Raw genomic sequence first — 70,859 nt, 5'->3', positions numbered from 1 at the left:
TCTCTTAAGGACACACACTGTGTGCTCTAAGTGCTTATCTTCCAAGTCCTCCATCTACCCTTCTCTTCACAGACATTTTGCTGCCCCCCTGTGACACAGCTGCAGGCACGGTGGGGCAGACAGTACCGAAAGAACAGAATTTCCACTTCCCCACTCCAACAATGCTCAGGGTTTGCTCTACTACTTTCAGGGGATTTTTGGCACCTCTGTCTCCTGAGAACTGAAGGACATCTGCTACCAGTCAGCAGACACACACACACAGCCTGTGTCCCCGTTTGAACCTGTCCAATTTCTCACCCTCATCATTTAGTCTGTTTGTTCCTGCCACCTTCTCTGGAAGCCAAGGATGTGTGAGCTTTAAATTTCATGGCTTCCTGCAGTGGAAACCTCTTCAGGCAGCCCTGGTACATAAAGTGAGATTGGCATTTCCTTGGAGAACAGACCATTAAGTTACCCTAAATTCATCTCCCTGCGTGGAGCACAAAAAGGACTCCCAGACAGCCATAAGTGCTGGAAGAATGCTGCCATGCATCAGAAGTGGGATGAGGAGTTTCTGGACATAATGGGTAATTTCTGTGGCTGTCTAGGCAGCAGTGGTGAAAAGGGAAAAAGAAGCATGAAGATGCCAAGAGATTGGAGCTTACCAGAGCTGTCAGGGGTAACTCCACCTGGAAAAGAGAATGTCCTTGAAAAAGCTTTTCTTTACTTTATGGTCCCTTACACAGCCAGCCAGAGCCAGCTTGAATTACCTCTCCTACCAGGCTCATGAGACAGTGGGATCCAACCCAGCAAATACATAATCAAACACAGTACCCCCAACCTGTCTGTATCTACTCCCCTTTCTTGTGGCCTGGGACTGGATTTCTTAGTGCACATGTTGTATCAACCCTGAGTGTGTTTTGGAGGCATATCTTGACTTCTCAGATATGGCTGCTGTTGGCTTCTGAAATGAAGGTGCTGAGGGGTCTTGCAGCACTAGGGACAGACAGCTGAGGGCACCCATGGCAGAGAAGGAGGGAGGCAACCCCAAAACCTAGCCTTGACTGCAGAAATTCATCAGTGGATGAGTTTCTTTGAAAAGCAATTGATGGCAAAGCTGAGGTAGTGGTAGAGAGTAAAGCATGAAGGAAAGGATGCTTGGAGGACATGTTTTGACCTGGCTTCTGAATAGTTTTCTGGGAAACTGCAGATATTACATATCATAGGATCATAGCTGGGAGATGGCTGCAGGCTTAGCCAGGGGCTTCAGGTTTGAAGAAAAGACAAGCCCTTGTGGTCCTTTTGGGTGCTGAAGCATGATGTAAATGTACATTCATTTTATCTTACCATGTGGCAAAAATGGATTAAGGTCCAGAGGGATAAATCAATTCACCCCCAACAACACAGCCAGTAAGAAGATCAGTCAATATCCTTTCCCAACGACCTCACTACTAAAGCACCATGCCATTTGTGCACCATTCTCCTTAGGATTTTTCTGAGCAGCAGTAGAGTTCCCCAAGCACCTCGTGGTTGAAGATGTACCAGCTTTTGTGGACCTCCTACAACCCTTGACTGTGAACATAACTTTGTACCCTTCAGCTAAGTGTTCAGGACCCCTGCACTAGAGAATTATTTGTAAAGAGCATGTAACACTTAGCAGGTTGTCTTGGAGAGCTTGTTTAATCTTCACTGAAAGGTAAGCTCACAATGTCAGAGGCAAAGAAACAAAAAACAGTACTTTCTAATAAACAGGCTGTAACTCCACAGGACAACTGGGTCACATGAGCAATCTTCAGCACATTAACATGCCTGTAATACTTACCAGTAGCAGTTTCTGGTTCTTGCCCATTGACCATCCATGGAAACCAGTCTGCAAGAGGAGAAGAGAGGAGCGTGACAAAAGACAGATTTTTATAGTCTGCAGGCTTTGTGAAATTTTCATGTTTATCTATCCAGGAGACACCACTGTCCTCTGCTGAAGGGAGCAATGCTCTCTACTCAGCCTCCACTGCCAGCTGCATTTGCTGTTTAAAGGCTTGTGGATACAGCAGGTCCTGATCCTATCCCTGCTGCTTCCACCACGGGCAGTGGCTAGGCACAGGGACAAGTTAGTAAATACTTCTGGATCTGCTACCAGACCTTGCCCTTCTGAAACCTCTTTTGATGCATTTTGAAAAAAAAAGATCGATGTGGCCTCTCTGCTCTGGAGGCTGAGCAAAATCCCTATCTCTATTTTATAAAAGAGGAAACTGAGTCATGGAAATTATTCACTTAGGGGGCACGGATTGAGTCATTGGTACAGTAAAAAGCAGATTGCAGGTTTTGTAGCTCCTTAGCCAAATCATCCAGCCTGGGTATGGAGCACAGCATATAATCTTTTCCCTCTCAGCCTCTGGGTGAACTGGAGAAGAGGAATGATGAAGGCTTGGCTGTGCATGCTACATGGAAGGAACTGAAGCTGGGCTAGACTGTTTGTTTGTTTAAATATAAAGGATGACAGAGCAGCTTCCTTAGAGCAGCCAGGAATAGGAAAATATTTCCTGCTAGCCACAGATGAGGGAAACGTCTGCATAACTGGGGTGGGATGAAGGAAGGAGTTGGCAGGAAAAAGCCAGTGATCTGGGGCACTGCAGGAATGTGTGCATGACCAGCCCAAAAATCAGTACATCCCGCTACGTCCTGCAACCTCAGCCTGCAGCTTTCTGCTCTTGAGGGGAGCACTGTGTGGGTAAAACTATCAGGTCTTGAGTTTTTGTCATAGTTCTTCCACATTCCAAGGGCAGTTACTTGCAGGCCACAGAGGGTCTCTTGGGACCCCTACATAATCCTGCTCTACAGCATTACAGGAGTTGCTGGACACTGATATTCTGTTCCCCACCCAGCTGCCAGCTGTTGGTGATTAACCCAGGGAGGGCCAGACATGCATAATAACTTAAGTACACAATCTAATACAGCCCAAAACTTCCCCTGTTCTGGCTAATCTCTTAATTGTAACAAGTGGGGAAGAAAATGGTGTTGAGCACATTCTCCTTTGTTACTGATGCAAAAGGAAGGATGAAAATCCTGAAACCATTGCAGAAGCCAGCAGAGCTGGATTTGAAGAGATGTGTAGAAAAGACAGGGTGGCTCCTCCCCCTTTTCTAACTTTGAAAAGTCAGCTATTACGAATCTTGTTTTCCCCTAGGGGTTGAATAGAAAGCCAGTCCAATTCTAAAACAAAAGGACATAAGTGAAGTGAAAATTCTGCATACCAGACAAGGACACAAAAAGGTTGATTTTCTTATCCCACCTTCAATCACTTCAATTTATAATTACTACGGTACCAAATAAACAAGCCTTATAAACAACTGGACTTTCTTATCCAAGCTGCAGTAAATTCATCCTTGAGATCTAGAACTACAACCTTAACCCACCAAATCTGTAGCTTACCCAAAATCAAAAGAAACAATGAGAGACCAGCTGGTGATTCCTGTTATTTTCCAAGTTAAAACAAACGAACTCAAAAAGAAGTGCTAAAACAAAATACTCAAAAGTAAGAAATATTCCTTTCAGGCTTCCTTCATGTACAATAAAAACCACGGCCTTTTTTTTTCCTGTTTCAAATCATAGCCCACCTATAAGCTCATCTCTTGGATGCCTCATCTCCCTGCTTCACAGTCATAAACATGACATTCTTTACGGAGCACCTTTAAAGGAAAAAGTGCTATTTGGAGCAGAATCAGGTTTCAGCATGAGGGGAGGATCAAAGAGGGTATTAGAATAACCTAGTTTGAAAATGATACATACAGTCTTTCCTGGACAAAGCTTTGCCCATTCACTGAAATTAATCTTTCACTATCTGTCCTGAGTCTTCTGACTATAATGTCTGATGCTACCCTCTTGTTTTATTCCTTTTTGTTGTTGTTGTTGTTGTTGTGCTATTAAAAAAAAAAAAAACAAAAAAAAAACTGATCTGAATTTTTGCTAAAGTATCTCCAAGCAAACAAAGTAATGGAGACACAAAAGAGAATAACAACAACCACCACCACCAAAAGCAGAAAATGGTCTGAACTACAGAGGTGAGGCTTCTCAAAACAGCTGTAAAAATACTACAAAACCTCCCAGCAGTTGAGTGACTTGGAATGAGGTCAATCCAGCAGGAACTGCTAGTGACAGCAAACATGTCACAACTGTGACAGAACAAATTTTGCAGAGCACTAGGAAATGCCCTGCAGATCATGCATACACAGGTGGTAAAGCAGTAAGCACAAAGCACACCTAACTCTCTTTCTCAAATGTTTTGCTTACTATAACATACCTAGAGTAGAAGCTGTGGACCTTTGTCTCTTGTGACTCCCAGTACTTTCTGGAGAGTGTCACAGATGGGAAACTGTTTCCAGTTTCTAATTTTCTCCTTGCAATTTTACATCCATCTTGCCTTTCCTGTTCAGTCCTTCTCCCTTCTCCACCCCTCTATATATCTTTGCCTTTGTTCTTAGATCATTGAACATTATTCTGTGTAGGAAACTCCGTGGGGTCCAGATGGGGAAGAAATCCTTCCCCTGGGCATAAGGACTCACCAGCTGGGGACAAGAAGAGTGTTAAGACACAAAACAGTATACAGGTTCCAGAGGTCTTCATGCCTGTGGAGTGGAGGAGAGAACAGAGGAGAGCTAAGAGAGGAACCGGTATACACTTCCCTATGCCTCAGAAACTTTGCTGCTTGTACCCATTTTCTTCTCAAGACCATTTGGTCTTCCCAGCCTCCCTCCTGTCTCCCTCCTCATGTGGCCAGTATCCCAGTTATTTCTGAAACATTCTGGACTGAACTTATAACACCACCTGCTTTGCTCCTCTTTTCCACCTCCTTTCTCCAGTCCCCATCTCTTTTCACATTTGGATGGCTAAGCCCTGCTCCACACACACCCTCAGCATGCAACGGAAATTTCCCCCACGTTCTCTCCCTCCATTCTCTTCTGCTTTTCAGTTATTTCGAGGAGCACTGAAAGAAAAGACAGGGTCCCCATCACTTACTGCAGCCCTCAGCTTCCACTCCCTTCAGCAGCAGACGCTCTGTTTTTCCCCTTCGGCGCCCCCCCACTTTGGCTATTGGGTAAATCACATGCAGCCACACCCAGAACACGTTCTCCTTTTAGTTGTCTTCAAAATACAATTTCTGGGAAAAGAGAAAAAAAAGAAAAAACCCCAAGAAGCCAGCGAGATGGAGGGATATGGTATCATCATGCATGTGGAATGAGGGGGGGAGCGAGGAGCAGCAGCCCACACCCTCATTCCAGAGTTTATTGTCCTCCGAAGGGGCTCCTCCCATTCCCCCAGGATGGCCCAGCACCAGGGATGGATTCCTGGGTCTGCGTTGCACACTGGTGTCCCGTTTCGTCCTGCCCTTCTACGCAGCCTGGCTTCTCCTCAGGCCGCTACCCCTAGCCACGTTTCCCGTCTCAGCTGCCGCCAGTCCCCACCCCAGTGCTCCGGTCCCCTTCCCCGTGTCCCTGGCTGCCTGTGGCACAGGGACATGCGGAGCCTGCATCCCGTTCTCCGGCAGGACGCGCCCGGGTGCTGCCCGCGCCTCCCCGCGCCGCGGCACCGAGCGGGGCCGGTGCCGGTGGCGGGGCCGGGGCCGGGGCAGGCGGGCTCGGGCTGGCAGGGGGGCAGCGGCGGGCAGCGACAGCGGTGACATCACCCCGCTGCCTCGCTGGCGCTTCCCGGCGGGATGGAGGGACTGGGCTTCCCACGGGACCGGGCTCGGGGCGGGCAGGGAGCACAAGGAACGGGAGCAGGTATCGGCCACGGGGCCCGTCCTGCAGCGCCGCTGCCGTTCTGGCCTGAGAAAGGCAGGAAAAAAAAAAATTAGGAAAATGAGAGAGACACAAACGGAGAAAGAAGACGATGAATGAGACCTGACCTTCACTGCCGTCCTCCTGACTCCCCTGTGCCTCCAAGCATTGTGTGTTTTATGTGTGTTTTATGATGCAAGCCCCACAAATCCCACTGGAATAGCCAGTCTCCCCTAACTCTTCTTCCAACAGCCCCTGGATCTGACCTCCTTCTGTTTCTTCCACTGCCTTCTTTTCCCTTTACTGCTTCTGTAACAACTCTGCTGGGTTTGAGGAGGCACTGAGTGAGCTTCAAGGCACAATCTCAGTCCTGGAGCCAAGGAGAAGACCAGGAAACGCCCCCAATTCCCTACCTCATACAGCAATGAAAGACAGAAACCTTGTAAGGGAAAGCTGTGTCTCCTAAGGCTCATCCTGGTAGCTTGGTAACCCCCTTTTTTTCAACTAATTGCAAGCTGAAAATAAAATCCTACAATGCCTTATACACAGTTACTGAGGAAATGCTCTCTGTGTCCTCCTTGCCATGCCAGACCCATGTTGCCCACACCTGACATAACTGAAGCCACCACTTCTTACCTGAGAGTGGCTGAACACTGTTTTTGGCATTGCTTAAGAAGAAAGCAACTGTTCCTTCTTATTTGTGGCCCTCCCAAGACTCCTGGAGGATGCACGAGTGGTGGACCATACCAGAAGAGGTGCAGAGGGGCTGGGGAAAGCTAAGAATTTCCCTGCTCACCAGGGCAACCCTCTGAACCCAAACACCATTCCTCTCTTTCGTTGGAGCAAGACACCACCATTCCAACTTTCAGGGACCAGCTAAAACTGAGTTCATTGGAAATGCTCAAGAGGTCATTAAAGAAACAGAAGGATATGATGGAAGTTAGACCCACACACCAGTTTGAGGAATCCTCTCAGATCCTTGGCTTTTTCTGGAAGTCCACATAGCAGTATGTTTGGACAATTTTCCACACACCTTGGTTTGACTTTTGTTTTTCTCTGTGCCTCTGTGCTGTCATTTGAGCTGTTACTGCTTAAGAGGCTAACTAAAACATCCTGAAGGCCTGGTGAGTTTTCAACACATTTATTTGGGAATTTTCATTGATGCCAAATGTTTTCATCTACCAATGTGTTGATGTGCCACCATCTCCCACAGAGCACAGGATCCACGGCCAGTACTGGATCAGGTTTCTGCTGATTGCTTTTGAGCTTTAAATTTTTCTCTCAGACTGCAAGACATTCTCCCTCAGCTGCTTGGTGGGGGTAGATCCCTTGTGCTAGCAGAACCCCTCAATTTGGAGAGCTTGGTGCGGATGGGGGCGATCCTGCTGGTGATGGAATTGCTGGCTGGGAGCTGCTCAGTATTTTACAAACCAGACGAGCCGCAGAGAAATAGCTGGGAGTGTCCTGCTGCTCTTGCTCGCGGTGGACACCGGAGGGAGCCGCAGCACACCGGCAGGCGAACGCCCCTTTCTTCTCTTGCAGTCCAAGCCCATTCTCTAAGATGTGGCGCTGCATCTGCAGGCCTTCATCCAGTATGAAGCATCTCCTCTTAGCTCTCCTCTTTTTCAGCCTACTGGATTAGCAATTGTTCAACTTGGTTTTTTTGTGATAGAAAATAATCTTGATTTCCTCCCCTCCATTCCTTGACTCATGACATTGACAAAGATTGCTGGATGCCCTTCGTGGCTGGGAGGAACGAATACTTCGCATACTTCTGCATGTTCCTTTCTCATTAATGTTGCTGTTTTCTGCTTTGCATGCTGCTGTCCTCCATCACAGGGTATCTTGGGGGACATCTACAGCTGATGACTCAAGGTAAAGCACTCTTTCTTCTAAAAATTTAAAAGGTATCTGTGCCACAGTATGGTGGGAAGAACTGTTCAAAAAATAACTCTTTGCCACAGTAAATGGCGTGGGTGACTCATAGAGGAAACACTTCCACACATATATTCCCTCAAGTGCTGACCACAGTGCCTGTAGGTGTTTACCTAAGATCAGATGCAGCAGCAGTGATTCAGCAAAAACTTATCTTTCTTTCCAGTTGGTACTGATCCTATTATGTTTATCTGGGATGCTGTAGTAATGGTAGCATATTTTGGATAAGATACAAAACCAGCCTTCCTGGAAATTAAAATCTCCTGGTGCATTTCACCCTGTAGATGACTGCATCTGAACAGACAGTCTAAGTGATCCTGGGGCATGCTATTTGCAAAGGTCTTGGAGACTTTTACCTCTCCTCTTGGTTTCCCTGGCCTTCCCGTATCCTCATGGTAACAGGGCATTAAGTTACATCTGAGTGATAAGAAATTAATGAACTGCTGTGAGATCTGTGAATGCATCATGTCAATAATGCAGCTCTAGTAGTCATGTGAATTGGGGCTGAAAGGAATTTTCTTGGGACCCCACTGCTGATGGGCTCCTTTAAGACCTGGGGTCTGACAGCATCCTGCAGTTGTTCCACTGGTGTTGCTGAGGTCATCAGTGGGAAGGGACATGAGTTAAAGGCCAGATCCATCTATCCCCAATTTTGGGAGCTTCACATCTTCATCACATTGTAGAAGAGTGAATACTGACAAGTACAGGAGCCTAGACACACAATTTGTCTCTATTTTACTCATAGTCATGTTTTCTGTTGTCCCATCTAGGAAAATAAGGAATTCTTCACTCCTTTACTTCCAAATCAACAAGGAAGTGCTTAGAGGGCATGTAATCTTGCAGTCACAAAATACACTAAGGTAGTCCATGAAATTCTAATAAATACTGGCGCAGCTCCTCCAAATCCGTTCGGCATTGTGAAGAACTGAGCACAAGAAGAGGAAATCAGTGAGTTCTTTGCTCCTTGGTTGGTGATTTGGCCCTGTGCTTCAGGCTTCTCATGGCCAATGTGGTTATAGCAAGTTGTCAGGGCCTTCTTTCTTCACTGGTGGTGCTTTGGGGTTTCCTTCTCTGCTCTTTCTGTAGTTCTTACTATCACAAACATCCTTCCTTTCTGATCCTTTGTACTGTCTCAGGGTCGATTCTTCCTGGCTGTTTCACCTGTTCCTCCACCCTCTCCTTTCTCCAAGGAGCTGAGCTCAAATACGGCTCTTCTCCGGGAACTTTTTCCGAAACTGTTCTCTCAGGGGATGCATAACACTTTAAGCTTGACAAACATATAAATCCCTCCTGCAGGCTCAGTTATGTGTGTCCATACAGACTCTGGAGCACATAGAAACACCATATTTAATTCAGCTGGTGTGATTTTATACACAGACGAGTCTGCAGACACAAGTAGAACACCAGCAAGGACATGATGGATTCTCCCTTCCCTTCTCCCATCTCTTCTGGACATCACAAACCCTGGAGCAAAGCCAGCAGGATTAATCCTCCTATTGCAGCACAGCAATCATGCCCTGGAGCAGTAACCAGAGCTGGCTGAAGAAGTCATTGCTGGGAAGTAGAGTTGTGTCTTACACTGACACAGACAGGTTCACAGAGCTGCTCTGGCACAGATCAACTCACAGCTGAGCTTTCCAAACAATACAGTATCTGTCTTAAAGTCCAGCCTCTTGGACCATTTTATTGTCGTTTAGTAGTCCTGCATGGTGGAAGAGATTTTAGTGGTTTTGTCTACCCTAACAGTCCAAAGCCAGCAAAACTATATTAATTATATTTAAAAATAGCATAACCTCTAAGCTTTTAAACATCATTGGTGAAGGGGGCAAAGCTGTCAACTTTAAAAGCCATTTGCTTTAAATTCTGTAATGTTGATGAAAGATCTGTTGTCAAAGCCTTTTTTAAAATTGGCCACATCCAAAATATTCAAACTGAATATGTTGAAGTTCTCTGTGTCAGCATTGACAGCACTCACCCTGCTTCTGAAAGGATCTAAGAAAGAAGAACAAGTTGTACTGAGTAGAAGAAATGCAAATGATGTTATATGTTAGCAGACAGATTGATGAGGGTTTACATTGTGGGGAAATTAGGAAGTACCACTTTCAGGTTTGCATCCCTCCATTTCCTATACCTTCACAGGGGCTGTAAAGTCTGACTTAAATATTCATTTGTGTTCTATTCTACAGTTGACATTACAGGAATCTGAACAAAGATTTCGGGCATTACTGAAACCGCATTGATATAAATCACTGTGTTTCCTGTAGGTAATGCTGACTTCAACCAGGTCACCTGAATTTTCCTGTGACCTTCTCCAGGTGTAGTCACTATTCTATTCAATGGCAGACTGATGTCAAGGCAAGCAATGTTAATAAAAATCTGTCCTGATGTGAAATGTGTACATGTAAAAGGCCTGCACTGCTTTAGCTCACCTCAGCTTTAAAGAGATGAAAACAGCAACAAATATAGACCATTCTATGTATCAACATCAAGAGCACCTTCACAACATGCCTGTAAAAGGGCAACACTGGTAGCTGAAAAATCTTCTTTGGTACTATTCTAATAATTTCTTGCCTCTGTCCATCAATGCAGCTGCCCTGATACATATCTTCTTGTGAGAAAACCTTCAACTATTTACCCTTGAGTTTTCTTGCCATGTCTGCCATCTCAGGTTTCTCTCCAATTTCATTCTTGGGTTTTTTTTTTGCTATGTTTTCTTTCTCCTGCATCTAATCTTCCCCCACCTATTTCTGCATTTATTCCTCTGATTCTGTATATGCCTCCTTTCTTTTTCTTTCTTTCTTTCTTTCTTTCTTTCTTTCTTTCTTTCTTTCTTTCTTTCTTTCTTTCTTTCTTTCTTTCTTTCTTTCTTTCTTTCTTTCTTTCTTTCTTTCTTTCTTTCTTTCTTTCTTCTTTCTTTCTTTCTTTCTTTCTTTCTTTCTTTCTTTCTTTCTTTCTCTCTCTCTCTCTCTCTCTCTCTTCTCTCTTTCTCTCTTTCTCTCTTTCTCTCTTTCTCTCTTTCTCTCTTTCTCTCTTTCTCTCTTCTTTTTCCCTCCTCCCAAGTGTTGTCTCCCGGTTTTTCTATCTGAACAATCTTTTCTGGCTCTGGCATTCTCTCTGTCTCCTTGGTTTCCTTTCAGTCGCCCTCACTGGAATGTTGGCAGAAACATATTTTTCTTTGAAAACAAAGAGACTAAATAAGTAAAGGAATAAATAAAATAGCTGGAAGCAGATGGGAGGTCTCTATTCCAGGAGGGTCTGTATTCTGCGAGCTTTTCTCACTTCCTAGCAAAGGAGGAGATAGTTGCACTCCCTGCCCACCCACCCTTGCCTCACAGGGAGCCAGGCTTCCCCCTCCCCTGGTGTGAGGACCTTGCTGGGAGTGATGGATTGCACTGCAGCGAGGGCTGGGAAACACTGCAGGGAGAGGAGGGGGAGGGATGAGGAAGGAAGGGGAGAGGGAGGGAAGAAGGGAGGAGACTCGCTGCCAGCGTCAGGCTAGGAAGGATGTAACGGGGCTGATGAGGAGAGACGAAGGGGGGATTGGAAAACGAGGATGGGGAGGGCATGGCTGGGAGAGCGTGCGTTTCTGCAGGCAGCACGGCTCCGATGAGATGGGTGAACCCAGGAATGATGGAGGCACCAGGCAGTGGGGGCAAGGCTGGCACTGGGCAGCAGGGGAGACGGGCGGGGAAAATGGAAACGACATAGAGAAAGGGAGGAGGAGAGAAAGTCGGAGCTAGAGAAAATAAGGCTTTGGTTGTACAGCAACGACAAAAGGACACAACTCTGGCAATCTGGATTTTTTTGGAGCTGTAACAGAGGAGGCAGTGTTGATGTAGAAACACTCAAAAGGTCAAACAAAGCGTACTGCAAACTGTACTGAAATGGGCTTTCATTGCACTCCGAAGGGTGGTAACAGGATGACCTCTGGGCAGTAGCGAGGTACATCTGTGCTGCCGAAGCTACTGGTGATGGAGCTTGCAGCGTCTGGCTGCAGCGGCTTCATTGCCCTGTGGATTTTGGCAAGGGGGATGCGTCCTTTTGCCTGGGCACTGTGAGGAATGCAGATGACCTCCTCCCCACTGAACCAATTGCAAGTGCTGCTGAAACATGAGTTGTCATTGTTGCCTTTCACGCTTCTCTTCTCTCTCTCTTTTTTTTTTTTTTTAATATACATTTCTCCATCTGTTCCTCATTCATTGCCCAGATTTTTCCTCCATCTCTCCGTTCCCAGCACTACCTTCATCCCTCCCTTCCTCTCCCTCTCCCCTGCCCACTCGCAGGCGCAGCGCTGGGAGGGGAAGGGGCTCGGCGGGCGCCCGGCGGCGGGACCCGGGGGCGCGGGGCTGGCGAGGATGGGGAGCGGGGCGGGGAGCCATGCGAGCAGCCCGGAGAACGCTGTCCCGCCCTACAACTTCGCGGAGAGACCCTTCCCCCTCCCGCCATCCACTCATCCTCCTCTCGCCATCCACTCATCCCCCTCTGGCTACAGCTGGCTCTCCGCCCCCCATCGCAGTGCACCAGCTGCGGTTTCCAGCTACACTGACCTAGTTTTGGCCTCCCTGCGAGGCACCTCTGTGCCCCTCCTCCCTTAGCACCTGGCACAGGAGAAGGGAAGGGGAAGGGTCCCCTGGCACCGCAGGGAACCTCCTGAGCACTGCTCCCATCATGGCGCCGGACCCTGCGAGGGGAGACCAGAACTGGAGATGCAGACGCCCGCCCCCTAATCAGCTCCATCGGCTCAAGGCATGCGAGCGGAGCGGGGTGTGTAAGCACCCTTGCTAGCGGCGAGAGGGGGCATCAGTTAGGTGAAGAAAAATGAAGAAACTGCTCCCCACGAATGAGAATAGACAACCCCCAGATTGCCAGCTCTCGTCAGCTCCGGTGACAGAACTGCCGGACACAAGAGGAAAACACTAACACGGCTGGGGTAAACTCGAGGACATTTAACCTGCTGCCTGAAGCTCTTTAGCTGGGAGGGCAGATGTTTATCAGACTTAATGCAGCAAAGTGCCTGCGAGATATAGCCATCCTGTGGTTGCATCAGATCCTTCCCAACAGGCACTGAAATCCAAAGTCATCACTGCAACAGCATTCATCAAAAGACAATGGGGAAGGAGACAGAAAAGGGCAAAACAGGAGTCAAAAAGAGGTAAAGGAGCAGGAAACAAAGGCAGGCAGGCAGGAACTTTCTCAAGATGGTAAAGGAAAAATGCAGACTGGGAAAAACAGCTGGAGAAGGGGCCAGGCAGACGACAGGGACTGGAAGAGGAGAGATACAGACAAAATGTTTTCCTTTCAAATGAGTGTGTCCATCAAAAGCGCATTCACCCTTCTGTCCAGCTCCTCAGTACTGTTGTTTCTCTGCAGCAGAACTGCAAATCAGTTGGGAGAAATGCGCTCCTGTCTTGTAGAACTGGGAGCTGCTGGTTATATACCAGTCTTTGAAACTTACCAGCTGCTATTCATCCTTCCCTTTGTTTCTGTGTGCAACTATGCCCGCCTGGGCTTCTTTGTGTCTCTCAGTCCTCAAACTGTGCCCAGAATAAGGATAACAGGAGCCTCTGACCTTCTCCAAAGTTACCTATTCAATGAGATGCATGCACTCCTCTCTTATGTCCCCAAACGGTTGCTGTCTGTCAGAAAAGGTCTTTCAATGCCCCTGCAAGCCCTTTTCTTCTGTCAGGATTGTACCCTGAGCCTGAGACTCGTCTCAAATGCTGGGAAGAAGGGGATTCCCATTCCTTCTATTCCACCACATGCAAACACCACTGTTATTTTGTCCCAGTATTTACAGCAAAATAATTATTTCCCCCCGCAGTAGCCTGCTGGCTCCCTTCCTATGCCTGGCATAGGAAACGGGCAGTCGCGGCCTTCCCTTGCCAGTGCGTTCGGCACCGGTCGCCCCCCAGCCCACGACCGCTGTCCATCCTGGCAGAGGTTCAGAGGTCCCCGAACGGCGCTACCCGGGCAGCATCACCCGCGCTGCCCCGGCCCCTCTGCCCTCACGCCGCTCCCCCGTCCCGGGGCGCTCCGAGCCCGGCCCGCGCTGCCGCTGGCGGCGCGGCGGCGCTGGCAGCCAGCCCGGCGGCAGAGACCTCGCCGCCGCCGCCGGCCGCAGCCGGCTGCCACGGGCAGGGCTGGGCTCCTCGGCACCGCCGCCACCAGCGCCGTCACCGCTGCCCGCAGCGCCCCGCCCGCACACGGGCGAGGAGGATGCGGATGCGCGCTCGGGCGCGGGTGGGCAGCGGAGGCGAGCCTGGGGCTGGACCCTCCCGAGCCGGAGCCGCAGCCTCCCCACGCCGACCCCTCAGCTGCCGCTCGGTGTGTCCGTGCCGGCAGCAGCGGCGGGCAGTCCCCACCGGGCTGGTCCCCACCCGAAGGCAGGGACAGAGGAGCAGCTCGGCACTCGATGCCACGGGCAGCAGGGCATGGAGCTGTACGTGGGGAGCAGGGCCGCCTCTGGCGTGGGAAGCCCGTGTGTGTAGGGCAATGGACTGTGTTTATGCAGAGACACGGGTGGGTTCGGTTTGATGAACCACATGGAGTCAGGCACACGGGCAACAGACCCACCTGCAAGCTGGGGGGTCACATTCTGCAGGGCATGGTGTGGCACTGAGTCAGCAAAACCTGGAACTTTCTGCAGACACCCTTAGCTGGGAGTCCTTTGTGTTAGCAGTAGTTTCTCTATCTTAGAGTAGTTAATTCAGAACAGGAATTAGTGTAACAGCAGAACCAATGAGAAGCTGGGGTTGTATGAAATTAAAGACGGTTTTGCACCACTTGGCACAGTCCTTATTTTACATGGTATGAAATAAGAACGATACGGCCATTTTCCTGTTGAAACACAGGCCAGAAGTTGTTTCCCTTCACTGGACCATCTGTGTTCATATGTGAGCCCAAGCATTCATGTGTGAACACAGGCCTATACCTTGCCTTATAAATATTTTTTTTTTTTACTATTCAGTCATCCAAGCGGGAAGCAGAAACATTGCTACGAGATTCAGCTGACCAAATGAGTAGCTACTGAAGACACAGGGGAGCACACAGCACACGGGAAAATGAGTATAAATAATTAGCCTTAGCAACATTTGCAGGCTGGACTTTCCATCATTGTTGCATCACAAGGTCACACACTCAACCAGAGACAGTATATGAAACTTTACAATGTGAATAATGGGATAATATCCTGCAGGCTTTGGCTTCAGGACTAAACAGCTGGTTTGCAGTTGTAGTGAACTCAGTGACAAAAGATGTTTCATGGAATCAACCGTGAAATCAGATTTTGCATACATTAAGGCTTTGGACCAGTCCTTACATTATGCATTACAGAGTGCATGGGAAAAATCTCAAAAGAAAGGTGCCAGGATTTGTTAGTGTTCAGAGGCATCCATTCCTTGTTGATACTACAATTATAATTCTTCCCTAAAGGGTGAAGCTTGGAATTCTTTCTGGACCACTGACACTGGGGGCACTGTCCAATATCGTTCTTGCACAATAAAATAGTAAGAATTTTGTCCTGAGAATAGATTTATGGATAACAGGAGAGACCTTGCCTTCACTGGCAAAAAAAAAAAAAAAAAAAAGAAAAAAAAAAGAAAAAAAAAAGAAAAAAAAAGAAAAAAGAAAAAGGGAAAAAATTAAAAATAATGGAAAAAATAAAAAGGTCTTGCCTAATTCTTGGAAACTATAACATCTACATGTAACTCAGTTGCAGTGAGAATTCTTTATTAAAAAAAGAACTCAAAAGCTTCTGCAGCAGTAGGCACATCCTAGGTTGGCACATCCTAAGTAATAAATTGACCCTTTCTTCTGCTCTACCTCTCCAGAAAGGGCAAAAGACTCTCATGACTCATTCCAAACTCACTTAGTTTTCTAGATGATGGGAAATTGTTCTAGAGATATAGGGTATACAACCTATGACAAAGCTCTACTACTACAATTTCAGCAGTTCAACAAAACAGTAATAAAAAGGATACAGGGCTACATTTTTGCATGAGAGAGCTCTACGAAGGTAAGTGGTAGTTGGCAGAATAAATTGTTACTGATAATGGTAAGACCCAGCTGAAGTATCCCAAATGGTTTGAGATCAAATATCTTACTGTTACCATGACGAGTGTTTTTCCTGTACTTGTAGAATGACTTCCTCTCAGATGTCTTATAACCAAACATGCATTTGTATGGCCAAAAATCTACATTCCTGAATTCTCCAGATGAGCAATTCTCCTCTTTCCACAAACTGTTAACCATGTTTGAGCAGCAGAGGCACCTGCCTTACCACTTGGCTGCTTACTGAAATATAAAAGAAAAAAATTCTGCTATTACTGTGTCACAGTAGTTATATAAATCCTAATGCAGACATTTTTCTTTCCTCTTTGCTTTATGCTGTCTTAAAACCAGCATGCAATTCTTACTCTGAAATACGTGTGCATGCTGGCAATGTGCAGTTGTTGCACAATCTTCAGCAGAGCAGTGATACCACAGTAGCTCTTTGTTAGCAAATTCTCTGTGTAAACAAACCCCATGCACCTCACAGGCTGAAATTACAACTTTTGAAAGTGCGAACTTCATGCACATGGGAACTCTGTTCTAGAAGGCTTCAGAGTGTAGTAATTCTGTCAAAGAAAGTAGTATTTTGCTACTGTCAAAATAACAAAAATGCTGTCTAGCATTTTGGTGTTCTTTATCTATATCTATTATCTATTGCTAGTTTACCCTGCTGGTACTTGCCTACGATCGCCTCCTGCTCTCAACTTGTGCTTTCAAGTTGGCTTTGAAGTGGGTGATAGTATCTTTTTCCTTATACTGTTGTACAGAGCCAGAAGGAGGGGAGCCTGAATTTGGAAGTGGTCTCTGCCTTGCAGCCGCTAGAAGCCAGAAGTCTTGGCAAGCAACACAAGCAGACAGGAGAGCATTGGATGATGTCTGGGATTTTGGCCTCTGACATCATCTGTGAGGTAGCCTTGCCTCATACTCATTAAGCAAATAGTTTTCAGAAGAGCTGCCTGAATCACATGTGAGGTTTGGGGAGTAGGACCCAGATGTTTGTAGAACAAAATGAACAAACTGTCGTTCAGGTGAGAGAATTAAGATTGGTAGGACAGCACTGCCACATGCTGAAGAGGTAGAAGAAAGCAGGTTGAATGGGAACATTCGTGGTAGGATGGGTGTTTGGGAATGACCAGTGGCTGTATCCCATATTTGCAAAGCTGGGAGTGCAACACAGGTTATTGAGGAACACACATGTTGTTCCCCTGGTGTGCAGTGTGGGTGTTGTGTCTAGAGGTTCTGAAAGTTGGGTGAAGGAGAAGTTCACACAGGAAAATGTGAAATATACAGCTGATACAATATAGTGAAAGAAAAGGGTGTGGTACCGAGGAAACTGAGTAGGTGTGCCACAGAAACTGATCAACAAGGTGTGCTGGTTGATAAAGGGAATGTGTCATATTTGTTTGCTGCCAGCAATTATTTTAGAGAAGTGACAGCAGCAAGGGATGGTGCAGCCCTGGCTACACGCTGGGTATGTCAGGCACATGATGCTGTATGATGTGTGGCATGGGGGACATGTCACAGGACATAAGGTGAGAGGACATAGGCTTAAGCTGTGCCAGACAAGGTTTCTGCTTAATATTAGGAAGAATTTCTTCACTTTCACACAAGAAAGCGTGATTAGATATTGGAAAGATCTGCCCAGGGAGGTGGTGGAGTCATTGCTCCTGGAGGTGTTTAAGGAAAGACTGGATGTGGCACTCAGTGACACGATCTACTGCCATGGTGGTGTTTGGTCATAGGTTGGACTTGGTGATCTCAGAGGTCTTTTCCAACCAAATCGATTCTGTGGTTCTGTCACACATTTACCTGTCACACGAAGTACAAGGGTTCTGGCTTTGCACACCACATGCCAAAGCAGCAGCAACAAGCACAACAGGTATTGTATGTTTTGCTGCACTGACAGATGGAGCAACTGGGTGGGCATGGCAGGATCTGGGCTGGGGTCTGCCCAGGGCAGTTGGAGCTGGACCGAAGCCCAGTCTGGGGTGGGGGAGAAGGGCAGGAGCAGGTGTGAGGAAGAGCATGAGGAAGAGCTTTGTCAGCAGGCCATGGGATGTGATCCTGCCCCTCTACTTGGCCTTAGTGAGGCTGCATCTGGAGTGCAGCGTCCAGTCTGGGTTCCTCAGTAAGGAGAGACATGAAGCTCCTGGAGCAGGTTGGAGGGGGGAATGAGGATGATGAGGGGACTAGAGCAGCTCTCTTGCAAGGAAAGGCTGAGAGACTGGGGCCAGTTCAGCCTCGAGAAGAGAGGGGACCTTAGCAATGTCTACAAGCAACTAAAGGGGGGATTCCAAGGGGATGGAGCTAGGCTCTGCTTGATGGTGCCAACCACTAGGTCATGAGGCAATGGGCAGAAACTGATTCTCTGGAAGTTCCACCTGAATATGAGGAAGAACTTTGCTGTGCAGGTACCAAGCACTGGAACAGATTGCTCAGAAAGGCTGTGGAGTCTCCCTCACTGGAGGTATTTGAGAACTGTCTGGACACAATCCTGTGCCATGCGCTCTGGGATCGCTGGCTGGAGCGGGCAGATTGGACCAGACGATCACTGCGGTCCCTTCCAACTTGACCCATTCTGTTGGAGGCCTCAGCCGTTAGACAGGAGTGGCCTCAGCCACCTCAGCGGTGGTGCCGCCGCTCACGAGTTCAGTTCGGTTCGGGCCGATCCGGTTCGGGCCGATCCGGTTCAGTCCGATCCGGTTCGTGCCGAGCCGGTTCGGGCCCGTCCAGTCCGGTTCGGCTCGGTCCGGTCCGAGGCATCCCGGCGCCGCCGCCCTCGCGCTCCCCCGCGCCCGCCCCGCGCGTGCCAAGCCCGGCCCGGCCGTTACGGCACCGCCGCCGCTTCGCTGTGAGGCGGCGGGAGCGAGCGCGGGAGGCGGCGGCGGGCGGGGGGCTCGGTGCAGGGAACAGCCGCGGCCTCCTCGCCTCAGCCGCGGGGAGGAGGGACACCGAGGAGGGGGAAGGCGGGGTGGTGGTGGGGGGGACGAGCAGAGCGTCGCGTCGCGTCGCTCGCTTCCCTCTAGGACCGCGCCGCCGGCGGGGAGGAAGGGGCGCGTCTCCCCGGAGCCTTCGTCGCCCCGCGCCCTCCTTCCCAGGCCCGGTGCCGGAGGGGGTGGGGGTGGGCGCCCCGCGGGTCCCCTCAGGCTCGGCGGTGCCCGGGGCGGGTGAGATGTCGGGCTGAGCGGGCGCGAGCCCGCGGGGGTGGGGTCCGCCGTGCCCGGGGAGGGGGCGGGCGGGGGGGTGGTTGGGACCGTCCCCTCACAGCCGTCCCGCCCCGCCGCGCTGCGCCCATGGTGATTGTGCTGCATCCCCCGCGCGCGGAGCGGGGCGAGCTGCCCGCGCCTCCCCGCCGCGCCCGCCGGGGCGCCCAGGTGGGTGGCGGAGGGGGAGCGGCGGCGGCGGCGGCCGCTCGTGGTGCGAGGGGAGAGGGGCGGGAGGGGCGGGGGGGCCGCGCCCCCGGCCCGGGACCCGCGTTCCGCGGGCGGGTCGGTCGCGCTGCGAGCGCGGGGTGGGGGCCGCCGCCCCGCGGGCTCGGTCGGCGGCCGCGTCCCCGCACGGGTCCGTGGGGATCGGCGGTGGCTGTGGGGGCTGATCTTCACGTGATGGAGCCAGGGGGTGTGTGGCTGGCGTTGGGTCTGGCAACAAGATCTTCCCAACTAGGTTTCCTCTCCCCTTTTGTTTTCCGATGTTTAAAAAAGAGCTGGTGGCACCTCGGTGCCTTTACTGCCTGAGATCTTACCAGGGGCTCCGTGTTCCAAGCGTGCCACTCTGTTAATCTTGGATTGATTCCATCATTTAAGCAAGCATCCTCTAGACATGTTATTTTGGTTTGGGTTTTTTTTTTTTGTCATCGTTTATAAACCGCTGTTTATTTTCTGTGGCAGCGTGGGTTTTAATGCATGGGAGTACATGGTCCTAATGCATAGGAATACACACTTCTGAACTGAAATGTACTTTTCTCCAGTCTCATCTGAATCCTAAGGGTTATTCTGGGGGAGATGTTTAAAGGTTTAAAGGCTCACAAATAAATAGGAATAGTTTTTGTAGGTTTAGAAACTTAATTTCCTCATATGTTCCCCTGTAGGTACGGATTTATCTATCCATTGAACGTACATTTTTAAGTAAAAGGACAAACTGCTTAGCTTTGTGGGCTTTTTCCCCCTTAGAATTGGTTTCTGTGATTTGTGTTAAATACTTCAAGTTGCACATTTCCCCTAATTATGTTCATGTCATCATTTTCTTTTGACTTTGCTTACTGTTTTGAATAGCACCTTTTCTTCCTTTGGGATTTAGTTTATTTCATGCCTTTGTATGTTTATGTCTAATAGGGATGTTTCTTCTTTTTTTTTTCCTCCCTAGGTGTTGGTGACTTCAGTCATTTAGGGGTTTAGTTCTGAGGAAGCAGAGACACAAGGATTGAGTTTCTTTTACATAGAAAGCTACAGCTCTTCACCAATACTCTTTTTACTCCTTCCCATCCTTCCCTGCTCCGTAGGGGAGAACAGTTTGGGAATTATTTTAAACATTCATTTACTCCCCCTTCCCTCCCTCAGAAATCTACCCTGGTCCCAGAGGCATCCGCTAGACAGTGCCTGACAGGACCAGGAGAGCGCTATCATTGCTTGCTTGCTTTGGGAGCTTCAGTAGTACCCTTCCCTCCTTTGGGGTGTAGTGCAGGGAGGCACCCAGGAGACTTCCGTGCCACCCTTTTTGGTTAGTAGAGGATCCAGGAAAAGGGGTACCTAGCAAGACACGTGACCTCCTTAAGGGAGCCAGAACTGAAGCAGCACTTGGCACGCTGAAGGAAACACCCATCTTTAGTGTCTTTTTCGTCTTCCACTCCTTCCTCACCAAATTTCTGGTAAGTCTCTTCAGCCCATTCATTCACGCAGTGCATGTTTCCCTTCCCCCACTCCAGGCGCTGGGAGAGGCATGCACGGAGACTGTGGGGTGGGGGAAGGGAGGAGGGAAAACTGGCTGTGTACACACGGATCGGGGAGGAGAGGGGGTATTATTGTACCACACTGCGGGGGAACCTGGCACAGGTGGAAAAGCAGCTGATGTGGGAGGAAATGGTGTGTTTTATTTGCACCCGGGTGTGCGTGCGCACACAGGGACAGTGGAGGGGCGTGAAAAAGCTGAGAGCCTGTTGTTGGAAAAAATACCAAGACCAAAGTAGAAGGATGGCTGATACTGACCAGTATTGGGCTCATGTTGCAGGGAGGAAAGAGAATGGATTATTCGGTGGTGACCGGGAAGTGGGGTGTGTGAATGAGGAATCTTGCCTTCTACTTGCAAGCGTGAGCACAGAGCAGGAAAGATGGGGGGTGTGGATGTCCGCCTTTCAGAGGCAGCTGTGCCTGGGAGGATTGCTGCTAGCATCTTGAACATCACTCAGTGCAAAGGTGGAGACAAGGAGATGAAAGCCATCATGGGGAGTGCAGTTGCCCGTCTGCAGGGGTGGGAATGAATGGGAACAATTAATATATTCCCATGTCCTTTGGCTGTGGCAGTCTACAAATCTCAAAGGGAAAAGGAGGTGAATACTGTGATGTGCTTTCAAAGAGGTGTGCTTGGGGTTCACCTGCCTGCAGAGACTTTCAGTTCTCCAATGCATGTGTATAGGGTGGATGATAATGCAGCAGCAGTGGACAGATTGTGCTGCAGCTTTTCAATATATTATATAAAATGCATTTAAAGAAATATTTTAATTTTTCAGATTCTTCACCTTTTAAAAATGTGTTCTTTCCAAAGATTCTCAAACAGTTATGTGACAGTCTTAGGAAAACTAGTTTCTGGTACATAAAAGAGGAATTTTTCTTGATGTTGGCCTTAAGCATCACCATGAAGCAGCATTGTCAGGAACGAGTTGACTTATCTTGGATTTATTTTTCTAAAGATGTCAGTTCTTTTCTCTATCACCATGTGATATATTCATCATCCATACATATTTCGTAACATTTTTTTAAGATGATCATCATTCTGGTATCTTTGTGTGGAAAAAAAAATCACTTGTGCTTTATGCTCGAAACAGCTGTGAACTGTTTGCAGACCTGCTCTCCCTATGACATACAAAGTCCTATTTCTGGGGTGTTTCAGATACTGCTCTCTTCTCATTAAGATGAGACAGAGATTTCCATGACAGTGTATGATGGATTACATGCTGGGTCATGTGCTGGACAACTGTTCATTAGCTGTTTAACTGGTCTGCTATCTGAGATTGACTTTATAATTCAGATCTGCCTTGAGGTGTCTCCTGAAGGAGGTAACTTGCAAGCATCTGCCAACCATTCTTAGGTCTTCACTGTCTTGAAATGCATCCTTCCAGCCATTCTAGAAGCTGCTGTAATGGTAGAGATGATTGGTTTTTTTGGAAATGTGTACTCAGTTGCAAGCCTTAGCTAATTTATGATGAAAAGGAAGTCAAAATACCTTTTCCAGCTTGAATAGCACTGTTCTGAAAATGAGTATTAAGGGATAAACATTAATGGTGTTGTTAATGTTACTCATAGTGAGGTGGGTGCTTGGAGCAATGTTTTTCCTAGTTCTCCTTTTCCCATGGTGGTTGTGACCTGTCAGTCTTTTGCTCATTCCTTCTCAATTCCCTGAGATTTTTATTGTGGGTATCTCAGATGTAAGAATTAAACACGCCTAGAGGTATGCTAAAACTAAGTTAGGTTTTACCTCTCTTTTAAACACTGAAAACTGTGGAGTTTGTGTTATCTGCACAGTGCTGTAGCTGAGAGTCTGAGCCAAGCTCTAAAAAAGGGGAGATTCTGGGAGGGGCTGCTGGTAATAACTGTTCCACTAAGGTGTTTCCCAGATCCCACTGTAGGCAGTGGGTGTGTGCTGCAACATCAGATCACAGCTTGAGCAGGTGGAATAGCTAGATCACATTGATCCTTGATGCTATAAACATCTGGGATTCCATTCATTATTCCCATAGGGAAGACACAACCCAGACTTTTTAATTTACAAAAGCATTGAGTAGTTTCATCGTGAACAAAAAGAATATTGAATTTTTTTTGCATACTAGATACCTTTTATCTTACGCATTTATCAATAATACATGAGTTAATCAGTATCTCCTAAAAATGGGTTTCTTGCTTCATCTTAAGGGAAATACATCATGGTGAAAAAGAAACGAGTCTATTTTTCTCCTACTTTTGGGTTTTGAAGACAGGAGAATGAGTAAATGAGCCATGGAGACTAATCTCCCATTCCTGGAGGGAGAGGGAGGTCTCTAATCTTCTCTGAAGAGAACACCTCCTTCAAGGCAAAAAGAGTGGTCTTCAGAGAAGATTTCCAGATCTCTCTAGACAGCTGATCTGATTGGCTGAATTCTCTGTTATTTCAATAAAACATATTCATACATGATGTAAAGTAGAAAAGCAGCACAGTGAGTGCTTTTGTTAGAGCAGCTGCTAGAGGTGTACTGCAGATTGAAGGAATGTGGGAGGAAATAGGTTTGCATGTGCTGGGGAGGGAAGGAAGCTGCTGTGTGATTGCTGGAGTAAGGCCTGGCTTAAGCAGGATAAGGGTGCCACAGCTGAAAGTTGGGGTGAGCTTTCATTCCCTCTGTAAATTGCAAGGAATCTGTTCCATGCAGTGTATTCCTGAAGCAGTTGTGGCAGTGTCTGCTTGGCTGGAGTGACACACAGTTTGATTTTTATCACAGACCTTTTACTTTGATACCACCCTTTTTCCTTCTCCCAGTCTGCTACATGCAGTTAAGTTTATGATTATTTTTTGCCTTCGAATTTCATAAATCTGTGAAGTAGTTATTGAAAGATTGTACTTACTTTGACTGTAGTAGCTTTGAGTGAAAAGTGCACTTGAAGTGGCCATCTTGAAGTTATTTAAACATCTGCTCTTCCCCTTATATATACCATAGTTACTTTGCAATAGATGCTCTCATGGATTAGGAAGTATTCTTTGCACACCCAGCATTGTCTGAGGCTGTGTCTTTTAGATTGAAATGGGTGGAGCTGGTTTTCAGGGAAGAATTCTGGCAGTAATATCCAAATTCAGAGCATAATGCTTTTGTGCATCTGACTGCAAGTCCAGCTTTCCTCCTACAAACCATTTTCTTGAGAATGTGGAAGGGATTTTTAAGATATTTGGGTTAATAGGGTAAATGCAAGTTTTTTTTATGTGAGATTTCTTACACAATCAAAATAGATTATTAGGTGAGACTGAAACTGATGAATATATTCTGGTTTTAGGAGCAGAATGTTAGAAAAAGAAATTCTTTTGGGTAGAAGAGAATTATGCTATTGGGTTGGAGGTGAAGGATCCATGATTTAGGACTGCTAGTTTCTGTCTCTGCTGCTGGCTTGTCGCTTGTTCTAAAGTGAGCTTCTCAGTCATTACTTGCGGACTTGAGATTGCTACCTGCCTTTCTTATGGTAAGATGGGAGCTTTTGTATATACATTCATGAAACCATTAAGATTTTGAGCAAATGAGATGTAGTATTAGGAGAGAGATGAATAGCCATACCCAAGGCATTTTTATACACCTGCTGGTTTAATATCCTCATTGATATATGGACGACGCTTCTTGACAATGTTGTAATTTCTTTCAAAAGTAGAAGATGGAGGAAAGAGAAGGATATTAGCTGACTTTTAAGGAATTAAGTGCTGAAATGACAGTCAGGGAAAGGTGATAGAGTATTTAAGGGGGTGGAGGTGGGGCCACATAGAGAAGAGATTTGTGAAAATTTGAAGCAGATTGGCAAAGAAAGCAAAAATGGGGAGAAAATACTTGGTTCTTGTATTAGTGTTAGAACCAGTACTGAGGGGGAAAAAGCCTCAAACCACAGAAACCCAAACTAAAACCCCAAGCAGGCAGAAATATGTGATGGTATCTGATTTATGTCTTTTTCCTTTAACGCTGAGGAATCGTGTGCGGTGTGTTTCTCCATGCCCCGGGCGTTCTCCCGCGGTTGTGTGGGATGTGCCCGTCCGGGCCGGGGGCAGAGCGGCGCTGCCCGGCAGGGGCGGCAGGTGGCGCTGCTGGGCCCGGCCAGCCCCTGTGCAAATGGCAGCGCTGAGGGGCAGTGCCCGGGCCCCGGGCCTGCGGCGGGGGCATTCCTGCCCCAGAAACACAGGCTGTGCCGCCGCCCAGCACAGGATGTTGTTCCAGGAAGTTCCCTGTAAACTACCGCGTCCAGACATGCATTGTTGAGGGAGACACAAGTGGGGCAGGGTCTGAGAGATGTCAGCCATTGCCAGCCCAAGCCTCATCTTGTCCTTTTCACTTCGAGCTGCTTTGAAGAACAAAGAGGTTCTTGAAGAGATCAAAAGATACTCCTTATAACCTCCCACAACCATTTTTCTGCGGAGAGCAAATGCTCTTTTTCCTGCTTTACCTTGAACATCTTGACTGCATTGACGGGCTGGTCTGGATCTGTGATCGTGTTTCCATAGCTTCTGCCTTTTTCCAGTCTGTTAGTATGAAGAACTGTAGTTCTTGGCTTTATTGTTGCACCTCATTTACTAAATCAATGAAAAAAAAGTCACAGTCTTTGTGTGTTGTTACTATGGTTCTCAGTACCAGGAATAAAAATGTCCACTTAAAATTTTGTTTTCTTATTAAGAAAAGGTTGTTGTGGTTGAAAAAAAAAGTTTTTTAATACTAGAAAAACCTAGCTGTTTCTTAAGGTTGTAACTAAACAATCCTTTGTCCTAAGACCTGCTGCAGAAACTAAAATTCTTTGTAATACCAAGTGATAGCAATTATATACTAAAGGTGGTTTTATATTTACATTGTCTGCTGACAGCAGTCATGACTACCAGGCAAAATTTCTGTTTCTATCTCAGAGTTCAGTTCTGCTAGGAGCTCATGTCAGTTACATTGGTGAAAGTTATGATTTTTTCATCTTTACTTTAATAGGAAAGTTTAAAGGTGGTACAGAAAACCATTCTGGTTTTCTCCAGAATTCCTGTTCCCTACACCATGGCTTGTTTTTCTTGAACATAAAGGAGTAGTCCATTTATGCACCTGTAACTGGTTTACAGCTTTAAAAATAATTCAGTAAAAATATATTCAGTCAAAAATTGTCCAAGCACTCCAAAGCAAAAGGAGCAGTCCCTTGCTATTATCTCTTCTAATCCTATTGAAATTCTTCAATTTGAACTGTGTTTTCAGTTCTTGGGCCTGAATTCATTAGTGCTGTTTATATATAAAGGTGATTTAAAAAAAGTGTTTTGAACCAAGAAAGGGCTACCACTGAAACTCTGGCCTAGATTTTGCTTTATTTCATGTGTGTTAATGTCCTGACATTTTTTTGGTGCTCCTTGTACCATTGGTTTTTCCATTATTATGTGTTCTGGATACTACTTCATCTAGTTCTAAGTATATCTCACAGCAGATGTGAAATATTTGTGAGAGCAAAACAGTCCTAAATAGTTACCTGGAACATTCTGTGGGAATGAATTTCTGTTCTTCTGGTCTGCTTTTTTAACATAAAGAGTTTATCACACTCTACTGTTCTATATGTGGGGGAAAGAGACGACTCGAGTCTGTCACTGGGTTTTTAGCAGTGCCTAGGAGAAGGGCAGAGTTATTTCAGTAGAAGGAGTTATCCTAATCATGAAGCTGAAATTCTGGCCTTCAGACGTGGCCATTCAAATTGTTTTCAGTTACATCTTTGTGTACTTCTTGAGGAGAAAGCTGGGATGAGGACCAAGACCTAATTTCTAGCATTTAGTGTTCATGGAATGTAAATGGATTTGTTTCTGTTGTTGGTACTTTTGTTTGCAGAGTAGGTGTAGACATTATTTTGCTTCTTGGAGGTTGGAAGTCTGTTGGAATGGACTGACTTGTGCAGAGGAAGTGGGACTTAGTACAGCAGGGATCATGAAGATAAGAGCCTGTGTACTCTTAACAGAGTCTCATCTTCTCCTCTGTCTAGCAGTTCCATTGGAAGGAGGCCTTGAAGGTTGCAAGACAAGTCCAAGATGTGCAGTTCAGTTGCTCCCAGGCTGTGGTTCTTAACAGACCGCCGCATCAGAGAAGATTACCCTCAGCAGGAGATCCTGAGAGCCCTGAAGGCCAAGTGCTGTGAAGAGGAGCTGGATTTCCGGGCCTTGGTGATGGATGAGGTGGTGCTGACCATTGAGGATGGAAATCTTGGTGAGAATGAACTAAGGCTGGGAGGGTGCTGAAAGGGTGCTTGGAAAAAGATTGTAAAATGGAGCATTGGTACTGTTTAATAACAAGTCCCATGTATGCCAGACTACCTGCCATTCATCATCTAAATCATGTAGATGTACATCATACAGGTTTTTTTAGAAAGTATTATGGTAATCAAATATAATTGTTCAGTTTGCTAATTTGCATTAGAACCACTTTTACCTTTCCTCTGCAGAAAAGAGAGGAGGATTGTTTCATTTTGGTGAGTCCAGGGTAAGGACTACAGGACCCCTGAATTAATAAGAAATCATGGAGCTTAATTTTTACTTCGGTACTTGAACTTTGTGGGTCACATTTAAGAGTTTCAGAGGGACTTTTTTCTTCTGTTTGTGTTCTGGCTCCAAAATAGAAAACACTGGAAATAATCTAAAAGGAATTTTCAATGAACAGTACAAAGTGTCATGGAACTAGAGGTTATAATGTGATGTAACTAAAGCATGCTGCTGTATGGATGGGGAGTTATGTGAATTCCAAAAAAGAACAGTGCTGATAAAGTATGTGCATCAAATAATTTGAGCTATTACTACAATTTACAGTATTTAAACTAAATGGTAAGATTTCTGTTCTATTTTTCTTCTAGCTTTTTTTTTTCCTGTGATGATTAAAAAGGAAAAGTAAAATGTTAAGTTGCATTAGAAATGTTAAGTAAAAGGATTATTACTATCTTATTACTTACTATATGTTACTGTAGATAGTAAGCTTATGTGATGGGAAGATACTAATACCACCAATGTCAAGCTGTGTAACACTTATAATTTATTTCTGTTTCAACATTTTTTAATTTGGATTTCCTAAAGCAAGGAGATTGCAGTGGGTTTTTTTTACCTTTAACTCTTTCATTCCTCTTTCCCATTTATCAGTCAAAAAACATGTATTGCTGGAGATCCAGGGAAGAATTACATTTCTGAAAGTTGTATTAGAGTAATTCTGTGTGGGAAGAAAACATGAAAGTCTCTCAGCTGTGAAGAAGAGGCTGCCATGTATACCTTGTTCCTCTTTGGGTAATCATATGTGGGAAGGGAATCATAAAACTGACTCTGGGGAAGAACTTTGGTCAGAATTTATACCCTATTTTGGCATGAATCAATCAACTAAAAACAAATGCATGGTAAATCCACTATTTTTTATTCTGGTATTTCTAAACTTCTGTTTACCTATATTGTCTTTTAATCAGAGGAGTCTTATGATTTTTATCGCAGATAGAAATTCTGTAGGATGTCTTCAAATCAAGGTAGCTTCTTGTCAGAAAGTCTGAGCTCTGAGCGTGCTTTCCTTTGGACAGTGTGTGATGGGAACACAGCCATCGTGGACTGTAGCTGCAGTCTCTGAGATGCATAATTAGTCCTTCAGCATTTCAGTACTGTTTGTTATTTCTTGGTGATTTCTTCTTTTCTGTCTTCTGTCTATTTTTGGGGAACGAAATAGGGCAAGTGTGAATTGTGGACCTTTCTGCTCTCTTCTGTCTAATGTCTCCTAGCACTGTGTCTATTGCAAGGAAAATGATAAAAGTGGTGCACGTTGGAAAACTAATATTGAAGAATGTGTAGTCCAAGAACAAGAAATATTAAGAAAATTTCTAGAACAAAATACAAGAAAAGGGAAATTATTCTCATACAGAGTATTCATTCAATATGATGTAAATAACTGACCATTTGAAAAAGAGTGAGATAAAAATGCTGAAAAATTGTGGATAGAATTTTTTTTAGTCTGGTCTGTCTAATTGTGTTGGTTTTTTGTTTTTTTTTTTGTTTTTTTTTTTTTTTTTTTTCCTGAGGGGTGAGAATTGTCTTGTATCAAACAATTCTTTCTCTTGGAGAGCAATGAAAAATCTTCTCTCTTAATTTTCCAGTTGTGTTTTTTCTAGAGCTTTTGCTTTGGTAAAGATTTCTGCTAGAGGACACAAGCAAAAGCTTTGTGTTTAATTTTCCTTTTTAAAAACCTCAGTTGGCCTAGGAAAAGGTATCCTGTAACAAAATCCAGGAGGTAGTGCATTCTGTACCCTTTTTGTTACCTACTGTTGTGTGAGGGATCCAGATTGAGTAAAATTTTCTATGACATAGAGGAGTTGATGAAGAGAATATATCTTCAGTGGATAATCGTGTGCTTTTGCTTCCTTTTCTATTATTATTTGTCTTGAAAGCTTGGCAATTCAAGGCTCAAATTCTGAAGGTAATGCATGATACTGAAAGAAATAATAGTTGGGTTTTTTTCCATATATTCACACTTTGATTGGAGCTTTTTTTGTCTTTTAATACCAAGACAATTTCTTAGGTAAATTGTTAGAAGAATGTTAAATTTACACAGTCAAGTTGGATACTACAGGGTGCTATTTAAAACCTCAAAAATTTGGTATTTCTTTAGATGATAGAGTCAGTAATCCTTCTTGTGGATTTGCTGACTGTCAGGAACATGGCTGGAGACTTCAGAGACCAAAAATTTAGTATAAGATATTAAAAAGCTTGAATTATTTACTTCACAGGGGTAGAGTGGAAAAGACACTTCTAAATTTAGGAAAATTGAGCAGAACCATGGAATACATACATGTGAAAATTGTCCCTTCCACAAACCGCATGACTTATACCTTAACAGTAGAGCACACTGATGCAGATATCACTGATGCCCAGGCCAAAGTCAGAAGCTTTTGTGATGCTGAGATTTACAAAATTTGTGTCTATCAGACGTGATAGGATTTGCTATAGCCAAAGAGAAAGGGGAAGGAGGGGAGTTGTTTCACTCAGTGGATTCAGCATCAGCCACTCCTTGGGGCAGGTCTCTGCTGTACTGCAGGGCTGGATGGGAAGTGTGGCTGGATTCCCAAAGCAAACCAACAGTGTAGGCACAGCAATCCCTGCTAGTTCCTTTTCTTTCACAGCTGAAACTCAGGATGACCCAAAATCCCAAATACCCCATACAAGCCCCATATCAGCAGCCACATGGTGAACCTGTATGCAGCTCAAGATCCACATTAGATACATCAACACAGCATGAGTCCAGAAGTGATTGTAAATCCAAGTTAAAAGATGTGGAATTCGTTTTTCCTTTTTAGCCTAAAAGGAGATTCTTAAACTGATTTATGCTTAAACGCTTTTGGAAATAAGTTCAACAAGTATTTTTTGACATTAACTGTGGTTTATGCCTTACTTGAATAGGTGTCTGCTTACCCAAGCCATGCACTCCTTTATCTTTTCCACAGTGGCAGTAGTACTCTGTAGATTTCCAAGGGAAAAACTGAGAAAAAATAAGTGGAAGAGTAGAGCTATATAAATTCTTTCTGCTTCTCTGGTGGGTTGAGTGTGCTGAGATGGTTACTGAATCAGACATGCACAACATTGTTGCACAGGAATGGACAAGAATGCATGTGTGGAAAAAAAGTGGAGGGTGATACTGGGCTGGTTTGATTTAAACTTGTGCTGTGTAGCTGTAGCCTAAGTTTCTTAAGAGCTAAATTCATGAAACTAAACCAGTCTAGGACAATCTACTGCCAAGTGGAGCATCTGTGTTCCTCTTGTCCTTCTCCAGCATTGCTCTTGCTGCTTGCCTTGTAAAGGACTTCATGTCTCTCTTGTCTTGCTTTCATGTTGTACCTCAGATAATTAAAAAAAAAAAGCTTCTCTCTGTCTGCTACTTTGCAGGATCTTGCATTTGTGCGAGTTGAGTTGGCCAATCCAATGGAAGATTACCTCCACCAAATAATGAACAGTTTCCTGTTGGATTAGATTGTTGCACTAACCCTTTTTGTGGTCACACAGTTCCTAGCTCTGGTACACAGGCAAGGAAGAACGGGGTTGTTCTTTCAGGGAATGGCTTGTATTTATGTTGATTTAGCTATAGCTCCAGAAATACTTCAAAACAGGAATTTTCTTGTGGTTGAGATGTCTGATTGTGTCAGCTTTAGGATTATTTTGTTTGTGCATGGCATTTGGTATTTACCAGATGTAAGAATTACAAACTGAAATGTCTAGTTTTCTAATCTAGTTTGGCAATTCCTATATTTATTTGAAATACAAATACAAATAGCAACTAATGCAACAAACTCTGCAGGACATTTTTTAGACATTTATTTGAAGTCTTAGCAGTGAGTCCTGTCAAAATGTGTACTTTTAAACTATATGTCTAAGCTTGCTAATGCAGTCATGTAACAGGCTTGAGGAGTTTGCAGCTAAACAAATTACAGCTTGTGAGCAGGGGTGAGTAGTGTGAGATGAGGTGGAGGTGAGGGAGGCTGGTAGGAAAATCCCACTCTATAGGGGGACTTTTTGGACAAGAGACAAAACATACCCATGGGTTGTCTCTTCGTTCTGAATATTCTTTCTTCTTCCCTGTGTCTAGGATTGAGTTGTACCTTTCCCCACAGACTCCAGACCTTACCTGTAGGACAGCACGGTTAAAGAATTATTCTTCTGTGAAGAAAATGTTAGGGAAATTTGGATCCTTCCCTCATTAAAATGATATATAGTAATATTTTCATTAAATTTTTTTGCTATCAGAACAGCAGAAATTGGAATTCACTGTGTCAGCAATTTACCAATACCTTTATTGTAGATTTTTGGAATCTCCATATTTTCTGATACTGTCCTGTGAAGGAAAATAGTTTTAAGGAAAGTGGCTTTGATGAACTTTGAACTGTTGAAGATGCTGGAGTGACTTAAGTATAAAACAAAGTATTTACTTTTCCTAAGACTTACTTGGCTTTTCCTTTGGGAATGTGAAACCAAATGGTCAGCTTAGGTGAGGAATAAAAAGGGTGTAATAGTCATGTATTCTAAAACAGTTATACATTGTGCACAGTCAGCTGACTTTTCTTAAGTCAGATGGGTAGCGTCTGGAAACAGATCTCTTACCTTCATTTTTTCTGCAGAGGAAGTACTTAGAAGATATATTCTTTTAATTTGGTAAAGGTTGGTATGCTGGTTTAGGCATCTGATTTAGGGTTTCCAGTGTGGGCCTGAACTTTGCAATAGAAGGCAGTGTCTTGTTTAAGTCTTTAATCTTTTGTTTTGTATGATCTGTCCTTCATTTATTTAGTTTGAACTAGGAATGAGTAGTTGTGATCTCTGATTTTTTTTCACACACTGGATTAGACGTAATTTGAAATAAACATGGAGGAATTGACTTAGTTGAAAGATTTCTGTAAAGTATAGAAAGCTGGGGGGAAAAAAGGTAAGGATGGATAACAAATTCTTGTGTTTTCATATAATGGTAAGAAAAAACAAAAAACCACTTTGAATCAGCTAGATCAATGGCAAGAGAGGGCTTTTACGTATGTTAAATGGTTTCCATATCAGAATGTCAAAACTCTTAATATTTTTGTAAGTCACCTAAAGACTGTCTTCTATCATACAAGAGGGAACATAGTCATGTCCTCTTCCTTCTGATTGTTTCAGTAGTCCCCTGGCACTTGTTAGTCCAGCAGTGCACCTTAATGTAAGAGATTTTCCTGCAGCATGCAGCAGTGGCTTTGGGAGTGATGGAACAGAAGCAGGCAGCCTTGGCAAGGTGCCTTTTTGAGCACTGCAGAGTTGGCCTGTTTCCTGCTATTAACTACAGCCAGAGCAGCCATTACTTCCTCTGCAGAGTTGGGAAATTGGTTTGTGACTCAAGTGAGAGCAGGAGAAGGAACTGCATTGTGTGCAAAGGACTGGAAGGTGGTTAGACATGAAGTGGATTTTGTGCTGTGGAAGGTGCTGGGCTTAGAATCACTCGAAACTTCATTTTTGATGTTCTTTCACTGTGGAAATTGATCACTTCCAGTCTGATTGCTGCTAAAACCGTAAGCATTACTGTTAGGCAGCTATGGACTATATAGAGGAGATTTTGGAATGGTAGCTATGTTTAGAGGTGGGTGTAATCTAGTATGTGACACCCCAGTATTACATACCCAAGACAAACACATCTCTACTAGAAAAAAAGTAACATTTGCTTTATTATCGTCTTTTAATAACAGTGCCTTTCAACAGTTGCCATGTATGTTAAGAAGAATTGGTTTGTTTTTTTTCTGAACTATGACACCAAAGACAACTTTCTTACAATGCATATAGAAAGAAAGGATTTATACTCTGTAACCATCCTGGGTGTTCTTGCAGTTTTCTTCCTTCCTGTCAGGGATTTCTATTCTTATGTGAATGATTGTCATCTTAAACTGATGCTAAAATAACAAAGGCTAACAGTGAATTTGATCTTCTCAAAATTGTTCTGTTTCTTCAGTATGTCACCAGCTGTAGATATGGGCTCAGTCCAAAGCCACCTTGGCAAGGTAGAGGGGTAGGAATGTTTCTGCAGGGAGGTATTTTATTATGTTAATTTCAAAGGGCTGTGTTAAGGTCTGAAGTTTTTCATTTGCATGTGTTCTAGAACAGCCAGCCAGGAAAATGAGACTTGTAGGGCACATCATCTTGAACATACGTGCATGTCATCATATCTGAAAATGCCAGAAAGCACTGCCAGATTTTTAATTGTTGTAAGAATTCTCAGGAGTGACCATCTGGATGATAAACAATGTAAAAAGGGACAAAAGCAAGATGAAAGTGTTTCCATACATCCTAGTTGAGAAATGAAAATTAGCCTAACATTTCACAAGACAGTCTAACTGGCCGGGGGTTTCTGTGTGACTTTTCCAACAATCCCTGTTCCAGTGCTGTGTCACCTAAGCAAGTTTTGCTGGCACATTTGTCTGAGCAGTTGTATTGTGAACTGGGTCTGCATACTGATGTAGTTTTAAAACCAGTGTGTTCTTGGTGGCAGGTGTTTTTTTTAGACTTCATCAGCCCTCCGAGTCAGGGAACAGCATGGCTGCACAAACAGTTCTTCAGCACGTAAATCAGAAGGGCAAACTGTGTGTTGGAGTGGGAGAGATTAGAAGATAGCCCAAGTATTGATGTGAAAAACTTTATTTTATGGATATGCTTGCTTTCCCAGATTTGTGATCAGAGAAGTACCCTTATCACTTGTTCTTTAAGCAATTGACTTTGTCCATCTTTTCTCAAGTCTGGTAGTAGTCCATTTATGAATGATGGGTAGTTGATTCTCAGTGATTGTGAATGTGAGACAGACTGATACTGCTGAACCTTGACCAGTATTGAGATGGTCTTCCAGTGTGCAGACCTGTGTTTGGATTGATAGGGGCTTCTAGGAGTACCAGTGTCCATGGACAAGTCACTTTGTTTTCTTCTTTTTATAAACTCTTACATGTGAATTTTGGTGAAATACCACTTTTAGGAATTACAGTTTCCTTTTGTATCTGCCCTTGACTGCATGGAAAGAGTGGAATGAAGAGCATAACAACAACAAAAAGAATGTCACTACTGAAATGATCAATTATTTTTTATTTCCTTGTATTGTAAATAATTAACATTTACAATGTCATAAAAAGCTGTAATGGTGTCCTTATAATGATTATTCTTTGAATGGTAGAGCTTATATGATTTCCATCTCTCTAAAAATCTAGTCCATTTTAGGATTAAAAGTGTGATAAAATGCCTTTTTATTTGTTAAAAGTTAAGCAAGTTGAAGCAGAATGTGTTAGAGCTCTGACAACTTGAGCAGAATACCTGACAGCAAAGATATTCTGCTTATGTTGTTAGAGGAACCCTGCTTGAATTGCACTAATTAATTGTGTTAACTTGTAGGAAACCTTTCTTATTATACAGAAAAGTTTTCTTGCTCTGTGCTTCCGTATAGGGCGGGAATTGAGCTGGGGACTCTTACTGTGTTTGTTACCCATCTTGACACGTCTGTGAGTAAAGCATGGAAGAACGGATATTGGAAGAGACACACTAGTGATTTGATCCTTTTTGTTAAGATCTGAAGTAAAAAAGACTAGGTATGCCAGTGCTCTTGATTTTTTCGGTGAGAAGGGGGTTGGACTCCACCGATACAGTTATTAGGGTCAAAGATTTTGTTCATCATAATAGTTGTAATGTAACACCCATGAATGATATGCTCAAAATCCATGCTATCAAATCCTGTTTCTTGGCAGTTTCTGTCTAAAGAATAATTAGATCTGGTAGGGAAACACAGCAGTCAGAAGATCAATAAATATTTCCCTCGAGTTCTAAGAACTTGATTTGAAAGTATCCTCTAGGTGTCATGTCAGTTGTCTTGTTGTGTTGATACAATGCTGGGGAAGTTTGAGGGGGATGATTTCCTTTTAATTGAAGTTTTTTCAAGGACAGAAGAAGAAGTCTTTTGTAAAAAGCTGTGTGTTCTCTTTAGTTGTTAAAAATATACAGCTATGAGTTGTTTGACAAGCAATTTAGAAATAGAGCATAGACAGAGCTGTTGGAGCGCAATGCAAAGGTCCTTTTGATATGCTCACTATCACAACACTGGGCATTCCCAGTCCCTGGGAAGGCATACAGGGGTTTAAGTCAACTCAAGCCCATTGCTCTCTTCAAAACTCTCTTGGCTAATCATTCTGTTTTTATCCTCTAGGTTGGGCTGAGCCCTGGATACACTCCCCCAGGCTGGTTTAGTTACCTTAGGGAGACATTCAGGCTCTTGCTGCTCTCCTGGACAAACATTTACACATGCAACTGATTCACTCAACTGAGAGTCAAACAGTCTCCTAAGTGTTACAAACCTTTATCTTGAAAGCCACCTTCTGGTCTCTTTTGTCATAGAATGGTTTGAGTTGGAAGGGACCTTAAAGATCATCTCATTTCACCCTCCCTGCTATGGGCAGGGACACCTTCTGCTAGACCAGGCTCCTCAAAGCCCTGTCCAACCTGCCCTTAAACACTTCCAGGGATGAGGCAGCCACAAATTCTCTAGGCAGCCTGTGCCAGTGCTTCATCACCTCGTGATCAAGAATTGTCTCCTAATATCTAAAGCAAACAGCTCTTTCAGTTTAAAGCCATTCCCCCTTATCCTGTCACTACGTGCCCTTGTAAATACTCACCATCTTTCTTGCTGTCAACTTTCAGGTACTGAAAGGCTGCAATTAGGTCACCTGAAAGTCTTCTCCAGGCTGAACATTCCCAATTCTCTCAGCCTTTCCTTATGGAAGGGGTGCTCCACCCCTCTTGTCATCATATGATAAGGTCAACTTGCTTAGCCACAGCTGTGGTCAGTCACTTCCCATATTTCCTAGAGCTTCACAGGCACATCATGTTTGTTCATCTCTGCTGAGCCTTCTCAGGAGTTCACTGATCCATCATGTGGAGAAAAGAGCTGTGAGTACATAGAATCTGGAGTCTGGGGCATTTGCATCAATGTTAGACTTGTTTAGCATCTGTCTTTGGTTGAAGTAGTAAGTACAAGTATATTTCTTCCTAGGTTTGTGCCCTGACCTTAGAGATGGAATATTTTCATCTTTGATGTGCTAGTTGTATGCTTTATGTAACACAGAATGATATGATACAGAGAGAGATCAGCCTAGGAGGGCTCTGTGGTCTGATGTCTGTGTCAGTATTTGGGTCCCATATCCAAGTAACTGTCCTTGAGTGATGAGGTAAAAGGGTATCTTCACCACCAATTTGGCTTACTGTGAAAAGTGCCAGAATCCCTTTGTGAATCTAGTGTGAAAAGTCAAGCTGCTTCTTCCAAGGTTCTTGTTATGCTCCAGATAGTACTGTGAAGGTCTTGAATTAATGAATAGATTATTTTGGTTTCCCCACCCCCAATAAAAGTTACTTGCTTTGACATCTCAATGGTTGACCTAACTGCTGAAATTGCTGATGTCCTGACGTTATGCTTACTTCCTGATAAAGTCAGGATTTATTTAAAAGTATAATTTGAGACACTCAAGATGGTAAATGGATGACAAGTCCTAATTTATAATGCCTTCTTCCTTGCTTTCCAGTAAGAAGAGCATATTGCTTTGCTTTCTGTCTTATGTATGAAACAAAATAAAAACATCTGTTGGCCAGAGAGGTGACACTGGTACAAAACTGCTACTTCACCTAGTTTGGGCAAGGAAATTTTGAGTTTTAGTACTGATTATGTTTTAAGTGTTGTATTTATGTCTGATAAAACATTGAATGAGGATTTTTTTGACATTGCAAATAGGTTTCACATCACCTATCTTAATATAACAGTGGCCTAAACCTTTGCATCAGATTTTTATTGCTTAGAATTTGTCCTTCCTTATTAATAATACATCTGACTCTTAAATGGCTCTTTGAGGCTGTCTTGTGATTTTTTTTTTGCCAAGTCATGCAGTGGAAGGAGGGCTCTTCAAGGAAAAAATAATGTTTTACCCCAAATCTGTAAGGATCTTTTTGGACAGAAAGGCTTGGAACAGGAACTCAGTTTGGCTGAAGTGGCTATTGCTAGTGAAAGTAGACATAAATTTGTCCCAAATTGTTACCATTTCAAAAAATAATCTGTTAAGCGTCTTAGAGACTTGTTTAAACTTTACAGCTAAACCATTTGAAACATAGCTATGTATTACGGAAAAGAAAGTTCCTCTGGTGTTGTGGCCTTCTGTCTGCAGTGAGATGGAGGATACAGTTTGGTCTGAGCACACAATTTAAAGTAGGGATCTTCTTTCATATTGGTTTTACCTCTTCTCTCTGACACAAAGACCTGAATGGTCCATTCAAATATAATGGGGACAAGATGATTGAAGTTGGTTTGAGATTGGGGACTGAGGTGCCAGTGAAGAAAAATGTGGTGTGAAGGCAGTGTACTTGGCAAACATGCAGGAACAAGAAACAGTAGCAGGAAGTGATTGCAGAGAAACTCTTGCTAGATAAGGAGTTGCTTCCCTCATGAAGGAAATAGGAGAGTGGAACTGGTGGGAACACAGGTTTTGTGATTAAACTTGCAAACTGAACAAGGAGACTCAAATGGGAAACAAGTTTGAAGGCAAAGCAGGCAAGTGAGTGGTTACAGTGGTATTCAGAATTGCAGTCAGAGAAATTACATGACAGTAGGAGAAATCCATGGTTTGGAAACTAACTGGAATGTCTAAGGGGATCAATTCTATGGGGGGGGATGAATGGGAAGTGAGAATTTGAGCAAAGCAAGCTCGTCTCACCCTCACATCCTATTCCACCATGTCAGGTGTTACTTAGGTGTCAAGGGATGAAGTTTGCTTTTGATTATCTGCAAGTATGAGGATAAAATTCTCATATGAGTAGCAGCAGCAAATGACCTAAACTTAGAAATTGGCAAAATCATACTTGGAATTTTGTCTTTGTTGAGTATTTGTTTTCAGCTACTACATTTTAAATTACTTAATTGCTTGCTACTTTTTTGTCAGCCTCCTTAAAGTACATGGTGTTCTGCTCTGGAAATGTAACTTGCAGTATGGTGGAGAGGACAGTTTGTAGGATGCCTTTTGATTACAAAATTTGTGACAATTGAAGCAGAACATAGCTGGAAGAAAAAAATCTTAGTCTAGTGATTTAAATTGAACTGCTCAGAAATTGCCTTTAATTGCATGTTTTTGCATTTTCTGAGTGCCCAGACTTTGGATGATAGGATCAGCTTTGTGAAAGAGCTGAATACTTAGATCCACAAATGAAGTCAATCAGAACAGCATGAGCAACTGAGAAATCATGGTGGCTCAAATGTGGCATCTAGAATTCCTTTGTCAACACTTATCTCTGGGTTTCCCTCCCCCATATGGGAGATCAGTAGAATATTCACTGATTTCCTGTGGTGTTATCAAAATTAATTATGACTGTGAAGGACTTACATATTACTGTGATAAGCACAATACGTAAAACTCAAGAAGAAATTAACAGTGATGTGTTTTATGCAAGGATTTCAGTATATCAATCCATGGATTACACACTAAACAATGTAAAAGAAAATACAGTCCTCAGTCACTACTTTTTAAATGAGTGCTGTACCTTCTGTGCACATTAGGTATCTGCTGTGGGGAAAAATAATGTTTGTTTGTGTAATTGAAGACAGTATGTGTGTGGGGTAGTAGATCAGTGCAACAGATATCCTTAGTTGTGGCTTTTTCTAACATTTGTGTGCTTGGCTTTGTGGCTGCAATAGTTTTCTCTTAATGTAGCTTTTGAATGTAATATTGAATACCTACATTCTTAGTAAATAAAGTATGTGCACATAGGGACTGTGCTGGATGCATCAACACTATTTACTATCCAGGTTTTGAAAAATGTAGATGTAGGGGAAACCAGGAGTGCTGGAATGATAACTAATTACTTGGGTGACCTAATACTCTTGTCTTTGAATAGTAGTCCATGGATAAATTTACCTTGAAGATAATGTGTATTCTGTCAGTGAGACCAAGGAATTTTACCTGAATACCTGGGGGAATTGCTCTTATACCTTGTTCTCTCTTTTACTTGTTTCATGAATATGTAAATTGGCATGTCCCCATTGTTATTGTACTCAACTACTCTGGAAATTGGCTTATTCCATTCTTGGAATTCAGTTTGCATTCTTTTGACAGCACTGCTTTCAGTGTTTATATTTCATATTTTATGAGGTGCCTTGCAGGCTTTTTTCATGGTTAAGGATATCTTCATAGATATAAAAAAAAGTAATATATTACTTTTGGACATCAACATTAAGTGTTGGGCCTTCTGTTCCTGGATGAGGAACAGACTCACAGGGTGAACTACATTCTTAGTTCTGTGGTCAGGCAGGATGCCCTGCTTTGAGTTGAGATTTTTCTTAATATGAAGTAGGAAGGGAGCACTAGTGAGCCTGGCTGAGCCTGCAGTGGCAGAGGCAGCTGGTTGTTATGATAATGAAATTATTTTTTGTGAGCTTCAGATTCCTTGCACCAACCCACAGTGTTGTAGAAAGCAGAGCCATGCAAATCTTGCCTCTCCATGTTGTGGGGCTGCTTTCTTTCCTATGTCATGCCTTTTTCTTCAATGAATGTTGTTGTTAATAACAGAAGAGGCCTTACCAAGTTCTCCTGCTAGTGTTACTATGTGTCCTTGTTCCCCTGACTCAGACAACATTCGGGAATATCCTGTAGACTCCGAGTAAAAGTTTAACTCTCCTTTGTCTGGCATGCAGGCTGTTGCTTCTTATTCCCAGTGAGACAAAGTTTTGGTAAGTGTATCTTAAAAAACCTTTTAAGGTTTGAAGTAGCTTTTTTCCTACAAAACTAGACTCAAACTCAACTCAGGACCTGAAGGGTACTACCCTTTGTTTCCCTGACAGCTTTCTGCACCTGCATCTTTCTGTGAAGGCCTGTCTTGTTGGATGACTACATCCACCAGAAAATGAAATTATGATGTGCGAGGCCCATTTTCAGTTGTTTCTTAAGAGCTTAACAATGAAAGCTTACAACTTCTTCCCCACTTTGTTACTTTGCTTTCCAGACAGGATTTGCCTTTACCATATATTAAATTTCTTCTTTGATCTCTTTCCAAATTTCCTTGTGGTCAGAGAAGCAGGCCTTGGGTCCTGTCTCTCCTCTACAACTGTCGAACCTATAAAAGCACTTTCCACTTCTTGCATGAAGAACTTGATCTTTAATTTTTAATGACTAAAAGAACTTGTCAGATGATCTTGATAATGCAAAAGAAAGACAGGATGTTGCCCAGTGAACCCACGTATCTAGTTTGAGATATGAAATAGGGCATTGTGGAGCAAGCATCCTACTGTTACAGCTGGGCATAACATTAAGTAACTTAAGAGCCCAGGCATACTGCAGGAGAAGGCCCCAGAGAGTCAGGGGGATAATTGAGTTTGAAAGGGACCTTAAAAAGACATCTGGACCAACCTTCTAGTTACAAAGGCCAACATGAAAGCTGGAACCAGCTCTGAAGTTCGATCAGGTTGCTTGGGGTGTATGAAGTCAGGTTTTGAATATCTCCAAAGATGAAGCTGCCACAGCCTCTCAGTGTGTCACAAAGTTAGACTGCCCTCATGGAGTGGGTGGTCCAAATATACGGTCACAATGTGTTAGCGTGCTGTATCAGTTGCTGGGCTCTTGTCTAGCTCTGTGCACTCCAAAGCAGAGCTGCATGTGTGTGATCTGCTCCTTTGTGTGGGGCACAAACCCTTCTCATATTCACAGCCTGTCCTTCTGAAGAAGCCTTTATCCATTCACCACAGTACCTCAGGCATGCAAACTATCCAGCTGCTAATTGAGGAGAGATTATGGGTTGAAGTCATGGTAAGTGCAGGTAGAAATAACTTGGTATTGACTGGAAATTTTTGAAATGTGCATGTTCATATCCTGCTTCCTTTTCTTTTTCTGTCAATCTTCCCAGGATCATTCTGGCCTAAGACTGAAATGGTTCTTTGTGCACTCCTCCTTACATGCTTGGGACTAAAGGTGAGGCAGGATTCTGAAAGTGCATGCCCTTTGTGGATGCTTTGAGTTGAATAAAGTTCAGTGGTTGCAGGCAGAAAGGATTCTGTACATGTAAACTGCATGTCTTGTTGCTTGTAATTGTTAGTCCTGTTCAAACAACTCTGGCAACTGGGTTTTTGTAGCAGTTTTGCTGCAAATTTTTCTTAACCTGAGAGCATGGAAGCCACTGGAGAAGGTATCACCTGCATAGGACAGGAGTTGGAGAAACAGAAATCAGTCTGATTGGTTTGGTTTTACAAAGCTGGAGGCTGGGCTAGCATAGTGACAATCGAGTTGTAAATACAGAAAGAATTCCCACCTCACTATAGATAATTCTAGTCTCAAAACACTATCTTGACAATTTAAACTGTTGAGATCCTTGCTGTCCTTGCTGTGATCCAGGTTTCTCTGTTGCAGTTGACACCTGGATTCATCAGATCCTGCAGTGAGCTTGTTCAGCTTGAAACACCTGCAAGAAATTGAATTCCAGAGAAGAACAGAAGAGTTTCCTGCTGGTGTGGGAAGCTTACCAGCTCACCAGTGGGTCTGTGTATGAGTGATAGGGAGTGGGTGGTACTACATGCCACTGTAGGATTGCATGGAGCTGGAGAGTAAAACTGTTGGCAGCAACAGGATTTAAGTCAAAATTGTCTTGGAACCACAACCTTATGTGAGTGCTTTCTTCAGCACGGGAATTTCTAAAGAGGTGCTCATTTCTTCCCCTTTCTTACTTAGGTCTTCCAAGGTTCATAGCATGCTGTCAGACCTTTTCCTTTCAGAGTTTTTAGTCTTTTTAAGTTGTTAGAGGCAGAGTCTAGGAATGAATGTAAATTGCAATTCCGTAACTAAGAACAGATCAAGAGTGGCATTTGGTAGTGAAATCCCATGATTGCGTTGCTGTAAAATGGAAGAACTTGAAGAAAAATGTAATCTGCAGATATTTAAAGGCAATTCTTTGAGTAATCTGTGGAAGAGCTAAATGAACTAAGGAGACTTATCATACCTGAAGTGGTAGGGCTTTTGTTTCTCTTCTCTGCCATTGACTTGTGATGAGAGCTGTAGACCCTTAGTGGTTTTTATTTCTTTGTTAATTGGGTGGGTGATTATTTCAGACAGGAGAGCTTCAGATCTTGTAGTGTAGACGAAATGTTTATAAAGATACTTACCAGCTTGCAGGGATTGGTAAGCACAGAATTACCCTTACAGTCTAGAGATTAGTGGTAAATTGGCTGATCTCTTAAATGTGTTGCCTTCAAAAGTCAAAACAAGCTGACAGTCCCTTCTACTTGCTTTAGCGTGGTGTCTGTGAGTATGGTACTACCACAACATGATTTTTGTATTTGACTGGACTGACTGGAAGGACTGTGTAATAATGAGGAACATTTTCTTTCAAGAAGAAAGTTATAGATTGTATGGAGCGTATTAATTAGGGAGCAAACTAAGTATCTTAATTAGTTAACATGTTTTTGTGACTAGGTGGAAGCTTCTGTGTCCAGATCAGGTGCAAAATAATACTGCAGTGTTATATCTGTGTTGTCATTACAGTATGGGCATGGAGCATGTGTACAGCTTTTGCAATGTAGTTTTAACCCACTAAAGTCAGAAAGAGGAGACAAGCTCAGTGAGTTTGCTTACAGAGGTGTAGGAAAAATGTATTTCTTCATTCTCTACCTTTGATTTGTGTATGGTTCTATGTTAATGTCTGTCAAAACTAAGAAATTTTGGGTTATAGCTTTTTTTAGAACAACTTTTTTAGGGGACTGAAGGTGTTTGTGGAGGAAAATACTGTACTCACAATGACACTTCAACTGTTGTATGCTGTATGTCCAAGTACAGGGTTTTCTCTGACACATTATAAAACCCCCACAAAACAACAGACTCTCCTAATTGACAGGAATTGATATTATCTCTGCAAGCTTTAGAGTCAGTTTTAATGCAATTTTACCCAAAATACCACAGCGAAATTCCTTCTTTTAAGAAGGATACATTTGTTTCCAAAATAAGTGCTTCCGATTCATAAATTCAATGCAGTTTTGACGAGGAAGGCTTTAGACTGTAGTGACAGGTCAAAACAATAAACTGAGGGGATCTTTCCAGAACCCAGAATTCAGGCTCAGCTAAATATATTTAGGAAAAATTGGAAAGGAGAGGGAGTTGGATAGAATTTATTAAAAGTTTTTGACAGTGTAGACATTGTTTTATAAGTATCTTTTCTGTTATGGGAGACAGATATGAAGGATCTGTGTCTTGGTTACAAATTGAAACTTGCATTGCATGCTTCTCCACTTTGCTTCAGCACTTTGCTTAAGTAAATAAACGGCATCTCCTGGTGTCAGAAGGTATTGTTTGGTAGCAGACAGAGATGAGGTGCATTATGGTAGGCATTTTAAAGGTATTTAGGTATTGATATTACAGGAAAAAAAAATCTGATTAATCTCAGATGGGAGGAGAACCTGTTATGGGTTGCTTGAAACCTTCCTTGGGATTTCTGCTTTTGGAAAGACCTTTTCAATCAGCCTTTTTTTTTTTCAGCTGTATCCTTAACTTTTTTTCTTCACCTGCTATTTAGAATGAACAGAAACAGCACATGTAAAACATGGGAAAGACTGACTGAATGTTAAGAGTGGAGTTAGTTTACAGTAAGGTTAATTTACATATATTTAGCAATTCTGGGTTAATTGCTGAGCTTGATTTTAGAGATTTTTTTACAGCCTTAATGATTTTATGATTCTATTCTTGTTCTGTAACACTGAATTAGGATGGGATTGTTTAGTGTTTGACTTTCTGCATTTGAGTTGGGGAAGGGATTCCAGAACTTGTTATTTCTAAGGCTCTCAGTGTTGGTAGGCTCTGGATAGATGATACAGGACAGATACCTGCCACAAGTGGGTGTTCTTTCAGTTGAAGATGCCTTAGACTTCTAAAACTCTGTCAATCATGCTTATTTGACCTAGGAATGTTCTGAGATCACCTTGTGGAACTATTGTACAAAAGTCCTAATGAGATACAAGAGGCTCACCTAAACCATGTAGAAACTAAAATATCATGTCTGGCTTATAAACAGATGTCTGCTTTTGAAGTGCAATCTGTGCTGAGCAGTGGGTTTAGGTAAAGGTTTCATCATAAGGGCTTGCTAAATCTACAGCTCCTGGTTTCCAAAATACATTTTTTTTTTCAGAATACAGTGGCATAGTACTGTTCTAGAGAAATCAGTTTTTTCTCTGCTCTGTGTGATTTCCTTGGTACTGCTGAGCTGTGGAAGTGTGTCCTGGTGGGAAAGCCTTTCTGGCTAAGTTTTTGTGGAGAAGTAGGGTGAGGTCATATTAAATACATAAGGTTGAATGTTAGCACTTGTTAATTTGGTTGGAAAAAACTAGTGAGCAGGATAGGAAGGGAGAGAATTTGAACTTAAAACACCCAGCACAGAACTGTTGGAGAAATCTGTTTCTGTGGACACTAGGGTAAAAAATGGCTTGGTAATACTAGATAACAAAGAGGCTTTTACATGGCAGTGACATTTTGGAGGAATTGTGACAACTTAATGATCAGACTAATAAACTGTGGCTGTTAGGTGATAAGTGATATAGGAAAAATTCCTGTGCAACTTCAAAGGGGGAAGTTCAGTTTGGTGTTAATAAATTTGTGGTTCTCTAAAATTTCAGTGCTTAGCTGACTTTCAGAGGCTGAGTTCTGGTTCAAATAAAATTGCATTTGAAGTGTGATACTTTATCTAGCATACAGCTGCCACAAGCAGCCACTTCTCAGAAGAGGAATTTAACTTCAGTGACTGCCTCTGTCTTTGGCAAAACCCCCAGGAATTGCCAGTTGGTCCAAAATACTTATATATTTCAATGAAGTTGTGTTTTTCAATGAAGGTTTGAAAAAAGAAGTTGGAAAAAAAAAGTTTATCACCCAATTTCTGGAAATTTTATGTTGTTAATAGTTGGGTTATAAGATACATACATAAAGTTAAATTAATATAGCAGCAAGCTTTTGAGATATAGAGTAGTATTTAATGAATATTAATTCTACTTCTGTTAATTATTCCTTAGTTCTGACACAGTCTTGGCAGAATGTATATTTGAAGTATGCTGAATTTTGAAAATTTTAGAGATTTAGTTGTGAAGGAATAACTTGTTATTGCAGTAATCTGCTATTTAGGTTTGGGATATCTCCCTTCTGAGCTTTAAGCTTGCTTTAACATGGCAATTAGGGTGAAACACATTTAATTCCCTGCAAGTAAACTGTAAGTAATTATTAAACACTTTATAATGATTTAATGCAAATATTATGCAGTGTCTTATGGGTGACAGATATTGGGAGGACAAATGAAATAGGAATGCACTGATTTGAGAGCAGGAGTGAGTCCAGGCTTGTAGAAAAATTCAGTGATGTCTGTGAGAACAACTGATAAATTGTGAAGAGCAAGTAGCAGGATGTAATATCATCAAAATACGAGGAAAGGTTTGTGTGGTAGAAGGCTTGCCTGTTTCTCCCAGCTGACTGAGTTGAATTCATTATAGCCTGCTTGCTGAGTGACTGTTCATTTGGGAAACGTTAGCAGCTCCATGGATGGGTGGATGAATAAATTTGTATAACAAAGTTCTGAGAGCTGGAGACTTTCAGGGTAGCCTACAGATCTCTGAGGAAAAATCTGGGTGATATATCTGGAAGTTCCCAGACCCTGCTAGCTCCTGTTGGAAATGTGGTGGGAGCTGGTGTATGTTTCATGCTAGTGAAATTTCATGCTAGTGAAATTTGATTCAGATTTTAATTTTTGTAGTGCTGCATGCATGATGACCAACCACTTATATGCTGGTATGTCTGTTAGAAAAAGTATTCCACATACGGGATCTGTCTGAATACTGAAACACTTTTCCTGCTTTGTTTTACTTATGTATTTCCGAGAGCTGGTGTTCATTGGGGGTTTTGCTAAAGACAGAGGTAGCCACGGCTGAGGCCACAGAGTGAGGATTTTTTGCATAGATACCCATGTTATACATGGAATTACATGTACATTAACTGTGTTGTCATGCTTGGGAACTTCTCATAGCCACACAATTCTCAGACAAATTCTGTGAAATATATACAGGAAGTCAGTTTGAAAGATGCACCTTTTGTGCCTCATTCCTGCTCTTTTGATCTGTTTGGTCAGAAATAGATTTGATAGGTCATGAACTTCCATGGGTAGCAAGGCAGTGTATCAGCTGTTTCCAGGCACAGTGAAAAGCTTAATCTTTTATAAATTTATTTAATATTACTAAGGTTTAATCTTTTGTTAAAAGTGCCTGATGTTTGCTAAAGCAAGATATATAAAGCATCTGAAAATATTTTTGATGTCCTTGCAATCTTTGAGTTTTTAGACTTACATTCTGAAACTACATTCTTTCTGTGAAAGCATTTGCATTGTTTCAACTAAAAGGACAGTTGTTTGTAACATGCAAACTGGACATGAGCTATTGCTTTGCAGTAGTTACTAATCTGCTGATGAATGAGTCTTGTAGAGATTGGAAAGGATTTGTGTAGGTTGCAAATGGAATATAATGAGTTTCAAAAATGTAAGCAATTTAAAATACTGCTTGGATGTGAATTAAAATGCTCAGAAGCCACACACAGTTGCTTGAAATCTCGATCCTTTTTAGCCATCCCTAATGCCATCATTGTGTGTTTTTTCCCAGAGTATGTTTGTCCACCCTAAAATTGTACTAAATCAGGTTTTTGAGAGACATCTGTCATCCTGAGTATCTTACAATATGAATAAGCTCTGCTGTGCTGGAGGTTAGTGTCTCAGGAACTTTGTAAGAATGTAGATGCACATTTTCTGATCTCACAGGTAACATCAGTAGCCAACTCTGCCTCTTTCTTCTGTCTTTAGTACAGTTTAATGCTCTGTTTTCTGTGGTTTTCACAGGTTCATGTGATGGCTTCTACCTTTTGGGTCAAAATAATCCTTTTTAGCAGAGACCAGCTGCTTTGCATTTTAAGCTTGCCTGCTGTTCTTTGGGAGTGAAAAAGGAGGAGTGGCTGGGCCAACTGATGAATAATCATGCATTTACCCACTCAGTTCTATCATGTGCTGCTTTGAGCTGTTTTTGAGAGAAACTTGAGCCTCTGACTTTGAGGTGTAACTGGTCAGGTTTATTCCCAGGTGATTACAGTTCACATTGCAAAAATTCCTTTTGTACTTTGTCTGAATACTGTGATGATTGGTGTCTAATGTTATAGGTGTACCATGTTCCATTTTGGAGAATTTTGTCTTGCAGAGGAAGAACAAAGATAGCTGGAGCTGTGTGAAAGAATAGGTCTCGTTGAAGAGCGGGGTTTACATCTGTTTTTACTGTGTGATATTCCAACCCATGAGTCTTTACATCTTAGAACCAAAGAATACCCAAATATTTTGTGATAACCTAAAAATTGTTCCTAAGGCTCTGGTAAAGTGATTGTTATATGATGAGTTATATGAAAGTTCACAGTATTGGATAAGCTTGAATTTTCCTTTCCTGGCTTACATTATTGGTGTTTCGAAGGACTGTATAGCTGTCTCTTTGCTGTGTCTGCAATGTCATGGGCAGCCACTGAAAATGTCAACGAATGGATTAACTTGTTATTTGTCAAGGTATTTCTGTATGGTCTGAGTGTCTGCCTTCTGTGTGTTTGTGAGGTCAGCTCATTGTCCACAGGCAACAGTGAGTGTAACCTGCTTTACTGTTTTGGGATCAGGGTGACCCTATAATTGCAAAGAAAAGAGGGTTCATCTCAGCTGTGTGCAGTTTTGTGTGCCACACTGTGAAAAAGGTCACTTGGTTTGTTCAGCCTGGAGAAGAGGAGGCTGAGGGAAGACCTTGAGTGGTCTATAGCTTCCTCATGAGGGGAAGCAGAGCAGCAGGCACTGATCTCTTCTCTGTGCTGACCAGTGACAGGACTTGAGGGAGTGGCCTGAAGCTGAGTCAGGGGACGTTTAGGTTGAATATTAGAAGAAGGTTTTTCACACAGAGGGTGTTTGGGCACTGGAACAGGCTCCCCAGGAAAGTGGTCACTGCACCAAGCCTGACAGAGTTCAAGAAATATTTGGATGATGCTCCTGGGTACATGGTGTGGTTATTTGGGCTGTTCTGTGCAGTGATAGGAGTTGGACATGATGAGCCTTGTGGGTCCCTTTCAACTCAGCACAATCTATGATTAAAAAAAAAAACCAAAACCTCTTAACCACTCTGTAACATCTTTGTAGTCTTTTTTTCCCTTATTCTTCTTTACATTCATGAATCAGTTCTTTGGAAAAAAATTACCCCTACACATTAGTATCTTCTGTGTTACTGCTTTCAGCACATTATAGTGAATAAATATTATTTTATCAGCCCATTTGGCAATAATGACCATTAACCTGATTCTTAACTGATGGATCTCAGATGAAATGCTGAATGCACGCTTGTTCCAAAATGGCAGAATCTGCCTCTCCTTTTTACTGTAATAAAGCTGCTTCTGTTTGCAGCACTGTGTTGCTGGGAGACTGCAGCTAATTTTTATGGCGCATATCAGTAGTAGTGATTCAAATTATACATTTCATTTAGTAGCTCTTCTTTCTGTTTGTAAACTGCCTTCTGTAAGGGGAGAGAAATTTTGTTTTGGGGAGAACAGTATCCAGACTAGAGAATATGACTGAATCTGAAACAAAAGCTCAGACTGTTCTGTTGATAGCATCATTGTACTTCCAAAGTCACTTCAGGGGGGATGGTGACCTGGCTAAATTTACACCAGTCTGATAGTCAGGTCTAACACAGGTACTCAGAAGAATTCCAGGTGAGACAAACACATCTCCTCAAACTACTGTTTTTCTTTTTCAGAATCCATGGTGCAAAACTTCAGCATGTGGCGTGACTTTAAAGCAAAAGAACAAAATAGACTGAGAGATTATGAATTGGAAAACTGTGTCGTTTTGGTTCACAACACAGATAACGGTGGCAATTTGGGGCTATGTAGAAAATGCAGTCCTTTTTAGAATGATTGTTGCACAGCTTGCATGTGGATCAGGATGTGCATGCAATTACATTGGCAAAAAGTGGGTGTAATTTGGCATGCACCTAAATGGAAAAATACATGTGTAAGGTGGAATCTGACTAATAAGTAAAAAAATCCTCTGCTTGCTGAATCTGTACTCCTTTTCTGGCTAAAGGAGATGGTAGTCCATTTTGTGCTGTTCACAGTCTGCTTAGGTTTGTAGCAGTGTCTTGTTTTTAATCTTGCTTGAGATGCTCTCTAAAATGGGGTGTGTGTGTGTGTCTGGAGCCTGCTTGCTTAAACACGCGAGTCATGTCAGCTGCAATGCGGCAGTGCTTGGTGCTAATGAGGTGAGCAGCCAGAGCACCCGTCTGCTTATGTTTGCTCATCTCTGTGCAATTATGGCTGTGGGGTTTGGAAAAAGGGATTTGTATTGGATGTGGCTCTGTTTTGGCCTTTCCAGAGTGTGGTTCTGTGTTCTCCTGAGGACTGGGCAGCACATTTCAACTTCCATTTTGGGAGTTAGGTGGTTGCTTCATTATGTTTAATGCAAGGTCTAAAATACATCCTGGTTGGGAGAAGAAAAGAAAAAAGGGAAGTACAGAGGGGGGAAACCCCCCCTTCTTCTCTCCCCCCTCCCCCCCCAGTTCTACCCCAATTAATTCTAATGCACCTTGAAATGAAATATATCACTTGGCAATCAGTGCCTTCATGCAGAGTAGATACAAGTCTGTATTTGTAATGTAGCATCTTTGGAATACAGTAATCAGGTAATAAAATTTGGTTAGATCTCACAAGTTACAGGTGGCCTTTGGTAGGCACAAGATGCAGATGCACTGTGATTTCTCAGCTCACTTTTTTTGGTTTTTTTTAACCCTTAAGGTGCTGATAGCAGTGTGAGCTGAGTTTTTTTGCTGAAGTCATAAATTTTTGCTTTGAACATAAGGCAAATAAAGTAAATATCAAACCTTGTTTGTCTTTTCCTGTCCTCAGATGCCAGATTGTCTCCATTGAGCTTGATGCCTTCCTGTCCAATCCTGTTGTATGCCTATTTCTGCAGCTCGTCTTTCAGTGTTTCTTTTTCAGAGAATTAACCTGTAAAACTATAGGTCATGATTAAGTAATATATTGATCTTGGTGGCAAAGCTGGCTTTCCTTCTAGTTCCTGCCTTTGTCACAGGGTTCTTCCCTGTTAGCTGATAAAATTATTTCTGACTACTTAATTTAATATTATTCAGATTGTTGAAATGACCTGTTAAAAATACTGCTGGTTTTTTGTGTTTTTTTAAGGATCGTATCTAGTCTCTGTTACTTTGGCAATATGTTGTGTAACGTGGTGCCACAAACAGAGGGATCAATACAGCTGGGACTGGGAAAGGTATGAACTGCATCCTGCAGGCAAGAACCAGCGGCGGGAGGCAGGAACCTCCTGAGCTGTTGATACAGTAGTGTGCAGCTTACACCCATAGAAAGGGTGGAGTGTCAACCTGTAAACAAATGTCCATCACCCTGGGAAGGAGCCCAAGACTGTGTGCCCTAATTAAGTCTGGTTTTTGCTTGGTCCTAGTTTTAAGTGAGTTAAGAGTGACATGAGTGAAACAGCACAGCTGACAAGATGCGTGCTAGGGAGAGTTGTGCTGTTTTAACACTTACTGTTGAAGTCTGGTATCTCTGATCACAGATAGTGCAGTATCTGTGCCTGTTTGCCTTCTCCTGGAGACCTTATGACTTAAGACTGGGATGTTTTTTCTCTTCCTTCTTTAGGTCTCCGGGTGAAAGGGGAGCTCATTACTGCTTACCCACAAGTGGTGGTTGTGCGTGTTCCCACACCTTGGGTCCAGAGTGACAGCGACATCACAGTCCTTCGCCACCTAGAGAAGATGGGCTGTCGATTGATGAATCGTCCTCAAGCCATCCTCAACTGTGTCAACAAGTTCTGGACGTTTCAAGAACTTGCTGGCCATGGTGTGCCTCTTCCAGACACTTTTTCATATGGTAAGGCTGTTGGATCAAAGAGGTAGCATAGTTGCCTAGACAACTTGTGCTTTTGCAGTGCAAAAGATGTAAGTTTTGCAAATCCATAGAAATTTAGCCATAAGGCCAATTCCACAGCTAAATGTTGAGTAACCAAAAAGGAAGTTAAAGTCGTGACACCCAGATTCTGGTTTTGTCTTTGTTGATTAGCTTTTGATGCTTTGAAAAGAGCACTTGAACTGTACCTCAGCCTTCCAAGTAACTGACTTTGGCTGTTAGTGCTATAATACTTTCTGTTCTTTTCCAATTGCCTAAAACAGCAGACAAGAGCTTGGGGTACTAATGCCATAAGTACTACAGAAAACTAGACTTAGAACCTGAAAGTAGATTAAACTCCTATATGAATGAAAGAGTCTGCAAATACATTAGTTTTTGGGAAAGGACAAGAGTAGGAAGGAGTAGGAGCCCTTGTGTTCACTTTTAACAATAGTTTAGGCTTTGTTTCCCACCAAAACAGTTAATTATAGTTTATTGTGACTGCCTCTGGAATCTCTGGTATCTCTGGTTCCTGACAGAATGCTAGATTAGAGGAACCATTTGTCTGAGCTACCTTGATGCTATTTCTGCTTTTAATTACAGTCTGTTAAAGAACTGTAGATACCTCTCAACCTTCTGTTCCTTCTGGGAATACCAGTGCTTTCCTCCCGTTTGTGTGATTGCATCAATAAGTTTTTATAATGGGAATGTGACAAAATGAGAAAAAAGATTGACAAAACCATGGCTTTCTGTCAATTACTATGAATTACTATTTCCATCAATCACCATGAAAACAATTTGAGAAGAAACATACCCTTTCTTTATACATGTGGCTGCTCTAACTTGTTGAGAAAGGAATGAGTTCTTAATTTTTTTGGGGAAGGGGAGACCATGAATAATGCTTAATAATTGTAGAACATGCCAGTTTGATCATAACTCCCTTCCACTTCTGTTGGTGTCTGCCTCTGGCATTTGACAGAAGCATGACTTTCTTTTAGTTTTTGTTTTTTTTAAACCACAAGTATCAAGTTATCAGTGAGAGCTGACTTGGCCAAGTAAAGCAGGGTGTGCTGGATGCCATGTTACTCCATGACATGCATTAAACTCCGTGGCAGGGTTGTGATGGCTGCTGCTGGCTTTGTGACTTGGTGTCTTGACTTGACTTCTGCACTTTACTGCATTATGTGTTAGAGGGGGCTCATCCCTTTGTCTGCTGACTGTTCTCTTCTGTATTTCTTGTGCTATGGTCAGCCTTCTTTGAATTGAACTCAAGTAACCTTGAAGTATCAACCATAATTGTGCGAATGGCCATTAAAAGCTACACTCTAAGGTCCTTAGAGATGCAATGAGATTAAAAGTTGAAGTACTACTTCAGGATATAGAGAGAATGAGATACAGGAGACTTAAGCCTTCAGAAGGGGGGAAGTGAACTGACCAGGTCTGGGTTGTTGCTGCTCTGTGGATTATGCCTTGTCATCACGTTCTGTATTGCTTTCCTGGTTAGTAGTTTGGATGGAACTGTTACTAGTGTTATGTGTCTGCTGCTTTCCTGTTAGACATTTGAAAAGATGGAAGCTGATAAAGTAAAAGGGATAAAATGGAACAAGATGGTTGAATTGGGGCATTTGGATTTGGAAGATTAGATTGAGCTTTTGGGATTGTGATCAAGAAGCCTTTGTCAATTTGTGTCTTCAGTTCAAAAGGAATTAGGTCTTAATATCCCACACGACACAAACACCTTCAAAGTCTGATTGTGTTCCATGACCAAGGTCCTCCTAACTGATGATTTCTCTGCATTATATAAGCTGTAAGGGTGGGAGGAATGTATGGCAATTACATCCCAAATTTGGCCACAGCAGACTGGTGGCACATAATGTTGTTGGTTTTCTTTTTGCCAGGTGGTCATGAGAATTTTTCCAAAATGATTGATGAGGCGGAAGTGCTGGAGTTCCCTATGGTGGTGAAGAACACGCGGGGTCATCGAGGTGGGTGTGAGGTCAGGGGTAAGGGCAAGGACTATTCTGAGCAGCACTCCAAGATTTTGTCTCATCAAAGAAAGACAGTTCAGAAGATCTGTTAGGTGTTGGACTTCTTTCCAATACATCTAAATTCTACCACCCATGAATGCTGAATATTGAATAGGCTGCAGCACTGGGAAACAGTTTTAGTAGAACCCAGTCTTGGAAAGCCAGGGGGCAAAGCGTTCAAAATTATGGTGCATTGGTGACTTCTATGGGGAAAGCTTTGAACTGGAATAATGGGATGTCTGGAGTTTGTGAAGTTGAAAGAAGCCTACATGGATTTTAGGGATGTTTTTAAATAGGCCTAAAAAATGAAATCTCAGTTCATTCAGTCACTTCTTTCCTACTCAACTTCATCTATATTTAGGATTCCGATTTAATTAAAATCTTATGTATTGTTTGTAAAACTGAATCTCTGTTTTTCAGAAAAATACTTCTGACAGTGTCAGTGGTATTACTGCAGGTTCGGATTAAATTGCACTGTTTTTAGTATTTTGTTTTAAGTGTTGAATATAAAACAAACATCAACTTAATTTAGTGTTAAATAGTGGTTACTAAAGGGAAACCATGTTTAAATAAATTTCAGAGGTTATTTGCACAGGAAGTTGCTCTGTTTTTAATATATTTTAAAACAAATGTAATAAATATCAGATCTATAAAGAGACTAAAAATGAAGTTAAGGCACAAAACCAGGAGTTACTTTAAACAAAATCATAACTAGAGGACACCACTTCTTTCTTTCTGTCCATCAGTTTGCTCTCACTCTCTGCTGCTCCTCTTCTACTGTCATGAGTGCTTCTGTAGCCATGTAGTAAATAGATTTAGGAACTGATGTCAAATCTGGATCGGTTATTTTTACTGGATCTGGATCTGGATCGGTTATTTTTACTCCAATTAGTTTTTTACATGACTTAGCACTTACTTGCACAAATGGTCGTGTTGACGTAATAGAAGAGAGCAAAACGCTGGGGGCTGAGGAAGATCAGACCTGCTGCTGATAGCAGCAATACCTGTTAGTGTGGTTTTAAAGTGTGGGTGGAGCTCCAAAGCCAAGGTGGAACGTTTGATGTTGCAGCAAGGTGATTTTGACAGCTGTGGAATATCTAAGACAGTGGATTTGACTTAATACTAGCTTTAGTAAAGATCTACTAAATAATTTTAGAGTTTCAGCTATTGATTTTCTTCTCCCTTTTTTAGCCAGGATTCTTGTAAATCTGTTTACAAGTTTTGCTTTAGAGCACTTTAAATTCCAGGCATTTTAATGCAAATTTATGGAAAGTACATATCTTTTCACATTAAGAGAGCTGGGGAAACTTTTTCAAATTAATTGAAGAGCAGCCATTTGCAAATTATATGTAAAATAAATAGGCAAACGGTAGGTACTGGTTGATGAATAAAAGTCACACTCTTCTAGGCCAATTTTTTGTGCAGCTTGCTGCTGCAGCAGATGGGCCAATCCTGGTTTTACCAAGATGTCATGATGGTGGATGATTTGCAAGAACTAAGTGGTTCCTCTCCAAGGCATCATTCTTCCTTTTCCATTTCAGGAGTACAGTAGGATTATTAATTGCCTGTAGAAGAGTTAAAGTTTGGAGTGGGAGAAGGGACATGGGGGTTTTTACTTTTTTGTGAATTTTAAGCTTACATTCTCATGTCTCTGTAGTGAGAAATTCCATGTTCCTCAAGCAGTCTTCTGTGTTGTGGAGACCTTAAATCCTATCTAAACAGAGGCTGCTGTAGTAGGGCATAGGAACACTTGGTGGAATTCTTTACACATTATTTATCCTACTTCTGCTACTGCTGCATTTCTGTTCTCTTACTTAAGGAGGGCAGTTTATCAATTTATGTTTGTACTCTGTTAGCACCATAACAGAATTGAATGACAGTTCTGCTTCAAGGTAAAGTGGGCACCTTATTGCAAAACATGAATCTAATTTGACATAGGACCTTTAAGAATGGGGAAAAGAAGTTGGGAAATGTAGGTAAAGATGGAAAGGTATGCAGTCTTGTACGACCGGAAACTGCATAAGAAGTAGTTCAGGGATGACTTTAACCAGGATGAATACAACTGGAGAAGAACAAAGAAGTCTTTGGTGTAGTCTAAAAATAAAAGGGAATGAAATTACTTATTTTAGGCTAAAAAATCCAAGTCCTAGAGATGTTTGCTGGCAGAAAACCTAATGATTTGTCAAGAGGGTTTTTTTCAGTTGTAGGATAATCCATTCATTTTATGTCTTGTGGAATCTTCTGCTAAATTATCTTGGATACTGTGGAGTGGAACGTTTTCCTCTGAATGTAGTTGTTCCACTGCAGACCTCATTCTGGAGTTGTGAGGTTGGAAGTTGTGAGGTTGGAGTTGGGAAGAGCAGCTCTCAGGAACTTCCTAACAGAGAAGTGGGTGGTTCTGCAGTGGCACACTAGAGACTTCAGAGTTCTTAGATGCTCAGTGTTCAACATTTTCATGTTGTTGGTTCTTGTGTGTCAAAGCTGTAGGCTGTGGGTCCTGTCCTTTTGGATGAACAAAATTGTTATTAATTACATGTTGGCTGCTCTTAAAGTATTTCTTCCTTTTATTTCCTCTCACTAAGGACTTGTACCAAAAGAAGTTGAAACTGCAAGACCATCTCCTTTATCTAAAGCTTTTTTCTTTTTCCTTGCTTCTTTCTTTCTCTATTTTTTTTGAACTCATGTCTCCTCAGCTGTCAGTACTTGAACACTTAAAAGCACTGAATCAGTGGAACACTGTTGTCCATGGAGGAGTTTGTAAATGGATATAAGCTACAGATGGGGCCTCTGAGAATGGGCAGTGTGCCGGTCAGAGGTTTTACTTTCACGTGCTGAATCATTGATGCAGCTCAGATGGGCAGCTGCTTTCAACACCCCGATGTTCTTTCCTCCATACAGGTAAAGCTGTGTTCCTGGCACGAGACAAGCACCATTTGGCAGACCTAAGCCATTTGATCCGTCACGATGCCCCGTACTTGTTTCAAAAATACGTTAAGGAGTCCCATGGCAAGGATGTGCGCGTCATCGTAGTGGGAGGCCGTGTGGTGGGCACCATGCTCCGCTGCTCGACAGATGGGAGGATGCAGAGTAACTGCTCACTTGGTAGGAAAAGCATTGCTCATAGTTTTGATCAGAATATTTCAACCCAGTTGAAAAATCACAAAGCTGACTGAAGTAAGCTGCAGGTGTTATTTTGTGTTAATTGTGCTTGCTGCTGGGGGTTTAAAGAGGAAACATGAGAGTAAGGATTAAGTAAGAAGCATGTTGAGCAAACAGAGAAGGAGAGATGATCTTTGCTCAAAGTGTTTGATAGATGGTGATGACAAGTAGGGGAAAGTTCTAGAACACAAATGGAGCAACTGATGTGGTAATGGCAGTTTGCTAATGCTATGTTATCATTTGTTTCATCTTGTTGAGAGGAACAGAATATGAAGGAAGACAGAAAGCAACACTTAAGGGAGGTGGAGGAGTCAGTCATTTGGCAAGAGAGTAGAAGAAAATGAGTTAAGTGAGGAAGCTGTTCAAGGCAATAAGCAACTGGATTGCACTGGATTCATTTTCTATGCTGCCTTAAGTCTATCAGGTTTCTACCTGCTACCTCTTCCCACAAAGACCATATCTGGGAGAAGGAGGAGGTTACTGCATTGATTGTAGCATGTTCAGAACTGAGATTCTGCATAGGTTTGGGTGTTGGACTTGAGAGTTTCTGAGGGTAAAAGGAGGAAGGACGCTTGAGGGTGCCTGGCTGAAACTGTACCGAACCTGAGAAGGGATGGGATAAAATGTATTCATATATAGTGCAGTTTTGGTTAGTCAAAACGCCTACAAGATTTTAGTTACTACTTCATGCAGAGGAAATACAGCCTGAAATATTTTTCTGCTAATTTTTTTTTGTTTGTTTGTTTCTTATTATTTGGGTTATTTTTCAATTTAACTATTGTGATATATGAAGCTTGAGCCAGATAATACTTGGGTGATGGACTGTGAACCTGACAGCTGAGGTTCAGACATAAATGTTCCCTAGTTCTTGCTTTAGAGACAGTAACCTGTGATAGCAAGTAGAGAGGTATGTGAGCAGATGATGATGTCTTAATCCCCATTCCTCTCCATTATATCTGCAGTTACAGTTGTAGTCTTACCAAGAGCTCTAGGTTTAATTTTCCTGAAATATTTCTTCTGATCATGTACAAACATGTAAGGAAAGCCTCTACCTTAGAAGGAACAAGGGCGGTTTGTTAGGTCATTTTTTTAATATCCTGGGCTCATAAAAATGTGTATTTTTTCTTGACTAAAAAGTCATCACTTAACTGTTTTTAAACAAGTCATAATCTTGACCTGCCAAAGGCAGGTCAGAATCTTTTGAAATCCTGGTGTGGCATCAAGTTCATTAGTAGTCACTGTGGAAAGGAGGTCACTTTCTGAGTCATCAGCAGTGTGCTTGCAGGCTGACTTTGAAGCTTCCCAATCAAAAATCACGGCCTGGTTGAGAAGGATGTCAGTCCCTTGTGACCTGAGTGCAGACAGCAAGTTCTTTTCCCTTTTTCCAGGTGGTGTAGGAATGATGTGCTCGCTGAGCGAACAAGGCAAGCAGTTGGCAGTCCAAGTGTCAAACATCCTGGGGATGGATGTGTGCGGCATTGACCTGCTGATGAAGGACGACGGCTCATTCTACGTCTGCGAGGCCAATGCAAATGTAGGTTTCATTGCCTTTGACAAGGCTTGTAATTTAGACGTAGCTGGTATCATAGCGGACTATGCCGCTTCCCTGCTGGCCCCCGGCCGCTTGACGCGGCGCATGTCCTTGCTCTCCGTGGTGTCCACGGCCAGCGAGACTAGCGAGCCAGAGCTGGGCCCTCCAGCTGGGGCCGCTGTCGACAACATGAGTGCTAGCTCCAGCTCTGTCGACAGCGACCCTGAGACCACGGAGAGAGAGTTGCTCACCAAGCTCCCGGGGGCTCTCTTCAACATGAACCAGCTACTAGCCAATGAGATCAAGCTCCTTGTGGAGTGATGCCACGTGTAAATAGGTGACCAACAGAACTCTCTCTTGTAAATTTTTTTTTTAAACCAACTTGCAATGCTGTTTATCAGAGACGCTCAGAGCAATGAGGAGAGGGGGGTGGGTGTGTCAGTTGAGAGAGCAAAAGTAAAAGGCACACGTGCTGTGATTGCTGTCCCTACTCATTTGCAGTACATTAAATTGTCTTCCTTCTTAGTCAGTTTTACGGTGGAGATGCTCAGTTCGTAACCAAGCAGCAATTTTATTTGGATGCTGCTTTGGTCCCCAGATATATTGCAGTTCATGTGTCTTCACAGGAAAGCATTGAAGCGTGATTCACACTTGAAGATTTTCAGAAAGTTGTCTGGCAGCTCTCTAGAAACTTCTGTGAATTGCTGCACCAGTTAAGTCTCTTCTACCTCTGTAAGGCTTGATCCTGTAAATTGTTTAGTGCCTCAAATTCTTTATGTGAGTTGAAGGTGTTAAATACCAAGTATTTCAAAATTCCTTGACACCTACTGTTCCTACTCTTGCAGATGGGAGCTGTAAGTTCAGGATCCTTTTAAAGTCATCACTTTCTGACCTTGCAGGATATGGCCTTTCAAATGATGAGGCTGAGAGAAGTGTCAGTTGACTTAATGTGAACTTTCTGTAAAAATCTGTAAATTGGCCATCTTGGTATTAAGTGGCAGCTTTGTGTCTAAATTCCTTTATAAAGCTTTTAAAGGAGGATACTTCTGTTTTTCTCATTTCAAATCCTGATTTTGGAAGGTATATAGGGGAATTGGTCATATTCTATTTGTGGGCAGAAGTGGCACGTTTTTAACTATTTTTTGCATGGTTGGAGGAGATAAACAGCACTGTAATGTTTGGTATACAAAATGATGTTTAATCTAAAAATGTGAAAAAGAATTACACTAGTTTAAAGCAAACGTGCATCGACTTGTATTTGTTAGTGTTTTAGTCTTTCTGAGAGAGATCTGCTATGTTAATGTTCCTTTTTCTTTAATACATGCTAGTCCAACACTCCCTTCTCTATGCCTGCATCTTTAACAGTGGCCAAAGTGAAAACACCGCAGACTGTTTGTTAAGAAAACACTGAGTTATAGCCTGTACATTGGTGGGGGGTTGTTTGTTTGTTTTTGTTTGTTTTTTTTTGGAGGGAGGAATGTGGTAAGGTGTGGAGGAGGGAAGAGCTGGTTAAAAGTGATTAGTCATCCACAGGAACTTTAGAATAAAGCTGCAGTTCATACAATACTTACCAGGCTTACTTTTTCCCCACTGAGCATAAAAACTTGATGTTGGCATAAATCCAAAGAGTATAACTGGGGAGAAATATTCAGTTCTTAGCTTTGGAAAACGTGGCAGATTTGAAAAAGGCAAAAAAAAAAAAAAAAAGAAGGAAAAAGAAAAAAAAAAGAGAGCTCAGCCAGAGTTTAAAACAAAAAACAAAAAAACCTAGGTCCACAAACAATTAAGGGATTGATCCTAGACCCTTACGTGTGTGTGGTGTGAGTGCACACACTCGTGTGTGTTTGTGTGTGCACAATTGTTTTGCTTTATTTTTTTGAGGGTGTTGGCTGTTTAGCTCCTAATTTTTTTCCAGACTTCCTGATTTTCCTTAATCCTTCTGGCTGTGCATTTTGTCATTAGCCTTGAGCTGGTTTGGAAAACAGATAACCAAAACAGATACTGAGTCCATTTTTCAGTCCCTGTCTTCCTCCTCCTTTTCCTCCTCCTTCTCCCTTTTCATTCCCCTCTTATTCTCGGGGTTCATAAAGCCCTGGAACTATATATATATATAAATATATATATAAAGATAAGCCTCTTTTTTAAAAACAAAAAGTAAAACGTTTACAATTGAAAAATCATCTTGTGAAAATAGGTTTGTTTGGAGGGGGGTTGTGTGTGTGCAATGCTGCTGTTTTCTGGATACTTTAATGGAGCATGTCCCATGTACCCTCTGAGGTTCTGCACTGCCCACCTCTGTGGCCCTTCCTCACCTCTCTGCTGCTCTGCTGTTTTACCTTCACTTGGACCTTAAACACAACTCACGGACACTATGCAGAGAGTCTTCAAGAGGCAATAAACAGAACAGTATTAACCTACTTTATGGAGGTTTGATCATGCTTCTTTGTACAGTTTGGTTTCTTATTTTAAAAGGAATGTAATAAAATGGCTTTTTTTTTTTTTTGTAGAATTAAATATTATTATTAAAATCAAGTGAAAGGTTGACTGTTGGTGTTAAGCAGGAGGGTGGACCAGGTGGTCCAGCAAAAAAAAGATCTTCAGCAGTAAAGGTATTTTCAAGTCCTTACTGAGCCTTCAAGTGCACAGGTTATACCTGAAGAATATAAAGGTCTTCAGCTTCTGTGAAGAGTTACAGAATGACAGAACATGAAAGTAACCTAATTCTCTAGTCACTGAGCAGTGAACTGTCTCTTCCATGAGCTCTACTTCCCTTGCTTGTTTATCCAAGGGGAATTTGGGGTGGAGGGTGGCTCTTTTTTTGTTGTTATTTTTTCTTGTTTTGTCTCTTCCTTTTTACTGGTAGGTGCCTGCATTCCTTGACAGGCTGATAGGATCAATCCTTCCCTTTCTAGCTGTGACATACATTGAGCACATGTGGAATAACAGCAGGGAGTAAACAGGTGCTAGTTGGTATACAAAGGCCTTTTCTATCACAGGAAACATCTTTTAGATGAAAGTTAACTGAATATTCTGGATTGTTTTTTTGAGTACCCATAGTATCTTGTAGCTCACAGGAACCTTACATTTCTAGCACCCTTTCAGAATGTCTGGGTTACACCTCACAGTTAGAAAATTCGTGAAGTAAATATAAGATTTTTTAAAAAAAGACCAAGTGGGTTGAGAGATTTGCAGTTTGACTCCCTTCTGATAAGTTGCTCCTCTGTTGGTGCTTCCATGACTAGTTTGGAGATAAGTCTATGCATAGTGGTCACAGAGGGAGACAGGATTTGAAACATCCTGTGCATGTGTTTATATATCTGGTATTGATGCTGAGTGAAAACCTTGCTTGAGGGTTCATTTGTACAAATGGGCACACTGGTCTCACGTATTACTCCCTGCTTAACCCATTGCTCCTGAAACAGTGAAATGCAAACAATGGCTTGGGGGTGCAAGGGGGGGTGTCTTGTTTTTACTCAAGGGGAAAAACACCAACAAAACTAGTCCATGGTAACCAGGCAGTGTTTCCCATTGAAGGTGAACTCCACAGATATCAGCTTTATACACTTTATTTTCTTCAATTCTGTGTGCTGAAAATCACATGCTAAACTTCACACAGTTGCACTAACACTACCTCCATATGTGGGTTTGGAAGCATGTGCTGAAAAAATGGTCAACATAGTGGTGGATTACAGTGGTGCCAATACAGCTGATGGTGATACAACTATTTTTGTATATTTTAATGTTTGAAAGAGCCAGTTAGAAGTTTGTTTGCAGGAAAAAGTTTCTTAAACTACATCTGATGAAATTTTGTTCTCTGTAACACTGGAGATTTTATTCTGTTCAGCTTACTGTGTTTGTAATTGATGTCTTGCTGTCAATGTATGGATTGTATCCTAATCCTTGTATTTAATGCTTTAATGTGTTTTATAAAATCTTTTCTTGTAATGTTACAACACCTTATCTGTAAAACAGTGTCAATGCTTGATGTTTACATTGACTGTTACATTTTTTGTTCTGAGCTGACGGTCAGTCTTGAAGCCTTTTCTCCCACTTCGTGTGCTATCTTTGCTGTGAGATATTTACTCGGGAAATAACCTCTGGAACATCTGGGTATGTCAGACACAAAGGAGATACTTCTTCAGATGTTATACTGGACTACAAAATCCAACAAATGAAACCAGTGACGCTGGCTAAATTCCCTCATTGCAAAAATCTGTCAGTTAAATACATAAGGGACCATAAGGGCTTAGAGAGACTTTGAAAACAGATTGTACAGTATCTTTCTCATGGCTCACTCTTTTTGAGAAGGTTTATGGGCTTTATGGCTGGTGTGAGACACACGACCCACTCCTGTTCTCTCTATGGAATAGTAGGTGCTCGGACAGGTAACTTCTGTTGCTACTGTCTTTTTTAATTTTTAATTTTTTCACTGTTTTAGGAATTGTTTTAAACTGAACACTGCAGTATTTATAACCAGGTGTTTGCTGCCTTTTCCTTTGTTTTATTTCTTTAAATCTTTCTTAACCTTTGAGGGTGACTTTTGGAGCATTCTGATGGTGGATCTGCTGTTGGAAGTCTCCAAGCCTCCCATGTTTCTAATTTGAGTTGGAAAGCTTTTGTTTTTTTTAATTTGTTTAAAACAATGACACAAATTAACTGTGTGGATTTCGGGTGGGATTTGCTGTTGTGCTATTTTGGGTGACTTATTCTCCCTTTTTTTACAGAAATGTGTTCTAACAGTTCACACTTTGTTACTGTTCTTTGCAAAACTTTTCAGGAGCCAAAAAAGTCAAACAATCCAGAGAAAACCCCTTCTCCCCTTTCCGATGGCAAGAGTGAGAACTTATGAAAAATCCTTGCGAATGTTCCTTCCTAAACTTTTCCCCCCAGTAATGCAAGCGGGTAAAATGGTAAATGCAGCAGTTTGGTGACATCCAAAACCGACCTGTTGTCAGGTAAATTGACACTTTTCTGCTCTTACTCTAACCTTGATAAGTTTGCTAACTTGTCTGCCTTCCTTTCTTCCCATCAGTTCATTTTGGTGATACTTGTTGAATGATTTCTTTAACCGGATTTAGAGAAAACACTGCTTTACTTCCTTATTTCCCCTCCTTATACTTGTTGACTTGTAAGAAAACTATCATTGTGCTTTACTGAGGTGAGACAAAAGTGAGTCCCCCATGCAACTGTATGAGGAATAGTTTTGTAATACATTAATTCCCCTTCCTCTTTATCAGTTTTAGATTGTCTTCAAGTGTACTGTTTTAGCTTAGATTTTTGAAAGATATGTTGCTTTCCATTTGCTAAGTGAACATAAAATATAACTGCAGAAGTAAGTAGTTGATAGGAATGAATGAACTAGTACTAAGAATGTTAATTCTATTAAAATTCAATAGACAGGATCCTGTAAAGAGGACAGATGGACGAATATGTGTGCTGCAGAGAAAGACTGTTGAGCTGATTTCTGTTTGTGGCGGATGGGGTGACACATTTTATCTTGCCCTTACTGCTGTATCAAAGCACTTGTACATTTTATCCTTCTCTGGTAACTCTCTCCCCTAATCTCAAACAATGTAAAAGTACTGGGTACTTAATATTTTTTTACTCAATTTAAGGGGGAGAATGTTGTATTTTACTCAGAGGTAAAATATCAGACAATTGGAGTACCCTTCCAAATTGAAGAATATTTCCCTACAAACAGGCTTCCAAGTTTCCTGATGCAGTATTATATTTCCCAGGACATCTGTAAAGAATTAGCACTTGTTTCAGATTATTTTTCTGTGTACATTAATTACTCCTCTATACCATCATAAACCAGTCAATTTTTCATAGTCTCAGTTTGTATTTTCCTGAAAGAAAGCAAACTTACCAGCAATATAATAAATTGTAGCTTCAAGTTAAGGTGGGAGGGAATAATTTTAGAGCCAAATTTTGCTCTCAATTACACTGAGATAAACCTGGAATCACTCTGTGAAAGTCAGTGGAGTGATATCCGATTTCACTGGTATAATTGAGTGTATAATTTGTGTCTTTTAATGTTACTTGCAAGGTAATTTTACAAACCTGTTATACTTATGTTTCCAATGCTTTTTCCTTTCAGACATACCCACTTCTTGCGTCTCAGCATTGGGCAGGCCTATTCCTTTATTTGTGTATATTTTTGTGCATCAGCTGCTATAGGACACGGGTGTAACACTTTCAGGCATGTGGTTGGGTGTCTTTTTGGGGTTTGTAATAATGTCAAAAAATAAAAATTTTTTTTCCCCTCAGATTTATTCATTAATTCATGTTGGATCACAGTTCTGCATCTCTAACCTGATTTTAGATACATATTATGTGAAGATTGTCTTGAAAGAAATACAGTACTAGTTCTTTGCAGAGTCTGCAATTCATCTTTGGTGGGGAGAGTTTACCAAATATTACTGCATTCTCTAATATTTCAAGTTTTAATATTTAATGTTGTTTGAAAGGTGGTTTTACAGATCATGCTCCTTCCTCTTTATGGAATGGCTTTCAAAGCCTTGTGTTGATCTTGGTTGTGCCCAGTGCTTTGCCTAGTGTATGGGGAAATGTAGAACTTGAATAGGCCATGACTTTTAGACAAGGGATGATGATTATCTGCATGCTGAACCAGAACTTCTTCTATATGCCCTTCTGCTGCAACAGAATAATAAAACTGGTAGGTGGCAGCAGCAGCAGAAGACACTCATGACTGTGACCTGAGAAACCTCCAGTACTGGGAGAAATGGATTGCAAAGTACTAACTGGAGTAAGGGGAATGGAGAAGAGAGGCAGAGTCCCTGAACTGTCCCTTTGAATGGTGAGTCTGATTTACAGAATTCTGACCATCAAAAGACTGCTTGTAATACAAGAGGCACATTGATCTATCTCAGTTGGTGTTTGCTTACCTGATGCCCTAATTCTCTTCTTTGATTGAACATTCCAGTTTCCCCTCTGCCTTTATAAGGCATAGTACTTGTCTTAAAAATTAAATTTCACCAAAATCACCACATATATAGAGTACTGGAAAATAAGGCTGAAAAGAATGCATCTAGCCCAGTCATTCTCTGCTCCACAGAAGACTGTTCATATTTGTGCCATTGGTGAAATGTTCATTGTAACCTAGTTTAAAAACCAAGGAATAAATGAGGAAGATTCTGCAAAATATGGAATTTTATTTTATGAAGGTAAAAAACATCCTTACCATCAGCCAATTATCAGCCTCATAGGCTGAGAGTCCAGCTGCTTTTTTTCACTACTTAAGATATATGTATGCCTTAGAAATGCCATGATAATAAAGAACAATGTTATTTTTGGAGATTTCCTAAATCTCAAGGTAGCGAAAAAAAGTTCAAATCACTGACAGTTAACATTCTTTTTGGAAGTGGGAAATGCAAATTATATAATGTTTCCGAGTTTGTGGTTAAGAGTTGGTAGTTTCAGCCATCTCTTCAGTTCTAAATGGCTCTGAAACTTCTTTGATTGCACATTCCTATCAGGAAAAACATTTTGAGCATGTGCCCCAATCAGATATTTTCCCAAGGTACATATATGTATTACCACATACGTTGTAAAACTTCCGTAAACCCAAGAAGTTAAAAAGGATGAGGTAAAGATTAAATGAAGACTATTTTTGAAACATTTCCTAACTGTATTCATTAATGGTGAAAAAAACATTTTCACCCTGCAGCCTTACAGATGTTCTTGCAAAGCTTCCTGGGGAGTGTGGGCTCCTCTTTGGAGACCTCTGATGTAGACACCATAAATACTTACCTTTGCAGATGTCATCAGGATGTTCCACTGTTACAAAACCTCCACGCTAAGTAATTCTCCTACTAGAGATTAAAATGCTGACTCTCTAGTAGGATGACTGCTCCTTCTGAAAAGAAAATAAGAGGAGAGAGCAGCACAGGAAGCACTGATGAACTGCCTGACATAGGAGAAGTTTGTATCTGGATCAGCTGATAATATGGAGAAACATGTCCAAGTGGATTGGGAAAAAGGAATTATGTCAGAATATATACTAATATGCAGAATACAGCAGTAGCTTTTGTATTTTCATATATGTTTCTACTTCATTTACAGCTAAGTATTTGTCAATAAATTCCAAATTGTGTTTTCTCTTGTTACCTGGGGTAGTCACACTAAAATCAGGAACAACACTTATATACAGGAGCTGAGCTGGATCTGAATTTTGATATCCAGGCAGCTAAATAGTCTCCAGTGCACAGCAGGTACCACTTAGGACCATGGACAACTGGTGTGCTTTTCTCATTAGCTTCTTAGTTATCATACGGCCTTTGAAGGTATTCTGTGGACCACAGGCTGAAAATCCCAGAACTGAATTTTTACAGAGTGAGATTGCATGTGCAAAATGGAAAATATTTTGGATAGAGAATTGATTGGAATCTTGTTAAACATAATAATGAGCAAAGTCTGTATATGAGATGAAGCTCATAGAGAAAGGGTTTTAAATCCAGTCAGGCTGGAGATGTGATGAAGAGAAATAATTTCTGATAGTAGAGGAAAAGGAATCTGAAGCCCATGTCAGTCTGTCATCAGAGATAGAAATGAGGCAGGAAAATAGATTTTGCTGATATTGAGCATTCCCAGCTGTTGCTGTAAGGAGGAGTCTCACCAGACTTGCCATATGTAATATATGCTAGGCATACTGGCCCTTGGGAGCTGGATCTTGGGGAGAAGAGCTGAAAGTTCCATTGATGCACAAACTAAATGTAGCGCCTGCCTACTTGAATGGGTGTAAAGGTGTAACTGTAATGGGATTAAAGGTGTAACTGCACTGAGTTTACATGACAGTAACATTTGGGAAGAAGGGTGTTCCTCTGGCCCTGGACATGGGCCTGTAACTGCTGCTTCTCAGCTTAGTAGGAGAGGCACATAAAGATACGTCAGCTTTTTTGATGAGCAGAGACCAAGGTGACTTAGTCACTGGTCAGGAAAGAATTTATTTATTTTTTTGTTATAAACAGGAAGGCATTTAGAACACTTTCAGATCCTCCACGGTTCTCCATGTGTCTGTCAGTACAAAGGAGTTCTGGTTTTGGTTTTTTTTTCTTTTAGATGTGACATTCCCCAAAGCATCCTGTTTTCTGCAGCTTTGATGTGGTAGAGATTTGAAGAAGACAGATTATTTTCCATTCTTGTCATAGACTTTCACAGGCAGGCAAGGGGTGATATTTGTGAAAAGAAGAAATAGATAGGTTCCTCGTGCTGACTTAATAGTAGGTGATGGATTAGGCTGATAAAAAAGTTAAAATTCACATTGACCCATGCAAGGCATTTTCAAGGTATTTCTGCATCCCTCCTTTGTTCTCTTTAGAAACAGTACAAGTGTTACTAGAATATACAGTCTGCATAGTAATATGTCTGTATTAAGCTCTGCCAAGTCTGCGCATGAAGGGCTTATAAAAGATTTATGTGAATTTCTGTGTCTACTTTTTTATTTGGAGGCAGGTTGCTGTATGCAGCTATGTACAGTATTCTGTCTTAGGGTAATAGATATTTTTTGCTTATTTGGAAGGAGGGAACTGTGTTTGGACAGTTAAATATATAATTCTGTTATCCATTTCTATAGGAAGCAGAACAGCTAAGAAAAAGCATTTTTGTGTTAGACAAATTACAATATAATTGAGGTTTTTTTAATACAGGAATGAAAAAGAAATGTTTCATTAAAAGGTTATTGGAATTTTTTTCAATAAAGTGTTCTAATAGGAAGAAACTAATTTCACAGAATCACAGTATTAGTTAGGTTGGAACAGACCTCTGAGACCATCAAGTCCCAGCCTTTGAACGAACACCATCTTGTCAGGTAGACCATGGCACTGAGTGCCACATCTAGTCTTTTCTTAAACACCTCCAGGGATGGTGACTTCATCACCTCCCTGGGCAGCCCATTCCAATGCTTGACAACCCTTCTGTGAACAGATTCCTCCTCATGCCCAATGTGAACCTTATTCACTGTTGTAATATATAAATTTAAATAATAATTTAATTAATTTATCACAATTGCTAATTTCCAGAATTTATTAGGACAATCCCTCTTCTACAAATTATCATTTGTTGTTGGAGAAGGAGGGAAGAGCCATGTTACAAAAGCCAGTAACTCAGTTGTTGCTACCTCTTTGGCCAGTCATGCATTTCTTCTATGCAGATTTCCTGGAAACAGTGACACTGCTGAGCTTCCTTGATGCTTAGTTTATCTGTGTTGTAAAACAGTTACATTTTGGGGGGAGAGAAACTGAAGAGGTGAAAATTGTCCATGGTGTTACATGTACTGAACGGGAAGGTGCTCTGAAGCAGAGGAAGAAGCCTAGGCAGTAGCTATATGCACAGTTATCCTTTTGGTTCTGTCATGTCAATGTAGTGGGAGGCCAGGAGTCCAGATGAATGCTTCAGTTACACCTTGATGAGGAATGGGAATGTCACACTGACTGTGCAGCTATATATATTTCATCTGTAAATATTCCATTTACAAGAAGTGTGGTTTGTCCAAGAGGGTGTGTGCAGTTTCCCCTCCTGGCTGCTACTGTGCAGAGCACTGCCTGGTAGTCTTTATTCTCTGGATTCTTTCTGTTCAGTGGTATTGTGCATTAAGCCTGAAACTTGCATTATGTGAGTGTTAGGAGGAAACTCAGTGTGCTTGTGTATATATTTTCCCATGCATCTAACCAACACAAGGTGACAGAAACAACACAAATGTTACAGTTACCCTGCCCACCGACCTTTACAACATTGTATGGGAGGGGTAGTGCAGTTGTAGTGTGATGTAGGAATGCTTGTCCATGCCCAAATAGAAATGGTTGTTTACTGGATGGCAAGTCCTGAAGTTTTATCAGTGGGAGAACTAGGCAGGAAAAGTCTGCAGTTTGATTTAGCTAAACTTTTACACAATTTTTCCTCCACATGAAATATTTCCACAGGAATCTAAGGCGTGTGGAAGATGCTGGATCACCAGGTGCAGAGATTGAACTCTACCCACTGGAAAGGTAACAGGAACTAGATTTTATCTTCAGAGCACAGTCCACACTGCATCTCACTCCTTGATCTGGAAAGGCCTTTTCCAAGGTTAGAAGAGGAGTTTGGTACCCATGCCTTAGTTCTTGGTGTGTCTGTGTTCCAGCTATCAGGGAAGCCAGATAGGTGCCGGATACAGAGATTTTTTTTTATGATATCTGCTTGCATTTCTGATGTTCATATTTTGGAGCAAAGACTAACTTTTTCAATGATTTATTTCTTTAGGTTTTTCTACAGCAGCAGCAGGTCTTCTCTTGCCTCTCATGGGGACACTTAGCCTTTTGATAATGCCTCCTTCTCAGTGAAGGGAAGAAAGGATGGATCAGCAGGGATGTGCAATGGAGTGATGTCCACATCTGGTGTTAACAGTCATGATGATCCCTGTCCCACTAACTTGGAGAATTGAATAAAAAAGTTGAATTGTAATTAATGAGAGTGTGAGATTCTTTTTTGTACCTTTTCCACCATCTCCCCTTTTTTGAAGGGCTGATTAACTTGAGAAATCTGTTGATACTGCATCAAAGCTGCAGCTAAGCCAGAAGAGTAAAACCTATTGGGTATTCTTCACTTTATTAACCATTTTTTTCCTCCAGGAATTTCATTCCTAAGAGTTCTAAATGCTTTATATTGACATGAGTAATCTTCCCAAATGCCTTAGAAAATTTAGCATCAGGCCTTTGGTTTTATTAGTCATGTTATGAGTTCACCCAAGTCACTGAGGGTACAAGTCTCCTGAGTTTCAAAAGTGAAGTCACCATACTGATCATGTTGTACTTCATGGACTTCACTTTGGTGACTGCTAGAGAAAAAGAGAAGCAACTTGGTTAACCCACCAGAGGTAATGTGCCTTTGGGTTTTGAAGCCACAGTGGCAGGGCTTGTTACAGACATGGGCATGGACATTCTTACTATCTGTTGTTTCTGAAGACAGCTAATCTTACCATGGGTTATAGATCTTGCACATGGCTCTCTTGGTTTGTTGTTAGTGAAGCACTGCAAAGGATTAGACACCAAGTGATGGCATTTTCATGATGTGCCTACTTGAAATTTGTACAAAATTTACAAAAGCGAAGCAAAAAAATGTTTTTTTGTCTCAAGATGCTGAGTTTGTACATTACCAGTAAGCACCTCTTATCCTTGACATTCTTCCTGTTCCTTTCATTTCATGTATTCAGGATATTAATTTCATGTAAATTTTAATTCCTGCTTTCTGTGTGCTTGTTCTAGTAATTTACACATGAATGTACCTAGAAATGTGGCTGGTAGCCTGTCTGCAGCTATGCCTTTGCTCCAGTAGCTGCAGATTATGGTTGGATTTTTTGCAAATCTGTGTGTCACACCATTCCTCTGGCACTTCTGTGAGCAGGTGGAATGGCTGCCCCAACGCAGTAATGGACATTTCATTTCTTGTGGTTCAGTGCCTGTTTGTGTGCTGATGCGTATGCTGATGCTTCCTTAAGTGCTTTTCTGCCTTAATATTTCATGCCTAAAAAGTAGAACAGCTGAGAACTTTCCAAATTCCTTCTTAGTTTCATATATCCCATCTTGCTAAGCTACTTCCAGGCCCTGTATGTATTTTAGTTCTCTTATTTTTTGTGGGTGTTCAGCAGTGTTCTCTGTTCTGCTGCCTCAAATTTGCTCCTCCTGCCTTCGTAGTCTTTTTTTTTTCTTCTTTTTTTTCTTTTTTTCCTTTCTTTTTTTTTTTCTTTTTTTCCCCCCTGGTCTTTTTTCTGCTCTTAACTGGCCCCACATGTTTTTATCCTTGTCCCAAGCACACATGCACATATGGTAGCCTAAGAATATTTCTTACTCACTGTCTATCACAGATAACCATTCTTTGTATTACTCTAAGAGTGTGTTTTCCTTTTTTCAGAGTGAGAAATGCTCTGTTACTACACATTTCCTTTTGGCATTTCACAACCCTAAATGTG

The 70,859-nt window shown here is 42.1% G+C and overlaps 2 protein-coding genes across 9 annotated transcripts in view; one reads left to right on the top strand and one right to left on the bottom strand.

The window, feature by feature from the left end:
- MFAP5 (microfibril associated protein 5) overlaps positions 1 to 13,366 on the bottom strand; it is a 20,798-nt gene extending 7,432 nt beyond the window's left edge. The window contains exons 1-5 of one of the 2 annotated variants that reach the window (XM_071433001.1): positions 13,144 to 13,366; positions 4,993 to 5,134; positions 4,539 to 4,601; positions 1,802 to 1,849; positions 645 to 668 (exon numbers count right to left, since the gene is read on the bottom strand). In XM_071433001.1, coding sequence (XP_071289102.1) covers positions 645 to 668; positions 1,802 to 1,849; positions 4,539 to 4,599 — 133 coding nt within the window. In that variant the 5' untranslated portion in view covers positions 4,600 to 4,601; positions 4,993 to 5,134; positions 13,144 to 13,366. Of the gene's footprint in view, positions 1 to 644; positions 669 to 1,801; positions 1,850 to 4,538; positions 4,602 to 4,992; positions 6,465 to 13,143 lie in introns of those variants that run through there. The other variant, XM_071433000.1, reaches the window with a different exon arrangement.
- A 5,365-nt stretch (positions 13,367 to 18,731) lies between these two features.
- Positions 18,732 to 69,359, top strand: RIMKLB (ribosomal modification protein rimK like family member B). Of its 7 annotated transcripts, XM_071432994.1 has the most exons (10): positions 18,942 to 19,111; positions 20,100 to 20,601; positions 26,657 to 26,877; positions 50,933 to 51,163; positions 53,077 to 53,163; positions 56,104 to 56,307; positions 57,753 to 62,280; positions 62,673 to 64,715; positions 68,836 to 68,901; positions 69,155 to 69,359. In XM_071432994.1, exons 3-7 carry the CDS (start codon positions 26,703 to 26,705, stop codon positions 58,214 to 58,216), a joined length of 1,161 nt encoding a protein of 386 aa, XP_071289095.1. In that variant the 5' UTR covers positions 18,942 to 19,111; positions 20,100 to 20,601; positions 26,657 to 26,702; the 3' UTR covers positions 58,217 to 62,280; positions 62,673 to 64,715; positions 68,836 to 68,901; positions 69,155 to 69,359. The 7 variants fall into 7 exon arrangements, with proteins under 7 accessions (XP_071289094.1, XP_071289099.1, XP_071289095.1 ...); XM_071432993.1 differs by lacking the exon at positions 18,942 to 19,111 and adding an exon at positions 18,732 to 18,904 and having other exon boundaries at positions 57,753 to 64,715; XM_071432996.1 differs by having other exon boundaries at positions 26,660 to 26,877; positions 57,753 to 64,715.
- The last annotated feature ends 1,500 nt before the right edge of the window (positions 69,360 to 70,859 follow it).

The sequence above is a fragment of the Agelaius tricolor genome, unplaced genomic scaffold (genome assembly GCF_023055355.1).
Source record: "Agelaius tricolor isolate 1412-34295 unplaced genomic scaffold, bAgeTri1.0.p SCAF_9, whole genome shotgun sequence".
Taxonomy (NCBI): Eukaryota; Metazoa; Chordata; class Aves; order Passeriformes; family Icteridae; genus Agelaius; species Agelaius tricolor.
The sequence above is the reverse complement of the archived record's forward strand: the minus strand, read 5'-3'. Positions and strand labels throughout refer to the sequence as shown.

What these genes read in the sequence shown, in the direction of transcription:
- RIMKLB (XM_071432998.1), top strand. Translation starts at nt 26,703, where the DNA reads ATGTGCAGTTCAGTTGCTCCCAGGCTGTGGTTCTTAACAGACCGCCGC. An exon ending in CATTGAGGATGGAAATCTTG is followed by an intron (nt 26,878 to 50,932) that starts GTGAGAATGAAC and finishes TTCCTTCTTTAG; the next exon opens with GTCTCCGGGTGAAAGGGGAG. An exon ending in GCAGAGTAACTGCTCACTTG is followed by an intron (nt 56,308 to 57,752) that starts GTAGGAAAAGCA and finishes CCCTTTTTCCAG; the next exon opens with GTGGTGTAGGAATGATGTGC.